Source organism: Prosopis cineraria, unplaced genomic scaffold (genome assembly GCF_029017545.1).
Source record: "Prosopis cineraria cultivar Desert tree isolate PC_DT_omini unplaced genomic scaffold, ASM2901754v1 PC12, whole genome shotgun sequence".
Lineage (NCBI taxonomy): Eukaryota > Viridiplantae > Streptophyta > Magnoliopsida > Fabales > Fabaceae > Prosopis > Prosopis cineraria.
Window position 1 is genome coordinate 3,875,931 of NW_026555343.1, and position 72,089 is coordinate 3,948,019.

Below are 72,089 nucleotides of genomic sequence, written 5' to 3' on the forward strand. Positions count from 1 at the left end.
TTCGTACAAAAAAAAGAAAACAACAAAAACTAACTAAAACACAAAGAATAGTGAAGAAATCTTGAGTTCCCTCTTAAGTAATGCTAGTTTGTAGTTTTTGGTTAGACTGTGTCAAAACTCATGGAAATTGAGACAAGTTGTGAACTATGGTTTGCTAGTCCACTTCACCACCATGATAATGTTTCAACATTTGTCCATTCACTTTAAATGTGTGCTTTGATTAAAAAAATCAGTAACTGAAGTTAGAATCAATTGAAATTAGCAAATTCATATTAAAAAAAAAGTATGTGACTTTAACGTGATTTATGTTTAGATATCTTTTATATAGAAGTTAGTCGAATAAATTAAAATTTATTTGGAAAATTTAATTCAAAAACTAGTTGAAATGTAGTATGACAAAAATAGACATGAATTTTGTTATATATAAATATATTTTGTAACTCATTTGATATTTTTGAGAAAAATAATAAACTTTAAAGTAAAATTTTTTTCAAAAAGAGAGAATTTAAAAATCTAAAATAAATTGGTAAATCAAAAATCATAATTTTTAAGTAAAAAGGTAGAATGAATTGCTAAAATAAATTTATAAGTTTATGAATTAATCATTATTATTAATATTCTTTTGATATAAAATATAAAATTAATAACTCGTTGAATATAACTAAATTAAAAATAATACAATTTTAATTTTTAGACTTTATGCGACATAAATAAACAATCTCACCCGATTTGTGTTAGACATAGTTCTTATTCTTTTATAAAAATAAATTTAAAAATTATAGTTGATTCCTCCTTCAATTTTTTTTTGAAAAAAAAAAAGAATAAAACATTTGATGTAGGCTTCCCTTTTCTAAACCAAAAAAATATTGCAAAAATAATGATATTTGTATCTACATATAAAACAAAATCACTCAAGCACATGCTTTTTATGGTTTTTCGATAGCTCTTCTAAAAAGTCACCGTTTAAAGGAATAGTTATGACTTCCTCTATAATCTCAGCTAAAAGATTGGACTCCGTGTTAATTAAATTTAATAGAAGCTGTGGGGACCTTTTGTTTTTTGTTTTTTTTTAATACTTTCTTCCTCAAAACCATTTTTCTTTCCCACATGCAAGGTCTAATATTTTTTAGTCTTGTACATGCAGCTGATACTTTCAATAATTCAAGCAAGTTGAACTTATTTAGGCAAAGCTTAATTCAAGTAGAATTTATTTGAATTAAATTTAAAATATCTTATCTTATATAAAAAGCTTATATAATTAAATTTAGCCCCAACACCTTCAGACTTATTCGGGCCAACCTAAATATTTGAAACTTTTTAAAAATATTTTTTTTATTTTTTAAATCAATTTTAATTTTTAAGTAATCTTGTTAAGCATAAAATATTATTTTGACTTTAAAAGAATAATAATAATAATAATAACAATAACAATAATAATAATAATAATAATAATAATTTATCAACTTTATACTTAAGTAACTTTATTATTATTTTATTATATTATGTGTAATTTATTTATGAATATTTTTTTACTTATAAATTATTCTTTTAGTTGTTCAAATATTTCTTTTATCGTTGTCATATATAAATATGTTATATATTTTAATTAAATTATACTATTTTAATTATGATTAAATTTCAATCATGGTTAGACACTATCTTAAAATTATTTTTTCAATTAATTTAAAATTTTTAATAAATTTTAGGTAAATTTTAATTTTTGTTTTTAAGAATATAAAAAATAGTTATCATTATAAAAAAATAAAATTATTTAATTATGAGTAAAATATTTTTTTAAAATTATTTTTTCTTTAACTTTTATATTATTCAACCTTACATATAAGGGGTATTTACTCTAATTTATTCTTAATTTTTAATTAAGTTTAGCATGAACGATGATTAAATAATTATCCAAAGATATTTTTATATTTATTATGTTTATCTAGTAGTAGAGCCAAAAATTCATTTATAGCTGAATTTTATTTTTAAAATTATTTTTAATTTAATATTTTACTTTAAAATTAATTATCCTATTTTATAAAAATTATAAAATATATTTTTTTTGGATATCAAATGATGTATAGGACTTAAAATTTTTTTTTAAAAAAATGAGTCTTAAAATATTAAAATATAGTTTAAGTATTATTTTAAGATATTTATTTATTAAAAATAATAAATATGAAAATATAAATATTTTTAATTTTTTAAAAAAATTAACTATAGTAATGCACTCAAATATATAATATTTGAGTATAAAATAATATAAAACCTAAATAATTAATTAATATTTATTATATTTTATATATTTTTAAAATATTTTTTTATTTGGGTATTTGGCTAAGCTCGAACTTTTTCAAGCATATTTGGGCCAGTCTAAATAGATTTAAACATTAAAAAGTTTTTTTTTTGAATTTAGCCCTAAATTTTTTGAGTAGATTTGATAAATTAATTGCTCCACTTATGCATCCTCGAGCCCTATATAGAGAGCCTTCCCTCTTTCATTTTTCCAATGGCACGTGCTTTTTCAATTTTCTCCCGAAGCTCTCTTTGTTTTTCTTCTTCTAAAGGTGCATCATGGCTACTACAAACTCCTTTGTGGCTTAGTTTGATCCATTGCTCAAAAAGACTTAAACCTTAGGGTTGGAAGATGCTTTGTGAAAATGCCTACAATCCAATTACTTGATGCGAGAAATGTAGTATTGAGAGTTTTAGCAACAACCCTCTCAAGAACACAATGGTAGTCCGATTCTATGTATTATGTTCTTGCATGCATCACAGGATTAGCAAATAAGTAGGTGGCCCTAATGTTATCGCAAAAGAGAGATGGAGAACTAAGGAGAAAAATACCAAGTTCCTTTAATAAATATTGAAGCCATATTAAACCCAAGTTGCTAAAGCCAAAGATAAATGCTTTGCTTCAATAGAAGATCTAGAAACAGTTGGGGGCAAACTATGAAATTAAATTTGTGCCAAAAAATACACAAAATCCTCTAGTGAAATGTCTATTATGAGGGCAACTAGCCCAATTAACATCAGAAAAAACATATAAAGTAGAAGGAGACTTTCAAATCAAAACTCCATAATTAGTAATAAATTTAAGACAACAAAATATCCTTTTAACAGCGACCGAATGTGTATCCCTTGGTGAGTGTAAAAATTGACAAGCTTGTTCTTAGCAAAAGAAATATCTAGCCTTGTAGAAGATAGATATTGAAGATTACCCACTATACTTCTTTTGTCTAGATGAGAATTTATTATGCAAAGCTGTTAATTCATTATGCGAAGGTGTTAATTTTGTTAGCTTAAAGTCACAATTCAGTGATAAAATAGTCAATTGTAAGATCTGTTTAATTGTCAATTTATCATGCAAACGTTGTTAGTTATACCTGCTTCAAGTAAGATAGTTTAACTATGAAGTACTTCCTTCAATTTAAAATATAAATGGCATTATAAAAACTATTCTTGATCCAAAATATAAGTCACTTGGCAATTGGTATAATTTATTTCTTGATTATATCCTTGATTTTTTTTAAATGTCTATTTAAATTTGAACTATCTTATAGGTAAAACATGAAAAACATAAATCTTTTAAGGTATAATCATTCCTTTTTTTTTTTCAAAAGTGCCCTTATTGATAATGACTTTATATTTATTGTAAGGTGTTTAATAGGGATAAATATGAAAAGACATAGTTAATTTAAAAGTATGTAATTACTTTATTGGGGGTAAGATTCAATTAAAAATGCATTATATTTTTGAACAGAGGGGGTATAATTTATTTCTTGATTATATCCTTGATTTTTTTTTAAATGTCCATTGAAATTTTAACTATCTTATAAGTAAAACATGAAAAACATAAATCTTTTTAGGAAATTAATGTTGTAGCCAACTCTTTTATAGAATCCATGGATTAGATGTAATGTAGTTAAACTGTAGACTTATTAATAAAGTATACATTAATAGTCAATTGATCATGCCACATTTTTAATGAGGCGCGCATTAGAGTAAAAGGCTTTTTATTGAATTTTTTATTTTTCAAAATTTTTAAGCTAGGTTTAAAACTTAAAAGGTTAAATTATCATAGGAAGGATATTTCTAATGCTATGTTTAGATACACATGAATTTAAATTTGGATTTAAATTTAAGCCAAATCTATTATTTGAATAATTAAAAATATATAGATTTGGCCAAGTTATCCCTTATTTTTTTTTATAATTTGAAATCATTTCTAAACCTTTATTATTTCAAATCCTAAGATCTTTTATAATTTGACCCAAATGCATAAATGCTTGATCGACTTGTCAACGGTAATTGGACCAAATCACCAAAGTTGACGGAAACAAGCTACCACTGTTGCTCGAGACAGGACGACTAACTTCCACAAGGACCAGACCAACAACGGCGACGAGGATGGGACAACCAACTTCTATTGGGACCAAACCGAAGGCAACGACGGGGACAGGACGGTTGACTTCCACAGGATAAGATTGACGACGACTGTGGGGACCTGATGGCCGACTTCCATCAGCACTGGACTGATGAAAAAGATGGGTACCGGATGACCAACTTCCATAGGAATTGGAATGACAGTGATAACTGAGATCGAACGACCAACTTCCATAGGAATTGGAATGACAGTGATAACTGAGATCGAACGACCAACTTCCACCAAGCTCGGATCGACGGCAACAATCAGGATGGGACGATCGCCTTTCATCAGGACAGGACATACTGTGACGACTAGGATGGAACGACAGCCTTCCACCGGGACAAGACATACGGCAATGATGGGGATGAGACGGCCGCCTTCCATCGAGATCAGACCGGTAGTGACCATTGAGACTGGACAGTCGACTTTCACTAGGACCAAATTGATGGCGATGACGAGAACCAGACGACCGACTTCCATCAGAACCAGACCATGACCATGACGGGTACCAAATGATCAACTTCTATAGGGATCGGACTAAGCTCGACGATAGGGATGACACGGCCAAATTTCACTAGGAAAGAACTGACATTGACAAGGATAGGATGGTCGACTTTTACCCAGACCAGACCGACAGTGGCGACGAGACTGCTCCACTGGAAAGGATCGATAAGGACAATGGGGACTAAACTGCCAAATTCCATAGAGATTAGACTGATGGGGATTGAACGGCCAAATTCCACCAAGATTGACAGCGATAACGGGCATCGAATGGCTTATTTCTATCGGGACCAGACCGACGACGATGATTGGGGCCAGATAGCCAACTTCCACGGGAGTAGATTGACAACCACGACAAGGACCCGACAGCTGACTTCCACTGAGACTAGATCGACGACGATGACAGGCACCAAAAGGCTGACTTTGACTAGGACCATACCAACAATAATAGCTGGGACCGAACGGCCAACTTTCATCGGGTCTAAACTAACAACCATGAGAGGGACTCAATGGTTGACTTCCACCAAGACCAGACTGACGACGATGATAGGGACCTGATAGATGACTTTCACCTCGACTGGATTGGCGGTTACAATTAGCACAGGATGACCTACTTCTATCAAGACTGAATCAACAACAACTATGGGTATCAGAAGGATAACTTTCACTGGGACCAAAATGATGATGACAGCTGATAATCGGGATTGGACAACCGACTTTCATTAAGATTAGACTGATACTGATGACTAGGACAACACAGCCGACTTCTATTGAGATCGAACCAATGCCGACGACATGACGACCAACTTCCAGCAGTTCCGAACTGGACCAACGGCTACCGGAGTGAAAGGATAGCAACGAAAGGTGACCATCTGATCCTAACCCAGAGGGAGTTGGACTTTTGATCCTCATCATCGCTATAGGTTTAATCCCAAGGGAAGTCAATCGTCTGTTTCCCAACATCATCGCCATCATCAGTTTGGTGTTGGTGGAATTCGGCAGTTTGATTCCATCCTCGTCATCGGTTCGGTCCCAATAGAAGTCTTGCATCCTAACCCCGTCGTAGTTATTGGTTCGGTCCTGGTAGAAGTCAACAATTCTGTCCCCGTCATCCCCTTTAGTTTAGTCACGGTGGAATTTGGCAATCCAGTCCTCATCATCGTTATCAGTCCTTTCCTGGTGGAGCTGTCCTATCATGTCGGTTTGGTCCAGGTGGAAGTCAGCCATCCTGTCCCCATTGTCGGTGTTAGTTCTTTCTTGGTGAAAGTTAGCCATCTCACCCCGTCGTTGGCGTCGGTCCAATCCATGTGGAAGTCGATCGTCGATCCCATCTCAATGGAAGTCAGCGGTCTCATCTTTGTCGTCACTGTTGGTCCTTTCCCGGTTGAGCCGTCCCGTCACCATCAGTCCATTCTGGTGAAAGTAGGCCGTGCCGTCTTGGTCGTCACTGGTCCCACAGTCCCAATTGACTTTGTCTGATCTCGTTGTAAGTTGACCATTCAAATCATCAAGTTTCACTAATCTTTCAAGTTTCTTTTAAATTTAAATAAGAACTAGTAAAGTATCCGTGTGATGCATGAGCCATATATAATAGCTTTGATTTTAAATAAGTGACATATCTATCACTTATGATGAATTTTTACAATAAAGTCTTCAAATTTTAACATTAGATATTAGATTACATTATCTTGAAATCTTTAAATCATAATATTAGATTAAATTATATTATTATTATTATATTATTTTGTGATATTGAAATATTTATAGCTCATTCTTATATTAGATTGTGATCTAGCATGATTATATTTGTGTCACTTTTTATTATCTTCATATCCAATACCTTTTAAATTTTTTATTTATTTATTTTCTTGTTATAAAATATCCTCTTGTTTTCATTCTTATTATTTTCTCTTTTTTGTATTATTTTTATATGGATGATCCTTTATTTATTTATTAGGACTCAGATAAAATATGGTGTTCATAATTAGCATAAGGATACATATAGTTCATTTTTTATTTTAAATATAATGATTGATATTATTAGTTTATAGCTTAAATTATAGTATTTTGAAAATTTCAAATACTTATGGAAGGTATGATTAATTTTGGAAATTATTTTTTAAAATGCAACTTTGATAATTTTTTACATATTTAATTAGCTTTTTTTTTTGCACATTTAACTTATTTAATCATCACCCAATACTTACTAATTAAATAAAATTATCAATTAAAAATAATTAAATTAATTTGTACTATTATTTTATCGGCAAATATGAATAATTAATAATTAAATTTGAATTAAAGTTGTCAATCATATATAATGACCAGGTATTAAAATTTTCAATAATATATTCATTTACATATTTGATTTTTATCCCATTTAGATTAATATGTTAAAAAGTACCAACTCAAAAATAAATTCTATTTAAATTCAAATGCATATTTTAACATAATTCAATGATGATTACTTGTTGATTCAATAACATACTAATTTTCATACAATAATTTTTGCAAATCCATATCAAGCGTGATGATCAATATATCTATAATAGTAGTTCCCCTTAGTTACAATAACTTCTTTGTCTTATTCTTAATTTGTCTTCTTCTCAAATACTTGCCAGCTGTACAGCATTATTGGCTTCCTTTTATAATTATTATTTATATTTTCAATTGGACCTTGTGTTTGAAATAAGATGTGTAATCATAGTCTATTGAGCCCATTTGGTTTTGTTTTTTTATTCTACTTTTCGGTCCGTCTCTATCGCACGAAAATGGTAAGGGTTTGCCGTTGCGTGGGAATTTTCCAGCTATTCTTTCACTAGACTGTAACCCCCTTTTCTATGATTCCCTTAAAGCATCCCCTGCAATCTTCCTTTTTGGTGATTTCTCCTGCTAAGAGCAGGCCTGAAGGATGGTAGTCGATAAAACGATTTCATTTCTATCTTCACTCTTCTCAAAACCATAAACCTATTTGGCTACACTTATCATTTTAGTCCCATCATCGATGCTCTGCATTTGGTTTCATGATCTAGAGTTCTTCTCCTCTTAGAACTCCGTATCACAAATGGTGTTCCTTGAGCGGCGGCGATTTTCACAGCTTCTTCTTCACTAGAGTCTGATGTGAATGGCCTTCCTCCGGTGCTTCTATCTGACAAATTACAAGGGCACGTGCATTCTTTTTCCATCGTCACCCATCTCTCTAATCTCGCTCTCTCGCTTCTATGAGTTCTTTTCCCTCTTTCTTCTTCATCAGTTTCTTTTTTTCATCACCGTCTTTCCCATCTCCAATGCCTTCACTCATGAACTTCATGCATCGATAGCGAGACTCAGAGGCTCCGACTAACAACGCCTTTTGGGAAAAAAACTGAAGGTTTTAACATTCCGAGCTCCTCCTTAGGTTAGGGTTCCTTTCTATTTATCTAATTTTTTGGTCTATTATGGTTTGCTCGTATTTAGAGTGGTTTAGAATGTAGCTTCATTTTCGTTTCTTTCTTTTGGTGTAAAGGAGATGCAGTGAAGGAATCCTGGGGAATTTTTTGCAGGCGATGTGAGTTTTAAGTGAAATAGATATTTTGAATTATTACTCGGATTTGTAGCTTTAATATGTAGCTTTTGTTTTCCTCACCCTTGTAAAATATATGAAAGTGTTGTTGCTTATTTATGAAGTCTTATATAAAAGTTTCCTTGATTTATGTATGTTTACAACTTTGGCTTATTCTTTTCTTTGGTTTCATCCATCTACTCTCATATGCTCCTTTTTTCTTAATGTAGAGTAAAGTAGGATAGGATTCATTTTAATAGCACTCGAAAACTGCAGTGTTGAAGAGAAGGCATCTATTTTTGAAGAAATCCTTCCATATTCATCAAAATTAGTGATGGGTGCGTTTGGCAATTATGTAATTTAGAAGGTATATTGTCACAATCTTTGTCCCCTAAATTATTGCAAATTTTTGGTCTTACATTTGTTTATGCACTTTGTGTACATTCTTTACATTATTTTGCTAATTTAGTTATGTTGAATGCAGTATTTTGAGCATTAAAGCCTAAAAACCTTGCAGATCAGCTTTCTGCACAGATTTTACCATTAAGTTTGCCCTGTTACCCTTTTATGTGCCTGATGAGTTATGAGTATAATTTGAATAATAGCTTTCTTTAACAATTTCCAGTTTTTGTCCAGGAATTGCCATGTTCATGTTGCATTACTTAATGAACTACTACACTCTTGATATAATTTCTTTTCCTAGATGCAAACATTTTGACAAAATCGTAAGATGCTCTAGATACAAAGAGATTTAATCTTACATTTCTTTTTCTCATGGTACATAGGATGTGAGAAAGAGAATCAGTAAGACATGTGCATGCATGATCATTTGGCAATTAAATTTTAGATAAAACTGCTCACATAATATAGTTCTTAAAGATGACATTATTTTATTATATGATGGGGGCTTGCATTATACGTGCCCATTTTGTCTTCAGGTATAAATCAATTCAGAAGAGAATAACATAGGAAGTTTGACTGGAGATATAAAGAATCTTAAATGATACATTTCCATTCAAAAATTGGCGTGAAAAGTACTTCATTTAAAAACAAAAAAAAAACTCACTTTTTTCTTTCTCTATAATTTCTGTTATTTTCCTCTTATGTGCAAGAGTTTTGGCAACCTCCAGTTTCTACTATCATGAAATTGAATGTGCGTTGCTTTATTACAAAATTTCTTGGCTTTTAAAATGATCTATCTGTGACATAAGACTATTAAATTTGTCTATACATTTAACACAAAAGGGATGCTGTGTTTGTGCTATAGCTATTCAGAATAGGGTGGGATTTTGGTTTTTATAGGAAGTAGCTTTGCAATGATTCTAGCTTTGATGAATGTTTATGGTCACATAACATCTCCCAAACCAAGTCCTCATACTCAAACTTAATTTTTTTTCAGAAATATAAAACACACTTGGATAAAGTTGCCTTAATCTTTGTGTACCAAGCTAGAAAAGGCAAGTATGCACCTTAGTATCTCCCCAATCAAAATAAATATTTTATTCAAAGTTACCATTAGCTTCTGTACACTACAATTTATTTTCCCTATGCATTAGCATGAGACTTGCCAACTTTTACTTAGAGTATTAATGCAACTAGCTTTCTCTTCCATCAACTGATACCAATGCCATTTTGGTGATATATCGTTTCATCTTTTTTGACAGTGGGTTTTTTAATCTCCTGTAAAGTATTACTGCTATTATCTTAATTTGCTTGCCATCTTTTGCTTCATGTAAGAAAGATGACTTCTTTTATGTTCATTTTATTGGTTTATGTGATAATACCAATTTGTAGTGTGTAGGTGAATAAGCATTGGTTGATGTAACATAAAAATAGAAATACCAATTTGTAGTGTGTAGGTGAATATTTTATTAGTTTTTTTTAATATTCGACGGTCATGGTGTTTGAATAGTCCTCTGTTCCCGTTGTTTCTATATAATGTTGGCATCAGCAAAGATTCGGTTGGTTTGTTTGCTATCCTTAGTGCAATAATCTCCTTCTAGAGCTCACTGATTACTCGGTTTATCAATGTGGTAGTTGTGGCGCCATTCGAGGTACCCTTTCTTCATTTTCTTCTTCTTCTTATGTATGTTCTGTGTTCTTTGGCTTCAAAAATTTTGTAGAGTAGTTTTAATTTAAAGAAAAATTTGCCTTTTTATTTCTAGCTTCACGACTAACAAAAATACTTCATCCCCAGAATGTGGATTTTTTGTATATTCAGTGAATAGAAATAAATCGGTTGCTTCTTTAGTTCTACTTCCACTGTATGTTTTATTGTTTTAGGCTTCACAAATTTTGCCCGGCCTTTTTTATTCTAGGTTCATGATTAGGACAATATGCCATTATTGACTTTTTTAATATCCGATTAATAGGAGATAAATCAACAAAATATTGAAACGTAAGGATGAAGTGAAGCTGGGATAGATTTGTAATGTAAGAACTAAAAAACACGATAAGCATTTTATTTTGTCTTTGCTTAGTTGTGTCATCTGCCTTTTTGATTGGGAAATAAAGTTATTTATTATGCATATTCATATAGCAGAAAGGCATGACTTGGTTTGTCCCTTCAAATCTTAATATCTCTTTGATTCTTATGTCTGATTTCTCATTTCTTAGGGACAACATCTGAGAAGAATGGGTTGTAATAATAGATGTCTTATCATGACTAATACTCATTGTAAATGTTAAAATCCTGTGTATTCCTTTCCTTTGAAAAAGATATTTTTCTGTCTAGCATGTAAAGGCGTATTTAATTTCTCTCCCTCAATGCTGTCAATCTCTTGACTTAGACTTGAGATGTTGCAGGTTTTGTTGCAGGAAAGTAAAAAGGGGTAAAGAGGAAGAGAAAATGTTGGAAGAAGAAAAGGATGGGTCGTGGCAGTGGCAGGGAGAGATCTTAGATCATGGCTTAGCATGGGCTTGCCTATCAGCATTGTTTTGATTAGGCAAGGAAAAAGCCCATGCTGAGTTATTTGGTTGCTCGGAACATATCACCATTGTCGTTTAGTTTTTTAGTTGGTATAGGGTCATTCAGAGTTACTATCATTGCTCTAAGTTTAGCAGGCCAGATACTGAATTGTGGATTGGCATTATCCAGGATCAAGATTTCATGAATTTGGCAATACAAAAAATAACCTCTACTAATAGAAGAAACACAATAAAGTGATGAAGACAGCAGTAAGCTTTTGTATAAAGTTTTTCTTTAACACTAATAAAGTTGTCTAATTCATTTTTTAGTTTATTTTTGATTTACATGTATCAAAGGTCTTTGCTCAGGTGCAAAGTTATCAATTACTTCTTCATATAATAAAATCGCCATTTTCTTTTGGTGCAACACCAATGATCTCTGCTTCTTATAATACAAGACTTGGGGTTCTGTTCTAATTTATATAGAGGTGCAACTATTTAGGAGGTCTATGCTTGGACTTGCAATGAGGCATTAACCTCCATAGAAGCTGTTGACAAGTTTTTGGTGTTTTTATGAGGGTTTAGATGGTTAATGGCCTTTTTGTTCTTTGTTTTTTTTTTCCCTTTGTGGATTGTAATGCTAAGCTTTCTTGATGGTAAATTTTGTTTGGTGTATACATATTGAGAAATATTGTAGTAAGTTTACAGTTATGCTAATAATTGTTCTTTTTGCGAGAAATGTAAACTTACTTTCCCTTTTGCGTCTTTGAATGCTTGATTTCCCTGGGAACACTTAATGCTGTTGCAAGACACAATTTGTTTTATAGTTTCTTATTCTAATGTACATTGAGATGCTAAAAATTGTAATGAGTTTACACATTTATATTAATATCTGTTCAAATAATTTTTTTTACAATGTTCAAGTAATCTCAATCTGATTTATATTGTTAGTAGATGTAAAAATTTATTTTTCATAATTATTGAGAATAACTCATTTTAAATTTGGCTTAATTTTAATATTGAATTCAATTCAATTCATTATTAACTCTTGAAAACAACTCTAGCATTACAAAATCTTAATTATCATATTGGGAAGAAGAAAACAAGCACTCATATTGGGAAGAAGAAAACAAGCACATGATCTTACTTTCAATATTCTAAAGGACTTTCAGAATATAAAGAGTTATAATTTTTGTTCAGTAACATTAAAGAATATTAGTATCAAGTATTAGTTAAGTATATTTTAACTCAATAGCCAAAAAAAAAAAAAAGGTGGGGGGAGTAGCCTGAGCATTATATATATATATATACACACACACACACTTCACAAGTGTTACCTGCATCCACCAATAATGTTATGCCATGTCTCCTACAAGTTTTTTTTTAGGCAATTAATTTTGGTTTTATTATCTTTTAAATTTTTATTTTATATAACTTAAAATAAATTTTTTCATAATTTAATATGTTGTTAATTATAATCTTCCTCTACATCGCAGGGGATGGTAAAAGCTAGTTATATTAATGTGATTTTTTATCTCAATTAGATTAATCATGTATTTACAAATAAAATATAAATTTTTATATATTTTTTAATTAAATTTAATTTTTTATTCAAATCCAAATTGAATTTTGAATTATGCTATGTGCTCCAAAAATCAAACAAAATTTTAATAAATTAGATGTTTTCTTTAAAATTAGAAAATTAAATATAAGAAGTCATGCGCTCTTTAAAAATACTCTTTAAATTTATATATTTAAAAATTAAGAATATTATCCTACAAGGAATCAACAACCATCTATGACGCCAAAATCATATAAATTTTAGTGAGGACACTTCGAGGCATAGAATCATAGAAAATTTTTTTAAGATGTGATTTTAAATGCCTAATATGTGATGTTATATATTTATAATTAATTAAACATGATTTAGGATCAATGGTTTTTAAATTTTTTATACTTTGAATTTGAATAGAAAATAAATAACGTGATAAAAGAACATTAATATCAGGATGAAGTTATTTAATTTCAAACTACTCACTCATGCTTGAGATTTGCTCAAAATTAAGTGATAATAAATATTTAAAGCATATAAATCAAATTTTTTTACAATATTAATTTATAAAATTTTTCATAAAAATGAAAGTACATAATTTATTTAATTTTTTCCATGTATTTCTTCCACATAACCATTAAATATTTATACAAATATGTTAATTTTCATATAGTTTTAATATCAATTTGTATAACTGCACATGATTATGCATAACCCTTCTTTGACAAAAAAATACAAACTGACATCCGCTAACTTCAAGTCCTAACTCCACCACTGATTTTAAATATTTATGTATGATTTGGATTTCATTAACCAACAATCTCGCAAAATTAAAAAATAAAAAATATCTAGAGTATTATACCTCCATAATAGAGGCTAACATATATACATCTAGGTCAGTTCACATCCAGTTAGGTTTTTAAGAACAATCTCACCAAATACAATAATAATAATAATTGGGTTCCCAATCAACTATGTTCCCATGCATCTTATATATTATGAAACAAAACATGATATGACAACTCAGTGTTTAATATTTTTTTTCCTCTTTTCAATAAAAGCACTCTTGCGTGTTACATATTTCAACATGAATTATGGAACGAAATTTAGATTCTAAAAAGTTGACAAAATTTTTCACAATCGCTACATAATTAAAAAATATAATATATCAATTAATCAATATTGTTTTAATACTAATATTAAATCTAAACTGAAATTCTAACTAAGTCACGTATTAAAAGAATATCAATTTTTAATATTTTCTAGGGAAGTTCAAATTTTGAAGTCATTTTTTTCAGGTATTAATTTGTATATATTAATTTGAATTCAACTGAATAATATATACAATTTATCATATAATCCAAATTTTTGAAATTATGAGTATATATCTTAATATCTAACTCAGTTCTAAATATTTAGATAGATACTTGCCTTGAATTCAAATAAATTTAAATATACTTGATCATATAATCCAAATTTTTGAAAGTCATGAGTATATATCTTAATATCGAAACTCAAGTTATTTTTTGAAATGTTGAGATAGATACTTGCCTTGAATTCAAATAGATTTATATATACTTGATCATATAATTCAAATTTTTGAAAGTCATGAGTATATATCTTAGTATCTAAACTCAGGTTATTTTTTTAAAATGTTGAGATAGATACTTGCCTTGAATTCAAATAGATTTATATATACTTATTATATCAAGCTAAAATTTAGGAAAACAATAGTTTAGATTGAAATGCACAAAAATAATTAAGGTATATCAGAAGTTTTAAATATAGATGAATTTTTCTAAAATTTTTAATTAGAAAGATAAATATTAATTTGAACTCAATTAATTAGATATACATCTAAACATTGATTTCAATATCATTCCTTTACTTACTCTATTGCCAGAAGGATTTCCCCTATACATTTGTAAAAGGCTCTTAAATAAATATAAAAGATAAAAAGTCCCTATGTATATAATAATAAAGAAGATGTATAGATCTCAAACATAAAAATGACATTGAATACATACCTTAAGAATAATTTAATAATATCAAATCATACTATTAGAGTTGTCTTTCCAATTGCACGTACTATTGGTAACCACCATATCAATATAATAGCAGCATGAGCAAAAATCAATATTCAACACATTTTTTCATTAAAAAAGGAATGAATTATTGATAAATAATGAATAACACCGAGAGACCTTCAATTTTAAAATCGTTATATATTTTAAAGGGATGCAACCTACAGTAACATTTTTCATAGATAGGATAAGTATTATATATTGAACATAATTGAGGAGATTTGAAAAATAAAAGACATAAACACTTACTCCAGCATTTTGAAAGACAATATTAGATTCTTCGAATGTATTTCTAACTAGCAATCTCCCGATATGAATCACCCCAAACACAATATGCCAATATTTTTGTGTTGTATTGATAGCACGAATAACATAGATCTCAAAAGTAAAAGCCATGGATAGTATGAATCATAATTGAAGGAGAATGAATTTAATACAATTAATTAGAGGAGTGAGTCAAACGTAAAGTGTGAATGTACTATTATCTAATATAGTAATTTATAATTGATGGAATAAGGTTGATTTGTAAGGAAAAATTAAGAGGTGATTTTTTTAAAAAATCAAGATGATAGATATTAAAAATTATTTTATTTAATGTAAATATTTAAGAATTTAATTTTTACCAAACTTAGTATATGAATTTATTATAATGAGATCCAAATTATTAATATATGCTTTTAACATATCGAACAACTGGTTGGCAGAATCCAAAATATATAAATAGGAGAAAAATTAATATATGAATTCAACATAATGAGACCTAAACAATTAAATAGATTAATATATATACCTTATCATATTTATAATTTTTGAAATTCATGAGGATATATTTAAATAGTTAAATATAGAAAAATATATATTAATTAAATTTTAATCCTAATATTATGTATACTCGGACTTATGAGCATTACTTTTCGCTATAATAATTGGGAATATATATCATATTTCATATATTAATTTTTATTATATTTATAATTTTTAAAATTCATAAAGATAGATTAAAATAGTAAGCACATATTCTTTTTAAAATATTTAAATAGATATATATATGTCCAATTTAAATTTGAATCCCAATATATATATAATATATATGCATATAAATACCTCCAAAAATATGAACCCAAAATTTTGCCATATATTTAGGTTAGATAGAGTGTTTAAATATATAGATATTAATTTAAATATACATATAATCAGATTTGAATTTCAAATAGGTAAAAGTATATTTTTAAACACATATTCTTTTTTCTAAACATTTATATATTAATCTAAATTTTAATCCTAATATATATATATATATATATATATATATGTAGTATATATATACCCAGCATTATGAGCATCAATCTTAGCTATAATAATTGAAAAATATATTATGTCAAATTTCATATATTAATAAAAATCATATTATAACTTTTGAAATTCATGAGGATAGATTAAATAGTAAAACAAATATATATATATATATATATATATATTTTAATTTAAATAGATGTATATTATTTAAATTTGAATCCCAATATATATATATCTATATATATGCAAATAAATATTTCTAAAAATTATGAACCTAAAATTTTGCCATATATTTAGGATGGATAGAGTGATTATATATATAGATATTAATTTAAATTTAAACCTAATCAGATTTAAATTTCCAAATAAGTAAAAATAGATTTTTATATACATTTAAAAATTAATAATTTATTTGTACCTAACTCTAAACCTCAATAATATATTTTATATTTTTCAAAAAAAATAAAACATTTCTAACATAATTTCAAACCTGATTCTATAGCATAGAATCACACGAAAGGTATCATGAAGTACATAATTATTGCAAACCTAAAATTAAAAATGTGGCATTTTCTTTAACTTTAAACCCTACTAATTTTATATATATAATGATTTAAGATTTAAAAATTTACTTTAAATTCAAATAAAAAATTTTAATATTATAATTTAAATTTTTTTATATTATTCAAATAAAAAATTTATAATTTATAAATTTTAAATGTAAAATTTTAAATATGAGATTTTAAATTTAAATTTACCAATCTAAGGTATTTTTTTTAAGGGATAGAATTATTTTATTATTGTTATTATTATTATTATATTTTGCCGAGCTAGAGGAATTGAATTAGGTTAAAGAAAAGCATCCCCGGGTTTATACGGATTTTTCTATCCATAATAAACGTGTTGTAAAGTTGATCTTTGAGGTACCCATTTTCCTTTTAATACTTTTGAATTACAATGATTGTGGTGATACATGATAAAGCTTTTGCATTTTGCAACTTTCAATTTTGAGGAGAGTCGAAATGCAACCTAATGGATTCTTTCGTCCTTCCACCAGTTATTCGATGAGATTTTCCCCTACGCTGCAGAGAATTTTCGTGCGCTATGTACGGTTTATAATTTGGTGGTTTTATTTCCCTAGTAAAGCCCTCCCGTACTACAATTAGAGTCCTGACTAATTGAACAAGCCGTTGGGCATGCTAATTCAGTTAGATTTTATGGTTCATGATACAAGTTCCTCATTTCTCATTTAGTTTTTTCATTTGTTCAGGAGAGAAGGGAATCAGTAGCAAATTAAAAGTGCCACTGCACTACAAGGGTACTTCCTTCTATCACATTGTGAAAGGTGGTTCCTTTGTTATTATTATTATTTTTTAACTCTTGTCACACCTAGGATCATCTTCTGTATTGTTGTTCTACCCTGATGTTGTGGTTGAAGTCGAACATGGCTTAGGAGTTGTCCTTCTTTAGTCAGTTATCCTTGTTTATGTCGTAGGATATCTGCTTTTCTTGTGGTGTAGTTTTAAGCTGGCACTTACTAACCTGTCCATCTTAGAATGCTAATAAGCTTCATAATTTTCAAACCCATTATGTATGCATTATGGTATCTTGAGTATATATTGATGGCTGGTTTTCCTTTTGCAGGGGGGCACTTTATGGGATTCATTCGGTATGTTTTCTATTGATGCATTGACATTAGGATGACACACTTCTTGCTATAGTTTTTCAAGCTTGTATCTTGATACAGTTCATGTAGTGACTTTCAATTTTTTGAAGTTGCCTGTCTCATGTTTTTGGTCATATGATCTTGACTCATCACATGAAGCAGTTAATATTACTTTGCTAATTACTATTACCCCTCAAATAAAAGTAGATTCTTGTTTTTTTTCCCCCCTGATGCATCACATGGGATTTGAATCAGTCGTCATGTTCACTGCTTATGTATAATGTGTCTTGTTATATATTTTTATCTTAGATATTGATATATCGATTATCAGTAAATTTGGTATCCTCTTGTCCTTGAATCCTTTGGGTTGCTAAACAATAGGATTGGATGAGACAACAATTGAGGATTTTTAACTGAATCATTTTTTTCAAATTAAAAATGTCACTTAGGATTTATTTCTAAATGAGTGGTTAAATAGTGCATCTGTTTGGAAATCCTAAGTTCAACCAATTGCTATCGTTGATATTTATGTGTATCAGTTTATATGTAAGTCTTCAAATGATATAAAATACTGTTTTCCTTGTTTAATACGTTATTTTTATTCAATTTGTCTTTCTCTTCTTTACTTTAGTTTTTTTCACTGTCAATAGCTTAATTCATTAGAGTAACCCCAGATTATGTTTGGAAGTTGAATATGAACTCTGGAGCTAGTTTGTCATCATTTTTAGATTGGGTTCTATCACAATGTTAATTGCAACTATTAGTTTTCATCCAGTCTAATGATCAGTTTTGTATAATTTCGCAAACTTTTTAATCATTTTTTTATCCTCCCTCGATGTAATGTCTACTCTCACACCTTTGCATTTCATTTTTTATGGTTTAGCAGAGCTTGGAGATAGCATATATGATTCACAGTTCCCAAGTGAGAATTCCAGATCCTGCAGTCATTCGTATGAGCTCTTACCGTATAGAATGCAATGATTCAAAATATATATATATATAGTCTTATAGACATAACCAAAAATGACTTCGACTGTTTATTTTGATGAGCTGAGTTTTTACATTGTTCTTGTGATTTAAATTAAAATTTTAGGTTAGATAAGGAGGCGAAGATGATCTTAATTGAAGCAACTGGGGAATTGGAATAACCTGGAATTAAGATCATCTTCCAATTTGGAAAAGTAGGGAAGGATTTATTCGCAATGGATTAACAGTACCCCATCTCAGCATTTCAGGCTTTTTTAATTTGCCTCAGCAGCTTTGAAACCAAAACCGCCCGTGAATGATGCATGTTTCAACAATTAGTGCTGTCATGCACAAAACATTCTTGAATCTTTGACATTTGATATGTATCTGATGTCTTGCATATCTTTATTTTGTTATAGAAATAGGAAACATGAAGAAATGTCATACTTGTAATTAGTCTTACTTTATTTGGTCACTATTAAATTGGAAACTTATGAACTATTAAAAGGTGTGAAAATGGTGTTTCATAATTGTATTTTCTGCGTAAATGCCAATGAAATCTTATTTTGTGTTTTTGTTTTGTTTTTTTGTTTCTCTCCTCTCATTATTTACTTAAATCATGGCTTGCACTATATCTTGGCATTTGTTCCTTAATAGTTGTGATAATTATTTTTATCTAGTTTAGATAAGCATTTTTGTACAAGCAGTTTTTTACCATTTTACCTTATATTAATAAGTGGTTGTTCTTCTGATTGTGAATCTTCTTATATTCTTCTCATTTGATTCTTTTTTTCCTCTAGGTTTTCAAATCTTATGGCTTTTGGAGGTGGAAGAGATATGATAGAAGTTCCAATTAATTTAATTGTTGATAAAAATGACTGGATTGTTAAGAGTTTAAATATTTGTCATGGTACATTAGGAGAAGAAAATATTAGCATAAAATTTTTGGAAAATGATGGGGATGAAGAACATATTGAAAATTTGAAAATGTGTCAAAATCACATTAACATCATCTCTTATTATACCCATGTGCTTCATAATGGTTCCAAGTATTTAATAATGGAACCATTTAAATACACGTTGGGCGATTTTCTTAAAGAATATGACGATCATGGGGAGAAAAGGGGAGAGTTTTAGGAAGATGGTAGTAATTACCCTACCCTTCGATTGTTATATTTAATGAGGTATATGAAATTTTTTTTAATTATTTTTAGTTTTCATTTTATGTATTTATTTATATTAAATTATTGATTTTCATTTTTTCCTTTTGATGGCCCAGAGATATTGTTCATGGGGATTTCTACATGGGTAAATTGAAAATAATTCATGAAACTTTGACGCCAAATCACATCATGATAATACCATCAAGTCAATCAATACGAATAGGAGTTTCATAGCAAAAATATGTGACATGAAGACATCAAGAAGGCTTGATGGCAAGAATGAGCTCAAAAAGGAGAAAATATTCGTAAGCACCTCAATAATATTTTATTTTTTTATTTAGCATTTAATTATAACAATAATTTAATAGTTTTATGAATGATTTAAATAATTGCAGCCCATGATGATGATTGGCCTTCACCTGAACAATTAAATCAGATAACCCAAACATTAATGATGGATGTGTTCAACCTCGGCTGTATTTTATTTTATTGCCTCACTCCAGAGCATCCATTTGAGAATCAGCGGATATATATCTGCCGAGTAATATAAGGCATATGCAGCTTCTGCCTGACTTTCCAGTGTTGAAGAATTTACTTCTTGCGATGCTAAAACCTGCTCTTAAGGATAGGTCCGTAATTTTTAATTTGTTAGTTAATTTATAAATTTAGCAAATGAATTTGTTAGTTTTGTTTAGAGGTTACATTGAAAAAGAAATTATTTTCATAATTTTCAGGATCAAACCTATGGACGTGGTCTTCCATCCTTTGTTTTGGAGTCCCCACAGAAAGCTTGCTTTTCTTATTCATGCGAGCGATTATATACAAGCTAAGAGACAAACGATGACAAAGTTCTTCATAAACATGAGAACAACAAAAATAATCAACGGAAATTGGCTCGCAAAGATACAAAATAATGAAATGCATAAGGCAGTCATAGGATTGGATGGCAAATATGATTACGATAGTGTCCTTGAGTTGGTCAGAGCGATTAGAAATCTAGCTATCCACGAGGCAAACTGGAAACCATCATTTAAGGTATAATTATAAATTCTTTAGAGTTAATTAATATATATAATGTATATCCATATTTAATATTCTTGACTTTATTGATTTTTCAGGCAGCTTTCCGTACCCAGTAGGATTTGAGGGATATTTCAAGACAGTCTTTCCAGATTTATTTCTTGATGTTTATAAATCGATTCAAAAAAACTGCTTATGCGAGACACGGTTTAACTCTTATTTCAGAGAGCATTTTGAAGCTGACAAATTTCTTTGAGAAGAAAATGGTTAAAATAGCCTGTTGAGCTTGTGGCTTTCTAGTTGGAGCATGTTGCTTTTGTATGGTAAGTCATTAGTTCGATTCTGCATGCACCAATTTGAAAATGGTTAAAACAGTATTTCCTTTGATTTTGACATGCTGTATATATGATGATTACCGCAATGATATGATGTCTGAAAGGTTTGAAGGAAGAAAGTTTAGGGAAATATTATACTTTCATGCCTTGTTTTCAATCATGGAAAATTATTATCGAATTTGTCTGTCTTCTAAGTTTAATCCTGGTTAAAGCTCTATTCTTGATGTCATTTTTTTCTTCTGTTTGTTTGTATCCCCCTTCTTTCCTCACTCTAATTATTATTTTAAATTTTAAATTATTTTGCTACTTTGAAGATGCTGTATTTATTTTCAATCTCTTGTGCCAACTAAGGATGTCTATTGAACATACATTACTGATTGGTATTTGAATCAATTAGATGAATAGAAAGTTGGCTAGTTCTAGTTTTTGTGGTTGCAATCATTATTTGCATTGGCAACTCGATCGTATAAATAGTTTGGTTGCTGTACTGATGTCAACTTCAAATTACTTTGATTTTAGGGTTATGCATTGATTGAATATCAGCTTGTTGAGGAAGCAGGAAATACAATAGAGTATTTGAATGGATCTGAACTTATTCAAATCATCTATGTTGACAGGGCTTTCAGCAATGGACCTATTAATGGTGCAATGAGAAGAAAGAATGCTAGGCATCCATGCTGGACTTTTAACTGTTGATTAATATTTGACAGATCATTTAGCCCTTTGATATTACAATGGTGTTAATAGTTTATACTGGTTACTCAAACCATTTATGTTGCCGTGGTGTGGGTGTGCAGTGCAGTGCTTGGATGATTTTTTACACCTTAATGAGCAAAGTTGGTTTATTTGGTCAAATCGTGACTGATTTTTTCCTGATGCTTGTTCTGCTTTGAAGTTCATATATATTGGTTGTTTGGGATTTGTGCTCCAACAGCTCATCTCAATCTATGATGTATAGATAGAGTGTAACATACTAGGATTAAATTCAGTGATGTGTTGTGGTTATTATTGTATGCAATGATGTTACCTTGAGGAATTTATTGGTGTTCCGCTTAGCTTCATGGAGGTGCAGTGTTTGCTGGGATTTCATTTAGTTGGCTCAAATTGTACAAGATTGTAAACATAGGAGCTAGTTGGGAGCTAGTTGGCTCAAATTGTAGATTACAAGTTTAAAAGGTAGTTGGGGGCATCAAGAGTACTTATCTCTAATAGGAGGATTCATATGCAGTGGCCAAAAAAAAAAAAGACAAAAAAGCTAGTTGGGTTAAAATATTTGAATATTCTTTTGAATTTAAAAAAAATTCAAAGAATATTCAAATATAAGTCACATTGTATTGAAAAATTTTTATTTCAGTTTTAGTTTACAAATTATAGTTGGCATAAATTTTAGTTTTGCAAATGTCAATCCAAGTTGAATGGTTACATACCATGTTCATTCAAGCAAGAGGTACAAGCATCTCATGATCAGCCTAGGAAGGCATGCCTATTTCAACTGCCGTCATCTAATGTTACCGCGAAAGCTGTCGTATTACTTCCCATCTGAGAGTTTCTTATATTCTTAATTGATCTTCATAACCACAAGAGGAATTCATGAACAAGCCCAAGTCAATGGGCCAATTCTACTATTGCCCGAAATGATAAGGCCCAATCGGTTGTTTCCCATTACAATGGCTGGGGATGCATAACTCGATAAAGGAAAAGAGGGGGTGATGAACGAAGTGGACCATGAACTAGAAAGCTATCACTTTATAGCAAATCTCAGCATGGTTTGGAGATAAAATAACAAATTAAACATGTTATTTTCTTATATTGATAACAGGCAAACATGTTTAGAAGTACATGAATTTAGATTTTCTCACATATATTCTATGTTGTTTGACAGAATAGATTTAACTTGTTTAAATTGATTAATTAGACGGGTAAAACTGGCTGAAAATTAATTATTGTTCAGCTAACAAATTGGAGAAAAAAAAAGAGTAAAATGGGAGGAACGTTTGAATTTTATTACCAAAAATAAGATACATTAAAGAATTAATTTTATTTAAGCCTGATAGTACTTTAAATTCGAATTAACCTGAGTAAGGAAATATGAAAATAATTTTATTAATAAAAAAAAACTTTGGTATGGAATAAATTATATCACCCAGCAAAGAGCTTGTTTGGTGCAAAAAAAAAAAAACACACACACACACGCACACACACTTTTGCCCAAAATCAGAATTTGGCTCAAGATCACGTTTTCGGAGAAGCGCTTGATGCTTACTCCTACATTTACGTTCAACTTAGAGATTTTAGTTGGAAGTATCACATGCCACGTTTACCCTCAGCTCAAAATTCTATCTATGTTCACTTTGTATCTTGGAAGGAAGGCTTATGTCACAAACTTCAAGACTTACCATTTTGAAATCAGTTCTCTCGGCAGCAAATGTGTATCAACTTCCTTATACAAAACTGCTGAAGAAGTATTCAATGGGAACAAAAAAAAGAATGCATCTAGTTAACAGGAATATCCTTTTTCACCACTGTTAATGAAGGTGGACTACGTCTTGGACCCATTCAACAGGTAAATGAATCTCTTTTAGCAAAACAAGTCTGGAGACTGATAAATGCTGAGGAAGGTTCACTCTTGGCAAGCACCCTCAAGATTAAATACATTGATATCTCAAAAACTGAAATTGTGAAGAAGCCTTATAATGCCTCTTGGTACTGGAAAGGAATTTAGGAGTGTTCTGACATCAGTACCTCCAATCTTAAATGATGTGTTGTGAATGGTAATAATATTCCTATCTCAAACCACCTTAGGTGGACTAAGTCATGGAACAGAGACCAAACTGCTTATATTTCTCGTCTCTGATCTCATCACAACAACAAACACTCCATGTCAACCAATTGAATGGAATGGAAATGATTAGCTCCCAATTTCTTAAAATTCCACCGTCCTTCAGAGGATCTGATGACAAAGTCATCTGGAATAGTGCAATATACGATGTGTACATTGCAAAAAAGGGGTATTATTTACTGCTTGGTCAGCTAGTTTCAAGAGGTAATCACAGACAAAATTTATGAAAATTTTGTCGGCAGACCAAAATTCCATTCAGATATATTTTATTGGGGTGGAAAATCATCAATGATTGCCTGCCCATCGGAGAGACTCTAAATCATCATCACCCGCATGTCAATGCCCTATGTCAATTTGGGTGTGATCAACCTGAATTCCTAACTCAGTTATTCTTCACTAGTTCGTTTACAAGAAGCATTTGGTTTGGAGAGCTAGGAATCAGTTCATCAGACTTTCCATCATCTTCTAGAAGACAAGAACGGATGATAGATTTCCTTTCTACTCTACTCAATGATGGGGAATCCAAATGGGCTAACAATATCATCACCGTGTTGAAATCTAATATGGTGGAAAGGAAATCAAGTGGTTCATCAAAAAGGAAAATTTACAACAGATCAGATCATCAAGGAATTTTTTTGGATGACTCGATACCTGGAAGTCATTTACTCACCTTCAATTTGCTCCTCGCGTAATCCGAGAATAGCAAACCGGGCTCAAGCTTGGAATCCTTCACTCCAAAATTTTCAGCTTGGTTGGAGCATCTGGATCAAAAAAAATGAGAGGTGGAGAAGAAAGGGGATGAATGAATGGATAGTAATTTGCAGCCTAAACAGGAACATCAATCGCATAATTCAGAACTTCCATACCAGAAAATCAAAACACACTCCTCAAGTCTTGATCTGCATCGGACATGCAATTTTCTGGATATCAAAATTTGCAGAATCCTGTGGCTATCCCAAGCTCCCTCTCGAAGTCGTGTTTTAAAAAACAACCCCAAGCCAGCTTCGTTTCTGCGACAGCGGGATTAGTTTCATGCAAGCTCAAAGGTACACCGTGCTTCAAGTATCATGTCTTCTAAAGAAGAATTCACTTTCCTAACTTTTTCTTGCAATGATTTATTTCCGTTTAGCATTGAAGGAATTTTGGAGGCAATTTGACCACGGTACTAAAAAAAATTATTCACCACAATATTATACTTTTAATAATATTTCTCTAAATACGATAAATTTAAAACTTGATTTGAATCATACCGAATTGTAAATTTCTTTTTTAACATTTAAGAATAGAACTCAGTTTTTACCAAATCGAGTTTTATATTTATAATTTCTTTAAAAAAAATTGATGTGAAAGGCATCTTGTTTGGTAGGTCTGCCACTAACTACCCCATTCCCGATGTACTATCGCACTTCATTATTCCCTTTCCTTTCATCGTCCGTCGCCCCTCTCCTTTTTTGTCGGTGCGTGATGCCTTGGGGTGTATTTTTTAACTAATCTACCTTTATACGTTTATATATAAAATAACTATTATATTAATTTTATAATTATAATTATTTTAAGTTGGTCTAAGCTATTTAATTTCTAATGCTAAAAGGATCTAAAATTAGATGCAAGATTTCTGCTCTAAAATTTAAATGAGAAAACACAATTAATGCAACTAAAATTACCTAGACGGATGCTGATACTTATGTCTAACACCTAAATTTTATTATGCATTGTGTGAGTTTTAAATTATGGTTGGAGGATTTTGCGTCAAAAAAATAAAATATAAACTAAAGAAATTAATTAAGTGATAAAAAGAATTAATTAATCAAAAATAAAAAAAGTTTAATTCAAATATAATAAATGGAACAATTTAATACTTCACATGGAGTTAATTTTTTTACTCTAATTCAATTATTTAGGCCAAAGGAAAATGATGTTCAGTGATGAGAAGATGATTGTGTGCATGGGGAGAAGTATATGGATTGGTGTTGTCAATGAGGACTAAAGAATTGTGACAATGATGAGGTTTTCAATGGTGAGAAGGTGAAGATGTTGGCGTTGCTCGACGAAGGGAGAGGAAACAGAGAGCCAACTCAAAATGGGAGGAGGGGAAGGGGACTAAGGTGAGTGAATGGAACGAGAAAAATTAATCTAATGATTATAAAAGAGAGTGGAGTGACACATCCTGAAATATAAGAGTGATCAACATGAGATACGCACTTAAACACACATTCTTTAAACTTAATTAAAGAAATGTTTCATTTTAAAAATATTTTTCATTTATGTAAAGTCTTAATATTTTTTAAAAATTCCAACAAAATCTCCCTTGAAAATAGATTTCCTTAAAATTTTATCGTATAATTTTTTTTAAAAAAATATTATAATATCTAGGAGCTAAACTCCTTCCAGCCAACAAACAAAATATTTACAAAAAAAAAAAAAGATCCTTATCATAACCTATGTGAAACACCTATAACATTATTTATAAAAGTATAATAGATAGATTAAAATTTTACATAAAAAAATAGAGATTAACTAAAATGGCATCACAACTTCAATTCAGTAGCACATCCCTTGAATGATCTAAGGGAGGTACAAGCTATCTGATATCAAAAATATTTTTTAGTGAATAACGTCAAACCATAACATTTTACAAATTCAAAATGAATAAACTACAACATATACATAAATTAAAAAGAAAACAGTTTAATGTAAACAAATTTATAAGTTTGAAATAAAAGTTCTATATAACTTTAATATCAAAAACTTTAAATCTATAATGACAAAGCAACATTTAACATTTGATCTTGATAAATTAAAATGATTAAATAATAGATAAGAATAATAGTATTTACTAATTGAAAAAAACATTAAATATGAAATCACCAATTAATTAAAAATTCATATTTTTAAGGATTTATCAAAATAATTCAAAAATGTGGACACATAATCCAGGAGAGTAAATGATCAAATGCAACTTATGCCATAAAGATAAATATAAACACATAATCCACGAGAGTAAATAACCAAACGCAATCGAAATCATGAAACAAACATGAACACATAGTTTATAAAGGTAATATTAATCAAATGTGGCTCAAGTCACAAAATAAATGCTAATATGAGGCCCGTAAAATAACGGATGTAAAAATAAAGCTTATAAAAATTAAATTAACTAATTAGTTACCATGGCGCACCGAAAAACTAGCGAGACTGCTGTTAGCAATGAACGGAGAAGGAAGAGATGAGAGAGGGTTTTCAATTCCTAACTTCCTGCGCGTCCAGCGAGTTCGATCAATTTAGAAAAAGAAATGAGAGAGAAAATATCTGATTAAAGGGGAGGGCAAAATAGTAATTTCAGAAACAAAATAAAATTCTACTTTCAAGTCATCAGGATTCGATCACACGACCTACTAGGAATAAGTGAACTTTAATTCGTATATATTTATACCATTAAAACACCTTACCATAAATCAATACAAATATAATTGAAACACATTATTAAATATTTTAATTTTACTTAAAATTTTTAGGTTATTATGTGGAAAAGTTTATGAATTTCAATCACTGAATTCAAAAGGAGCTAATGAAAAAATTATAAGAAGAAAAGTATAAAAGTTATATAATTTTCTTTGGCTAAAAATGTCCATTATATCCTTGAAAAACATTAAGAATTCTTTCCTTGTCTTAGTTCTTTATAGAGTCGGGAAAACGGATTGAGCTCATGGGTTAGCCCATTTAACTTGCATAATTTGACGAGTTGGGTTAAAAAAATTAGTCTATTTTTTAAAATGAATTGAGTTAGCTCAACCCGCAAAATTAGGGGGCTAAAACGGGCTGGCATATTTTAAAAAAATATTTTTATTTTTTAATTACATTATATCTTTTTTATAAATCTACAATAATGATAATATTTTCTTAAATATATAATTTATGACTCTCAAATATGTTCTTTACATTTAAAATATAGTGTAAATCTTTTCTACACTTTGTAAATAAAATTTTTATTATAGTTTATGAAAATATTTATTAGTTTTTATAGAATATTTTGAATATATATTATTTATTAATCTCATAAGATCTCTTGATTAGAATTATAAATATGAATTTATTGAGAAAAATAATATGAATTTATATTTAAATTTTCTTTCTCAATGACAAAGATAACACACCTAAATGAAAAAATAATTGATAGTAAAAATCTAGCAAAATAAATTTGCTTGGTTGAATTCTATGTTTATTTTATTTATTTACAAGTTTTTTAATGGCTAATTTGCTTTAAAATATAAAATAAATAAATATATATTTATATTATATAAATTTTAAATTATTAAAAAATTGATATTTTTTTGCTGGCCAACCCTGGCTAGCCCGCTAGAAAATGAGTTGAGTTAGATTTTCCAACTCGTTTTATCTGGTGAGCTGGCCTAACCCCACCAGCAAAAATATTAGCTCATGCAGGCTAGCTCGCGGGTTGACCCATAATCCATTTGCCTAGTACTACTTCTTCATAGCCCTTGGATGTTCTTTTGGGTGTGTTTGTTTCAAGGGGAGGAGAGGGATTTTAATAAAGGAGAGGAGAAGGGTTTAATATTACTTTGTTTGGTTCGGGAGAGGAGAAAAGAAAAAATAATTATATATGAATAATTTTACCTTCATTTTATTAGTGTTGAGATATTGGAGAAGTGCATCTACATTTTTTGAAGTTATCACGGAGGGTATTGGTCAAGGTATAAAAAATTTTACCCCTCCCTCCCAATCCCCCCAATTTGGAGGGGGGCCCTCCCCTCTAATTTTTCAAACCAAACAAAAGGAGGGGGCAAAATCCCTTCCCTCCCATCCTCGAACTAAACATTCATTTTGTCAAGATTTAAATTATACCATTGAGTTTCATTAATTTTGTCTTCATGGCCTAAAAAAAATTAAATACACCCATTGGTATATGCTATGTCTAAAATAAATCTCATGCCTCAAAAAAATATTTCAAAATTAATTTTTCCAACAATTAAAATTTCGTCACAAAAAATGGCCAAAAACCCAAGCAATGTATATTAATTCAAATTAAGCTTAATTAAAGATTTTCAAGGTTAAACCATATTAAAAATAAAAAATTTAAGTATAAACAATTCAAATACAAAATTCTCAATATTAATCCAAAAATATATTATTTTTTAAAATTGGCTAAAAATTTAAATAATATCTAACAAATCAAAATTAGCCCAAAATATATGAAAAGGGTGAGATAAAATATATAAAAATTATGATTTGACAGGGGCCAAGTGTGTGATTTGGCTCAAATGCGCGCTATTCTTATGCTGAATGATTTTTTTTTTTTTATTAAGCTAAGCCTATATGACTTATACTTTAGGATATTAGACTTGTGATGAATGGGAAGAATTAGAGGCCGAATGCATGTGTTGGGCCAATTTCCGTTCTTATCTGACACTAATATGTTGTTGTCTAGACTGTGTTTTGTTGGCGTAGCTCCTCAATCAGGTGTAACTAGATGGCACTTGATTCAGGCCCCAGAGATGACTAATTAAAGGCATTTGATTTGGGCTTCTAGATGCCAGAAGTTGGATTAAATTTTTAAAGAAGACTATACTTTCCTAACTTTTTCTTGCTCTGATTTGTTTCCGTTGAGTATTGAAGGAATTTTTGAACTTCAGTCTTAATAAAGTTCCTTTATTCCGTCTTTGTCCTTTTTTTTATTTGTAATTTTTAAATTTTTTACCTTGATATTATATCCTTTTTTCCAAATAAATAAATAAATTAAATTAAAAGCCAAATGAGTACTAAATGTAGTATTGGTGACTTGGTCAGGGTAATTAGAAAATTTAGCTGCCCACGAGGCAAACTGGAAACTTCATTTAAGGTACAATTTATAAATTTTTTGAAGTTAATTAATAATAAATATAATCTCCATACGCAGAGGGATAATGAGCATCCTGGACCTTGAAGTCTTACGCTAAAAGCACTATGGATCTTAAACTCTTAAAATAAGCAAAATGAACCTTAAAGTTTTAAATTAATAGCAAATTACTCCCCACCGTTAACTCTTTCTTAATGCTATTACTATTTATCATTATTGTTTATTGAGGGGCCCAGTCACATGTTGATGCAGCAATCCCTTAATGCAACTAACGATAAATAAATAAATGGGATCCCAAGTTACTGATATTTTTTTTTCAAATGGGATTCTAATTTTTCATCATTAAATAAATAAATATTATTAAAATAATATTAAATCAGAATTATAGAGTATGTAGAAGCATGATATACTAATCATTTGAAAAATTTTGCAAAAAAGGGCCAAAAAAAAGGTCATTTCATAAAATTATGGATCGTTCACCGCAGACCATGCTAAGGCTAATTTGGCATTCATAATAGTAAATATTTTATACATAAACAGTAGGGGTAATTTGTTTGAAATTTTGAAGTTCAGGGTCTAAGATGATACTCATGCAATAGTTTGGGGTCTGTGGTACTTATTAATAAATGACACATTAGCAAGGGACTACCACGTCAGCATATTGGGCCTCATGGTAAATAGTAACGGTATTAAGAAAAAGTTAATAATGGGGGTAATTTGTTATAAATTTAAAAGTTTAGGATCCATTTTATACATTTTAAAAGTTCAGAGTCCAAGGCGCTTTTCATATAATACTTTAGGGTTTAAAATGCTCATTAACCCTATATATATAAATACTCAATGTCTTCTATCTCTCTAACTTGATACTAAGGGTCCAGCTTGTAACATCCTGGGAAATTAACCTGGATTAGTTTAAATTAAATGAGGTTAAGTTGTGAATTAGTGTGGTGTGTGGCTAAAAAGATCTAATGAACATTTTTTATTGTGATTTTTAACCTTAGATTCAGGTCCGAAGTGAAATTGGGTCACTCGAACATTAAAAAGTAAGAAAATTAAAGAAGGTTCTGTGCCACATGTCGTGGCGTATACCACCTCCAACATGGCGCATAAGTAGTATATCAAAAAGGGTTGGCCTCTTTATGTCATGTGATACGGTGCATGAGCCGTGGCGGATGGTCAAAGTTTAGCTTAAGTGGACCTATGTTAGTTCGCAAAATTAGAAGGAAGAAAAGGAAAAAACAAAGAGCACGCACCAAGCTCTATTAAGGCTTGAGATTATAGACCATTTAGGACATTTTGGAGCTTCCAAACATTAAGAGTAAGTTTCTTGTGTTAATTTTTTTCTCCCTTCTCTATTTTCTCAAAGGTTCGAGTTAGGGTTTGTGAATGTGAGTAAATTTTCGATCCATAATGGCTATGGGTCCAAACTTATTGACCTAAATAAAGTTAATAAGAGTTATTTAGATTATATAAACTTAGTATTAATGGTTTCATAAGAATTTGGTTGGTGGGAGCATTAATTATCCAAAAATGTGCATTAAATAAGGTTGGTAGAGGTGTGTGAATCCATTAATAGTGGTTTAATGGTTCATTAATGATAATGTAAGAGTTAAAAGTACGTTAATGAACCCAATGGGTATGCTTGGAAGTGTGAGGTTGTAATTTTGGGGGTTTGAAAGTGTTGAGACCAGGTATTGTGAAATTCAATTATGGAAGTAGTAATGATTTTAGGTGTATCGGCACCATTCAAACTTAAGAAGCTTTGGAATTATTTATTTTGAGGGATAAATTTTTAACCTTTTAAAGATTTGAGGTAACCAGAAAAAATTTAATTTATGTATTTTTTTGTTAAGTAATTATATGTTGAAGTAAATGATGTGAAAACTAGATGATATTTGTAAACTTACATTTGATGCAAAAATCTGGCAATGTGATTGAGAGTATGATGTGTTAAAATAATGAAAATGATTTATGGATATATGCATCCTTACATGATTGTTATTATTGAGTAAAAGCACGTACATATAAAAATGAGTAACATTGGAGTTAAATGCAAATTGAAATATGTGTGGGTTGTGAAGGAAGTGAAATGTGATGAGCATGATATGATTAGGTTGATGATGATGAAATTGTATGCTACATGTTGATATTATGTGCATGGCATGACCATTTATGATGGGAGTTTGCCTATATGAAGAGAAGCAGATGTTGTATATCCACGTGGTATTGACAAGTTTACTGTTAGAATTGAAAGCTAACCAAGCTGCCAACCATTGAAATTAAAAGGTAGTCATTATCTCATTGTTATAGAAGGACAATCTCACTTATTCTTCGAGAGATTCAAATCTAATTAATCTCCACCAATGTATGAGGAGGCAACCTTAAAGATATGGTGTAAGATTTGCTCTTACTAATGCATAATTAATCATCATTTTCCAACGTAGTTAAGGGGATAACCCTAATAAAGCTTACCAAGTTTTCACAACATTATAAGTAGAAGAAACAATTTTAAGCAATTGCAATAGGATCCCAAGAATTTCAACATTCAAAATACTCTCGTTCACTCTTGAAAATCTCAAGTCAGAGTTTTTATAGATACAGAAGCCTGAGATTCATTTAAGAATCAAAATCATTGATTGAACACTCAAAGCTATGAATTATGTGAAAATTAACATGAACACCACGGTTAATTGCTAGTGCACCACGACTCGTGAGATTTTATGTCATGTGCCATGATGCATTGCACGATTTATGACAACAAAATGCAATTGTCAATGATAGCACAAGAAGCAAACTTCCGACGTGTCCCTCCATTTTAACTTAAATTAATCTCCACCATTCATTTAAATTAATTTTACATAATTTAATATTATCAAATTTATTAATATAAAATATAAAATTTTAATAAATCTATTCAATACCAATTTAACCAATGTAGATTTAATCAAACAATCAAATTTAATATTAAAAAATTTCATAATTTTACATTTTAATTATTCAAATAGACTCCAAACAATTCAAATATAATCAAAATGACCTAATTTAATATTAAAAAATTCATAAATTTTACAAATTAACCATTTAGATGCATTCTAAATAGTACAAATTTATATTAACTTTTGTATATTTTTATATTAATAAATATGATATTAAAAATATTTAAAAATTAATTTAAATGAATGACAGAAATCAATTTGAACTGAAATAGAAGGCCGAAATAGCTCCTAGCCTTATGAGCACGCTCATCACAAATTATCCTTGCTAATGATAACATTTGAACAAACAGAACGCTAGAAAGAAAGTGATGTCATCAGATAGAGGGAGAAGTGGATGCAGGTCAGGGTACACAATGCCGGGGATTCAACACTTCCACTTATAACAGAGGGAAACAATTACATTAGTGATCCATCACGTCAATAAACCCTACTCCAAACAATCAAAAGGTTGCAATCTTGCAATGGTATTCTGAGCAGCTGTGATTTCTACTTCTATGTATTGATGTGCTCCTTCAAGCATCACCTTCCAACTGTAAATTAACAATCAATTATTAGTAATATTATGCTTTTCTTGCCCACCTCAAATTAAAAAATTGTAAGCAAATAGAGAATATTGCCGTGTTGGTCTCAGCGTATTTTTGGATTCTTCATCAAATATCTTAAATTTTAGATTTGTTTTTGTGATATTTTGAGGTTTTTGAACATTAACAAGATTGAAACTCAAAATTAAATTTTTAGTTAAGCAAGACATAATCCCTATATATAATTTGCACTTCCATTTGATGCATACATGAACACGGTGTATTGTCTTGATTTCTCGTGAAGCTCCAAATTTTTTCCATTTAAAATTATACTACTAACTCATGACCTTTTCAGTAATTTACATATGCAAACATACTTTTACTAGTACATATCCATCATAATTAATTTTTTTCAAAAATTATTTCCCAATTAAACAATCCAAACAAAAAGGGGTCACAACAAAATCAAGTCTTCTGTCCATAAATTAATTCTCAAATCAATTTTACTCATGCTAACATCATAAACCAAACACCCTCTCCCATGTTGAACCTAATGAAAGACCCCCAATACCCACCTGGGAACAAAAAAACCAACCAATCTCATCCAAAATCACCTCGTTCGCACCTTAAACTAAAACTTTGATATTGACCCTCCCAAAAGCCAAACCAAACTGGTTCTACAATCAATAAGATAAATTTGGTAGGCCAGACGAATCAAGCCACCAACCCCTAGTCACAATTTCGACTATCTAAATTCCACAAATTCAAAGAATCAGCAATATAGATCCATGATGACGCCCAAGGGCAACTCCCAATAACGAGTTTCCAAGGCCATCACAATGTCCGATCCTCAACCCATCACAATGGTCAAACCATAAACAACCAACACAGAAATTGCCATAAACCATACACACAGACCAACAATTCCAATATCACAGTTCCACAGTATTCTAGAAGATAGATCACCAAATCAGTAAACGATTATCCATAGGTTCCACACAATGCAATAGAAAACATGATCCTCTGAACAGAGGCAAAGAAGTTAGCTATTTTGATTGTGTGCTCTCAAGCATTATACACTAAATATAAATAATACCATTCTTTTGAGAATGATCAAACATCATGCTTTAGCATCTGGTGTTAGGGAATGCAAATTTATTTTAGATCATCTCAGGCATAATTATTATCATTTTCAAATAGACCTAAGATGGACAAAATGAACCTCACCTTCAGTATAGGCACCACATTGGATGATTTGAACAGGTAGCTCAAAACCATATTCTCCAATCATATCCAGTGTTCGTTGTCCACCAATAAGCTCCCCGAAGACCACATATGAACTGCACAAGATCCCAAACAGGATCAGTGAATGCACTTCTTCAAATGCAATGTTTGCACACCAGGCAATGCATATTCCCACCCCAGCTGGTCATGAGAAGGAAAAGATAAGCATAAACAGTGATAAATATCTCCAATAATTAACTACATAAAAAAACCTGTCAAGGGATGGATCAGCTTTCAATGTGATCACAAATAGAGAACCAAATTTTTTGCAATCATCTTTTGACATTGACAAAAGACCTGCTTTAGAATGCTCAAGAGTAGGTGACTCATCTGAAAGAAACCACGAGAACAATAGAGAACCTCCATTCATCAAAATAAATAGACATATATTTATGCTTTTCAAAAGCATGGTCCAGGATCCAGCATTCTCACCTGGGAAATTTGAACCATATATGCTTTCTCCAAATCCCTCTGCAAAAGATAAAAATGAGATGCAATGGTGCAACAGTAGATATTATATCCAGGGATGAAACTTATACTTGCAATTAACAATGTAATTATGAAGCACCCCTTGGTTCACAATACTAACTCAATATGATACAGTGTTGAGAGGATCCTTCAAAAAAGAATAGCAAGGGCAATGCAGAACCTCTATTCATCAAAATAAATAAACAAGGACATTTTGAAAGCTTTTTCCAAGTGTGGTTCCAGGATCCAACACTCTCACCTGGGCATCTTGAAGTATAAGTGAATTCTTGGTAGTCCCCTGCAAAAAGATAAAAATGAGATGCAAAGGTGTAAGTAAGAGTAGACATTATATCCAAGGATGAAGCTTATACATGCAATTAACATTGTAAGTATGAATAACCGCTTTGTAATACTAGCTCAATATGAAACAGTATTGAAAGGATCCTTCAAAAACCAATTTATAGACAAGTAAAACCGTATTTCGATATAAACTGAAGATTGAAGATTTAAATGTACACTAATGCACGAATATCAACAGCAGCATCCTGTTAAACTTAGGATTTCCAACAAGATACACTATTCAACCACTCATGTAGAAAGACTCTTCAGTGACATCATTTATAATTGGAAGAAAAATGACCCAGTTAAAATCCTCAATTGCTACTCTTAATCCAATCCTACTGTTTAGCGAGCCATACAATTCGAAGACAAGGGGATACAATTTTACCTATGATCAATATGATAATAACTAAGATAAAATATATAAAACACATAATTCACAAGTAGTGAACATTATGACTCATGCTTCAAATTACGTGCAATGCTAAAACAAAACAACAACAACAACAACAACAAGCCTTTGTCCCACTAAGTGGGGTCGGCTACATGGATTGCAAGACGTCATTGTGCTCTATCATTTATCAAGCTTTTAGGAATATTGTTAATTAAGAGATCGCGTTCAACAACTTCTAAGAGTGTTCTCTTAGGCCTTCCTCTACCTCTCTTAATCGGACTCAAAGTTATATATTCCACTCTTCTCACTGGTGCCTCCCTTGATCTTCTTTGTACATGCCCAAACCATCTCAACCGATTTTCTACCATTTTTTCCTCAATAGGTGCCACCCTCACTTTTTCGCGTACGTGCTCATTTCGAATTTTATCTTTACGTGTATGTCCGCACATCCATCGTAACATTCTCATCTCTGCTACTCCAACTTTATGCTCTTGCTGTCCCGTTAGAGCCCAGCATTCACTACTATATAACATTGCCGGTCTGATAGCAGTGCGATAAAACTTTTCTTTAAGTTTATTAGGCACCTTACGGTCGCAAATAACTCCTTTAGCTTTTCTCCAATTAAACCACCCAGCTTGAATTCTATGTGAAATATCTCCACTGATTTCGCCATCATTTTGAATAATGACTCCCAAATATCTAAACTTTTCCACTTGAGGTATAATTTGATCTCCCAATTTCACTTCCAAATTATTGTCGAATATTCCTTTACCAAATTTACAATATAAATATTCCATCTTACTTCTACTCAGACGAAAACCTTTCGACTTCAATGTCCTCCTCCATAGCTCAAGTTTGTAATTAACCTCTTCTCTTGTCTCTGCTATAAGAACTATATCATCCACGAAGAGCATACATTTCGGGATTTCCTCTTGAATATGTTCCGTCAAAACATTTAAAATCAAGTTGAACAAATAAGGACTCAGAGATGATCCTTGATGTAATCCAATCTTTATAGGAAAATCCTTTGTTTGACCACTAGGCGTTCTTATACTAGTTTTTACCCCCTCATACATATCTTGTATGGCTTTAATATAAGTAATCCGTACTCCCTTTTTTTCCAACGCTTTCCAAAGCACTTCTCTTGGTATACGGTCATAAGCTTTTTCTAAATCAATAAAAACCATGTGTAGATCTTTATCTTTACAACGATACTTTTCCATTAATCCCCTTAGTAGATAAATCGCCTCTGTAATTGATCTATCTGGCATAAAACCAAATTGATTCTCAGAAATACTTGTCTCCAATCTCAACCTGTGCTCAATGCTAAAACAAAACAAAAAAAAAACCCCCGCTTTTATTATAATTAGTAACTAGTAATAACAAGGAAAAATAATGACAATTGCCTCATGTGATGAGCCAAGATGATATGATGAAAAACATGAGAAGGGCAACCTCAAAATCATCAAAGTGACTAAGTTTACAGTATAGAACTACAAGCTTCAAAACTAGTCAAGTATGCAATCCTAAGGTCAATGCATCCATATAAAACATACCTCCAGCATAAATATCACCCCCCTGCAAAAGGAAAACCAGCTATCAGTACATAGTCACAATAACACATAGCATACAAACTGCATTTGGACATTACAAAGCCTACTTAGCATTAAAAGGTGGAGGTGGACAACTTCGTGAGTGCAAGCTGAAAACTATATCAGTACATACCTTGACATAGGAGCAACCCTGCTCAATGGGATAAAAGAAAGAGCCTATATAAAACAGTATCTGACCACTAGGACTAAGTCCCTTTTCTCCTGAACAAATAAGAATTAAATGAGAAATGGAGAACCCATATCAGAAACCGTAAAATCAAAATGAGTTAGCACGTCCTCAGGCTTGTTCAATTAGCCAGAGTGTAATTGTATAACAGGAGGGTTTTGCTAGGGGTTTATAATGAAATCAAATTATTACCTGTACATAGTGCACGGAAATTTTCTGCAGTGAAGGGGGCGACATCATAGAATAGCTGGGAGGATGAAAGACTTTGTTAGGTTGCATTTACACTCTCCTCAAAGTCTAAGTTGCAAAATCAAAAAGGCATAAAATTCTTCATGTATTGTTGAAAAAGAAAAAAAGTACCTTAAAAATCATTCTTTCACAACGACGATCATCTATAGAGACATCCATAAAAACCATGGGATTCTTCTCCTTAGGCAACGGTGATACCGTTAGCCTAGCTAAGGGAGCGCAAATTTCAGCTGCAATAATGATACGTAAGAAAATTAAAGAAACTGATATATAATTATAATAATGACTTATACTATAGGAAAGTTTATTATAAATTACTCAGGGAGTTTTACTTTGAATTTGATTTTAAATTAGATAAAATTTAGATTAGATTAGACTAAATCATTCATATAAAAACCAGCCTACTTTTCATGATTTTGCTTCATTTGTGAGCAAATAGAGGTCAACAATGAATTGATCTATTTTGATTGTGTGATCTTAAGCAGTATACACTGAATATAAATAATACCATTCTTTTGAGAACGATCTACACGCTTTCGCTTTCCCCCTGCAACATCTTCAAGGCTTTCATCATCAGGGTTGTCGTCAGCTTTGCTATCACTACCTAAATAGGTTCATCTAATGTCAAGCCGAGCCAGAACCATACACATAAAGGAGAGACAGATCATGTATTATACACTAAATATAAATGAGAATGATCTCAACACTTATGCTTCTTCTGTTGAACATCACAACCATCAATTTAATCAAAGGCATATTGTTGATTGAAATAAGATGGCCAAAATAAGTCACACCTTCAATATAAACCCCACAATCATCAACTTTAACAGCTACCAATGAAGCATAATCATCAGCTTCAATAGGCAATGAAGGTAACTCTTCAATCTTTCTCAATGTATCAAATCCATCAACAAGCTGCCCAAAAACCACATAGAACCTGAAGAAGATTCCGCACAACTGTACTGGTAAATTATATGCTTCTTCAAATGCAATGACTGCAAACCAGACAACTGAAATTGACACCCCAGCAGCTCATGCGAAGGAAAAAAAGGAGCAGAACACAGCGCTAAATACCTCAAAGAGTTACATATAAAACATCTAAACAAACCTGTCAAGATAGTCATCCGGTTTCAACGTTATTGCAAAATGAGAACCAATAGCATAACGATCAGCAATTGATATGGACAAAAGACCTTTTCTATCATGCTTAAACATAGCTGGCTCATCTGAAATAAATCACAAGAACAATGTAAAAACTCAGCTCATCAAAATAAACAGTCAAAGTCATTTTGGGTTATGTCTATAAGACAATATATATATATATATATTGAATCATTGCATTCTATATGGTAAGAGCTCAAACGAATGACTGCAGGATCTAGAATTCTCACTTGGGAACTGAGAACCATATATGCTATCTCCAAGCTCTGCTAAACCATAAAAAACGAGATGCAAAGGTGTGAGAGTAGACACTACATTGAGGGAGGATAAAAAATGATTAAAAAGTTTGCGAAATTATACAAAACTGATCATTAGACTGGATGAAACTCATACTCTCAATTAACATTGTGATAGAACCCAATCTAAAAATGAGGACAAACTAGCTCAAGAGTTCATATTCAACTTCCAAACATAATCTGGGGTTACTCTAATGAAGTAAGCTACAGACAGTGAAGAAAACTAAAGTAAATAAGAGAAAGACAAATTGAATAAAAATGACGTATTAATCAAGTAAAACAGCATTTTATATTATTTGAAGATTTACATATAAACTGATACACATAAATATCAATGATAGCAAATGGTTGAACTTAGGATTTCCAAACAGATGCACTATTTAACCACTCATTTAGAAATAAATCTTAAGTGACATTTTTAATTTGAAAAAAATGACCCAGTTAAAATCCTCAATTGTTGTCTCAATCCAATCCTACTGTTTAGCAACCCAAGGGATTCAAGGACAAGAGGATACCAAATTTACTTATAATCGATATATCAATATCTAAGATAAAATATATAACAAGACACATTATACATAAGCAGTGAACATGACAGTTCATTCAAATTCCATGTGATGCATCGGGGGAAAAAACAAGAATCTACTTTTAGTTGAGGGTTAATAGTAATTAGTAAAGTAATATTAACGGCTTCATGTGATGAGTCAAGATCATATGACCAAAATCATGAGACAGACAACTTCAAAAAAAAATGAAAGTGACTACATGCACTGTATCAAATTACAAGCTAGAAAAAGTAGAGCAAGAAGTGTGTCATCCTAATGTCAATGCATCAATAGAAAACATACCGAATGAATCCCATAAAGTACCCCCCTGCAAAAGGAAAACCAGCCATCAATATATACTCAAGATACCATAATGCATACATAATGGGTTTGAAAATTATGAAGCTTATTAGCATTCTAAGATGGACAGGTTAGTAAGTACCAGCTTAAAACTACACCACAAGAAAAGCAGATATCCTACAACATAAACAAGGATAACTGACTAAAGAAGGGACAACTCCTAAGCCATGTTCGACTTCAACCACAACATCAAGGGTAGAACAACAATACAGAAGATGATCCTAGGTGCAACAAGAGCAAAAAAATAAATAAATAAATAACATACCTTCACAAAGGAGCCACCTTTCACAATGTGATAGAAGGAAGTACCCTTGTAGTGCAGTGGCACTTTTAATTTGCTGCTGATTCCCTTCTCTCCTGAACAAATGGAAAAACTAAATGAGAAATGAGGAACTTGGATCATGAACCATAAAATCCAACTGAATTAGCATGCCCAAGGGCTTGTTCAATTAGTCAGGACTCTAATTGTAGCACGGGAGGGCTTTACTAGGGAAATAAAACCACCAAATTGTAACCTGTACATAGCGCACGAAAATTCTCTGCAGCGTAGGGGAAAATCTCATCGAATAACTGGTGGGAGGACGAAAGAATCCATTAGGTTGCATTTCGACTCTCCTCAAAGTTGAAAGTTGCAAAATGCAAAAGCTTTATCATGTATCACCACAATCATTGTAATTCAAAAGTATTAAAAGGAAAATGGATACCTCAAAAATCAACTTTCCAACACGTTTATTATGTATAGAAATATCCATAAAAACCCGGGGATGCTTCTTCTCTTCCATTGTTTTCCTTTTATATATCAGAACTCAGGCCAACATAAACACTGAAGTCACAAAAGTCAGTAAAGAGGCACCAATTAATTATTGATATTAAGTAATATTGCATCAGAATCATATACTGATACAAGCAAAGATCATATCAAAGCCACGACACTTGCAAGCTTGAAAAGCAATAATTTCCTGATCCATTGTGACTTCATAAGTGGTTCCTGCGGAGCAATGGTAAGTCGATGGCCCCATCAACCAAGGTGGAAAAAAAGAGAACGTGTCCAGGGAATTTATCGAAGGAAGAAGAGGGAGATGTCAAACATAATTAAATTTTTCTTTGACTAAATATCACAAATTAAGGATTGAGAAGAATAAAACAATATTTCCATCAAAATCAAACAAAATCCCAACTAACAAATTACTCAATCACAGAAAAAAGATACCAACAAATCCGCCGGAAATTCACCGGAAAAAATGGCCCAAAATCGCATGAAAATTCCCTCAGCAAATAACAGAAAAGTTGATCGGTGACTGGCGAATAGCAAGAACGAAGAAGGAGCAGCGTTTGCAGCAAAGGGAGACGATTGAGAGGAAGGAAGAGACTCGCGAGCGTGAAAACATGAATGGATGTGGGTCCGTTTGGTTTTTCCAACGTTCAAAGAATAAAATTTTACTTTTAAAAAATTAAAATTACTTAAATAAAATATTTTATAAAAAAATACATCTTGAAAGTACATTTAATTAAACAGCAGTTAAAAGTGAATTTTTAAAACGTAATTATTTAAAATTTTTAAAAAGTAAATTTAAAAAATAAAATATTATTTAACCATACTACCTTAAGTTTAATCTCTTATTCTTTTATTTAAAAAATAGTTAATTCATTAAAAATATAATTATTATTTTAATAATAATAATTAAGTATTAATTTTTTTAGTATTATAAATTAAATAATTAATCATATTAATTTTTAGCATTAATGTATATTAAAAATTACAAATCTTTATTACATCTTTTAAAATTATAAATTAAAAAATACAAATAACTAGAGATTAAATTTTTAACATTATAGATCAAATTTGTGTTATTTAAAATCTTTATTATATTTTTTAAATATTTTAAATATATTACATTTGTATAATAAAAATTATAAATCATTATAAATTAATGTCCTTTTTGATAATTGCACATTCAAAAGCACATTTCACTATCACAAACCAAACAACTTTAATGTATCAAACTGATTTTTGAAAAAATATATTCAAACACAAATTTCATTACAACAACTGACTTTCACTAAACTGACTTTCATCACCAAATGAACTTTTACTAAATGAACTTTTGACAAACTGAAAATCAAATACACACTAAATCACTAAGGTAATTTAACCTAATTCAATTTCCCTAGGTCAGCAAAAATAATAATAATAATAACAAAATAATTCAATTCCTTCAGAAATATCCTTTGATAATTTAACCTTTTAAGTTTTAAACCTAGCTTTAAAAATTTTGAGAAATAAAAAATTCAACAAAAAGCCTTTTCTTTTTTTTTTTTTAAGTTGCCAAACAATAAAAAGCCTTTCACTCTAATGGGCGCCTTATTAAAAATGTGGTATGATGAATTGACTATTAATGTATACTTTATTAATAACAAGTCTACAGTTTAACTACATCACATCTAATTCATGGATTCTATAAAAGATTTGGCTACAACATTAATTTCCCAACAAGATTTATGTTTTTCATGTTTTACCTATAAGATAGTTCAAATTTTAATGGACATTTAAAAAAAATCAAGGATATAATTAAGAAATAAATTATACTCCTTCCGTCCCAAATTATAAAACACTTTTAAATAAAATTTTACATATCAATAAATCTCATTAAATATACTTAAGAACCTTATCTTTTCAAAACAAAAATATAAACTTTAAAAATACCCATAATTTAATACATTGAAAAGAAAAGAGACAAAAATTAATTATAGAGAGAGCAAGGGTAATATTAAAATTAGTATATTTAATGAAATCTTAATCTACTCAAAGTATCTTATATTTTGAAATAAAAAAACTTCTTTAAAGATGTCCTATAATTTAGGATGGAGAAAATACCAATTACCAAGTGACTTATATTCTGAATGAAGAATAGTTTTTATAATGCCATTTATATTTTAAATTGAAGAAAGTACTTCATAGTTAAACTGTCTTACTTGAAGCAGGTATAACTAACAACGTTTGCATGATAAATTGGTAATTAAACAGATCTTACAATTGACTATTTTATCATTGAATTGTGACTTTAAGCTAACAAAATTAACACCTTCGCATAATGAATTAACAGCTTTGCATGGTAAATTCTCATCTATACATACCTTATATGTCATTTTCCCAATATATAATACCCACGTAATTATTAGAAAGCAATTTTTTTTAGATGCCCGTAATATTTTCTAAAAACAAAGACATAATTGTAGGTTTGTATTCAAAAAATATTAAATTTACTTCCTTCTTTTTCATTCCATTTCATTGTGAGCACTTGCTTTCAGGTACGTTTAAGAGTATATGATCGAATAGAAAGAAATGATCATTATTAGAATGAAATGTGGTGGAATGGGACGGAGTGGAATGAAACAAAATATTCCATTGTTTGGGAGTTTCATTAAAAAAAATAAATGATTTTATTTAATTATTTTTTAAGAATAATTTTGAATAAGATATAGTTAATTTTTTTTAAAATTTTAAGATAAGGGGGAGTGAAAGAGTGAGTGAGAGTGAGTAAAATAAGGATAATTTTATAAAAATATTATTTATATCATATCATTCTATCCTTGACTGTTAAGAAAAATAGGTTTAGGATGGCACGGGATAACTTGAGATGTCACTTCAAATTATTCCATCCTCTTTTAAAATTTTCTTCCAAATAATAGCATAAAGTAGGGCTGTGCAAAAGTCTCGTAGTATGGTCCAACCCGTGAAAACCCGGTCCTGTCCGGTCTTATAAAATGTTGGTCCTACAAGACTAAAAAGACCAAAAAGACAGGACTAATTTTTCGGATAAGACCAGACTCGAGACCAAGTATCTGGACTAAGTGGTCCAATCTAGTCCTATAGAATTATTTTAATATAATTAAAAATAATTTATAAATTATTAATTAATAAGTTAGTGAATTAATCTTACATTATTACATTTTGTATTAACACATTGAATAAAGAAAAAGTCACCCAGCACTCCAGGCTCCAGCAACCGGCAGCGTCAATTATGATCTCACACGTGTTAATCACTTTAGTCACACAGCAAGTCAATAAAGAGCAAATGCCGTCAGAAATCCAGCTCACTTCAAGTTCAGCATAAAACTCATTCTTAGTTTCTTTCCACACTCTCTAGTCTCTAGTGCACCGAAGCCCTACCTCCTCCAGTACGCCACTACCGAACACCGTCAATCACGTCGCCCGCCGTTGCTCTTCCCTCTTCATTCTTGTTCGAGCCCTAATCTCTGATTCATTGCTCTTCCTTCTTCATTCTTGCTCGAGCTGTTCTCCTGCCACCGCTGCTCCGCTAGTGTGCCACCACTGTCGGCATCGCCTCTCGCATCTGATTCACCACTGGTACTCTCCATTAACCTTAACCTCTGATTCACCGCCATTCTCGCACGTTCAAGCAAGCAATCGCCAGGTAAGTCCTGTTACCCATTGCCCCACCCCCACCCCTGCTCGAGCCATTCCTTGTTCTTCTTCCTTTCATTTTTTTCACTTGAAAAGTAGCTATAGAGATTTCTTGTGCTGACCCAAGTCTGGCATATTCTTGTTCGTTTTCCCTTGTTTTTTTTACCTAACTCTGCCTCATCATTGAATCTGTGAAAAACCATTGAAGTGGATGTGTTTTTTTCCCTGACTCTAGCTCATCACTCTACACAATCCAAAATTTGTTGAAATTTGCTACACAATTTTAGATTGACTTGTCTTAGAAGTTGCTTAATATGGATTGAAATTTGTTACACAGATTTGGAAGATTGAAATTTGTTAGACAGATTTGGATTGACTTGTTTTAGAAGTTGTTTAAAGTTTTTCCCCATGTCTGTGTTGATCTGTTCGAAGAACATTCCTGTGGGATGATTTTTATTAGTAATCACCTTATCAATTATGTGCTCTCATTTTTTAGCTTTTGTATTACCTGCCATGATTTTGTGCTGTTATAACTTGTCCATTTTGCTTCCTTTTCATCATTGTGAAGTGATGGATATTGAGCAAACATCCAACATTGACCAACCTCAATCGTCTCCTTTCACTGGTGCAAAATGTGAGTTTAACTTCTTCTGGATCATCTTTGACACCTACTCCTCCTCCTCAACCCCCAACTACTATGGAATGTCCTCCTCCTCTTACAACTGTAACTGAAAGTGAAGCTACAGAAGGTAGTAGAAAGAGAAAAAATTCTTCAAGAAAGGTGTCAAAAGTATGGGAACACTTTACTAAGTTACCATTGGAAGAGACAAATGGAGAAGTTAGAGCTGCATGCAAGTACTGTAATTTAGATTATGCTTGTAACCCAGGCAAGCATGGTTTAACATCCTTGAAGAGGCATATACCAAAGTGTCCCAAGAATCCACATAAAGCTACACAAATGACAAAACAATCTATGTTGAATTATGTGACACCAAGTGGGCAAGAGGGAAGCTTAGTACCTCACATGTTCAATCAGAAACGATGTCGCAGGGCTCTAGTTGAGTTCATCATATGTGATGAGATGTCATTTAGGCTTGTTGAGAAAGAAGGCTTTAAAAAGTTTGTAAAGGAGTTAGAACCACGATTTCAAATCCCTTCAAGAACAACAGTGGCTAGAGATGCCTGGCAATTGTATCTTGGTGAAATTAGAATCTTGAAAAATTTGTTGAAGAAGTGTACTAATCGTCTTTGCCTCACTACAGATTACTGGACATCAATTTAAAACTTCAATTACTTATGTTTGACAGCCCATTTCATTGATAATGATTGGAACTTGCATAAGAGGATTCTAAGTTTTTACATGGTTGAGAATCACAAGGGTGATACGATAGGCAAGACAATTGAAAGGTGCTTATCAGATTGGGGCATACAAAATGTGTTTACCATAACTATGGATAATGCAACTTTCAATGACACAGCCTTATCTTACTTAAAAAGGCATCTAAAGAATTGGAGGGGTCTTGTTTATGGTGGTGATTATCTTCAACTACAGTGTTCTGCACATATTCTTAATCTAATTGTTAATGACCGGTTGAAGGAGTTGAAAGATACTTTTGAGTCCATTGAAATGTTATTAGATATGTTCGTTCCTCTCCTGCTCGCTTGCAAAGATTTAAATATGTTTGTGAATTGGAAATGTTGGACACAAAAAGCATTGTTTGCCTTGATGTCAATACTAGATGAAATTCTACATATTTAATGTTAGATGTGGCTTTGAAGTTTCAAAAGGCATTTGAAAGATTAGAGGATGAGGATGAAGATTTTGTTAGCTACTTCAACAAAGGTTTAAAGTGTCATGCTCAGAGTGGCTTTTCTTGTTTAGAGGGTAGCATAGATGCTTATGTTTATAGGCAAGGTGCTAGACCCGATGATAACATAGATGCTTTTGCTCACTCTAGGCAAGCTCCTCCTAAGCGTAATGGCCCTCCAAACAAACAAGCTTGGAGTAAAGCACGATTCTTTCTTAAGTTCTTGAAGGTATTTTATAATGTCACTTTACAATTTTCTAGCACACTAAAAGTTACTGCACATACATGTTTCCATCAAATTTCTTTAATTCAAGAGTTGTTAGATGAGAATATTGAAAGTGATGACCCTCTTCTTAGGGAGATGTCTTTGAGCATGAAGAGTAAGTATGATAAGTATTGGGGGGCAGCAGATAATTTAAACCCTTTGTTGATTATTGCTGTGATTCTTGATCCTCGATACAAGCTTGCCTATATTAATCATGTATTTGATCAACTTTTTCTTGCCCCTGACCTTTGCATGTCCATAAAGAACAAGGCAAGAGACACTTTGTATCGCCTATTTGAGGAATACTCTGCAACAGTTAGTCCTGATATAAGCAGTTCTGGTAGTGTCAACTCTTCAAGTTCTCTTGACACCAACACTTCAAATGCAAGTAAAGGTAAAAAAAGACCCTGGTCATAGATGGTTAGCATCCCAGAAGCAAAAAAGCTCGTCAGTTGATACCCAATCAGAGTTGGATAGATACCTTTCTGCTAGTACATCTGAGGACACCCCTATTGATGATGATGATGATGATTTTGATATCTTGACATGGTAGAAGATTAATTCTACAAGTACAGAGTGCTTTCCTTGATAGCACGAGATGTATTGGCTATACCAGTATCTACAGTTGCTTCTGAATCAGCTTTTAGCACTGAAGGACGTGTTGTTGATGATTATAGGAGTTCTTTATCTCCTAAGATGACTGAAGCACTCATTTGTGCCCAGAATTGGCTAGTTGCAGGGCAATCTCTCTCAAAGTTTGTCTCTATGTTTCATGAGGTTGATAATTTTCAAGAGACTGACGATGTGGTTAATGTTACAGGTAATATATTCAATTTTATGTCTCTTAATTTAATTTATATATTGCATTTTTACACTTACTAATCACTTTATATATGTGTATATGATTTTTTTTTACAGATGCTTCAAGTGTTATTAACACTAAGGAGATAATTATTTGAAGATTTATTGAGTTTGTTTCTGTTGAAGCTAAGGAGATAATTACATGACAGATGTAATGTAGTGTTAAACTTTGTTGAGTGTTTTTGTTGAAGTTATATATTTAAATCATTTGGAGTTTGAACTGTAACTGAAATATTATTTTCTTGATGTTAGAAATTATTATGAATTATGAATTTATTATGATTATAACTTATAAGTGTTTTTATTATCTTAATTGAGTTTATTAGGTTGAAATGAATTATTGTTTATCATAGAGAAAAAAAAAGTCCTAGTGAGTATTGGACTAACAGGACCAGTCTTCCAGTTTTATGGACTAAATCCGGTCCTGTTAATCTCTGGGTTTTCACAGGACCAGACCAGACTACGGGTTGCCTAACCCAGTCCTTTTTATAAAAAGGACCAGACTCCGGTTAGTCTGAAGTCCAATCCCGTCCAGTTCTTTGTGCAGCCCTAGCATAAAGCTTCTACTATCCCATTTCATTCCAGTTCGTCTTGAGAAAAAGCTCCCAAACATTACCGAAAGAAATGAAAACAGAAAGGTTTGCTATTTGGCAAGAAGAGGTTCCAATAGAATCCCAAATAAATGCTTTCACTAGATGAAATTGAATCTCCACGAAGGATTGACAGGATAAAATGCGACACTCACCAGTAAAAGGCAATTTAACATTGACAGGAAAAAGGTTTTTACTTTGGTACAACAACAGTTGTTAAATTTCTAGATGTAGAAGATATTCACATTTATGTTCACCACATATGGTGGGGTGAGATAAGTAATGCACCAGAAAAAAAAAAAAGAAAAATATCTACTATTCTGGTGCCTCATGTTTTTAATTCTCCTTCTTAACCCAATCAACCCAATCCTACTCCTAATTACACTAATTTGCCTCATCTATTTAAGCCTAATTTCCTTCCTCCCCTGTTACCTTCTTCTTCTAGGCCCACATCTATGTTCATCCAAATACTTCTCTTTGTAAATCCACTGCCTCCTCTATTTTATATATAAGGTCTGTGTTGATAATATTATATTTTCAAGGTCTAATGCTTCCGTGGTTGATAATCTAATTGATACATTGGGTAAATCATTTTCCTGTGAAGAATTTGGGCAATCTCGATTTTTTCCTTGACATTAAAGCTGTTTCTATGTTTGTTGGTCTCTTTCTGTCACAAAGGAAGTATATTATAGATTTGCTGACTAAGACCAATATGCTCTATGTAAACCCTTGAGAACTGCTATGGTTTCTAGTTCCAAGTTAACTTTAATGGATGGTAAACCTTTTGTTGATATTACTTTATATAGAAGTATTGTGGGTAGTCTTCAATATCTATCTTCTACAAGGCCAGATATTTCTTTTACTAAGAACAAGCTTGTCAATTTTTACACTCACCAAGGGATACACATTGGGTTGCTGTTAAAAGGATACTTTATTATCTTAAATTTATTACTAATTATGGAGTTTTGATTTGAAAGTCTCCTTCTACTTTATATGCTTTTTTGATGTTAATTGGGCTAGTTGCTTTAACATCTTAGGTTTTCAAGTTAGAAATTAGCAATATTTACAAGGATATTTTGGTCAATTTAAATAAATTATTGATTAATGACATCTATAGGAGACTAATATAGTTTTTGAATCCTTAGACAACCTTAAAAGAAGGTTAGGTTGATGTTTGAGTGGGCCATGACATGAAGGAAGCTTAAATTGTGTTGGGACTCTCTGTGCCATTTGTCGCGGCGCACGTGCAAAATCTGCACTTATCAGTTCGCAAAAACAAACCCAAAATCAAAAGTAGGATAAAGAAAATCGTGAGGAGGCGACGGGAAGCGACTGATATCTGTTAGGACACAATCTTTAGACCACTTTGAAAGCATTTGGAGCTTGAATCATCATTGGGTAAGCTTCTCTTTCCTTTCCCTCTCCATTTTATATGAAATTTATGACTTAAGAGGTATTGTGGAGCTTGTTTTCGGTTCCCTTAGATTTAGACTGAACCCATTGGCTTATTTAAGGTCTTGGGGAGTTAAATCAAATCTCTAACTTTAGGTTTATGAGTTTTATGGTGATTTGAAATTCTTGTTAAGGGTTTGGACAAACCTTAGGCATAATTTGAGAATTTTTAAACAATATGAATAGTTGGATGGTGATTTTGATATGTTGGGATGTTTAATAGGATGGTTAGAGTGTTTTGAAATGATTGATGTTGTTAGATAAGGAATTTGAGTATTATGAGTACTTAGAACCTAGTAAATTCTGGGTTTATTCGAAGTAATAATTGACAATTGTCATTTGATTGCGTAGACTTAGTATTTCTCAAGCTATATCATGCATATAGAGCATGTAGAGCTAGCATTGAGCCATGGTAACCCTTTTGTGTGATAAAGAGTTGAGATAACGGAATAATTTATACTATTTAATTATATTGCCTAACTATTTATGAGTAGATATGTTAAATTTGTTGCTTGAGATTTGATTACCTTGCATATTGTGAAATGTGAATTTGTGTATGAAATTTTTTTTGCAAATGATGAGAATAGTAAAAGTTTATATAGACTGATTAAGATATTTGAAATGTATTGTGTTATCTATGATGAGTGTGAGCATGATCATATTAGGGGGTGGGAGTTCACCCATATGAAGAAGTAGTAAAAATTCATGTGGCATGTATTTCCTTAATGTCTAGTGAGGCACAGTGTTGGAGATTTTCTCCTTAGTATCCATGCGGGATACAGCGTTGGAGAGTAACGCTCCTTAGCATAGTGATGCGAAGTTAGAGTAATAATAACCCATGTCATGTTGGAAGTAAGATAGAAAACCTTTAGCAAGGTGATCCTACCATAGAAGGTGAGCTTAAACCTTGTGAGTGTGCACTTGGTTCAAGAGCCTATGGTTTAAGTTAGGGTGATATGGAGGCTTGGACGATAGAATGATCATGTTAGTGATAAATGACTTGTGTTCATGGAAAAGAGTATATTATAATATGCTAAAAGTATATTTTGGTGCTTAATAGCTCTACTCCCTTATGATTATGCATGTTAATTAATAATAGTGAATTATTCTGTTATTGAGATGTTTATCTCATCTCGTAGTTATATTTTATATGTGAGGGCTCCGGTAGGGGCAAGGGAAAGGAAGGGATGACTGAAGAGTGAAGAGTATCGTTGTATAACTCTTCACTTTCCTCTCTTAGGTTTGTAACGAATATTGCTATAATATAATGCCAACTTAGAAAGATGACATTGTTCTATTATCACTTATATAAGAATATGTGAAGTGTGTATATCTTGGCCCAAGATTGATGTTGTTGTGATTAAATAAGTATGCTTGGCCAAGATACAATTACAAGTGATATATTTGAAATGATTTATATGTTAAAATGACCAAATCGATATGTGTGTTAAGTTTAATCCACCTATTTGTGTTATTGTGAATTGGAAGTTTGGTAGTCATTTCGAGTATGAATGCTCAATTGTGTGATATGGTTGACCTGTCATGTTATGTGTGGTTCATTTGAGGTGATCAAAGTGATTCTATAGTTAATGGCATTTGGTGGTGTGCTTTAGACACCTTTGAAAGTGCTTTGAATTGAAAACAAACCATTTTGGATTCGGGTGTTCGTCTTTTTAATGGATGATTATTTGAGTGTGAGACCAGTGCCATTAACTAAAGGACTTAAAAAGTTTCGTGTGAACACTTGAACAGCTTAAATCAAAAGTTAGATGGCAAAACGGCACACTCTGAAAGTTTGAAGTGCTGTCATGACAGTAAGTGCGCGCCGTGGTGCATGGTAGTTGCGTCACGGTGTAAATGCCTTTTAAAGGACTTGTCCCTTTGTGCCATCCATCGTGATGGGTGTGGGTTGCGCTGTGGCAAACGGGCTAGTTTTCAATGGGAACAAAAATAAAATTCAAGTATGTATGAATTATTGGCTCTATTACTAGATAAACATAATAAATATAAAAATATCTTTGAATAATTATTTAGTTATTGTTCACACTAAACTTAATTAAAAATCAAGAATATATTAAAGTAAGTACCTCTTGTATGTAAGGTTAAATAATATAAAAGTTAAAGAAAAAATAATTTCAAAAAAAAGTATTTTACTCATAATTAAATAATTTTGTTTTCTATAATAATGACTATTTTTTTCATACTCTTAAAAGTAAAAAGTACAATTTATCTAAAATTTATTAAAAATTTTGAATTAATTGGGCAATAATTTTAAGTTAGTGTCTAACTGTGATTGAATTGAAGTCAATTTGATCATAATTAAAATAATATAATTTAATTAAGATATTTAAAATATTTATATATGATCACAATAAAAGCAATATTTAAACAATTAAAATATTAATTTACAAGTAAAATAAACATTCATGAATAAATTACACACAATATAATAAAACAATAATAAAGTTACTTAAGTATAAAGTTAATAAGTTATTTTTTTTATTCTTTTAAATTCAAAATAATATTTATGCTTAACAAGGTTACTTAAAAATTAAAATTGATTAAAAAAATAGAAAAAATATTTTAAAATGTTTCAGATATTCGGGTTGACCCGAATAAACCTGAAAGTGTTGGGGCCAAATTTGATTATATAGGCTTTTTATATAAGATAGGATGCTTTAAATTTGATTCGAATAAGTTTTGCCCAAATTAAGTTTTACCTAAATAATTCAATTTGCTCGAATTATTGAAATTATCAGCTGCACGTACAAGGCTAAAAAATATTAGACCTTGCATGTAGGAAAGAGAAAAGGTTTAGAGGAAGAAAGTATAAAAAAACAAAACAAAACAAAACAAAAGTCCCCACAGCTGCTATTAAATTTAACTAGATTTTACTTCCTGTGAACACACGGGGAGCATCAACTAATTAAATTTTAATAGTATTCGGTGCATGTTGTTCATCTAAATGTGTAATAAAACTTTAAAATAAAATCGACTAATCATACAATATTTTTGAAATTAGTAAAGGAATCTATTTCAATATTAGTAAGAGCACCAAATATATAAACAATTGAAATATTTAGAGTCAATATAATACCCCATGTTTTGTGAAATAAAAAATTCATGAGATGGTTTTAAGTGATAACTTTTAGTACATTTTGCAGCAGGAATTATTTAGGAACACATAAAATATGTTGTCTATTATAAAATAGGCAATAATTTGTTTGTTGTTGAAATGTAGTGTGTATTTTTTAAATAGAAAATAAAATACAATCATTGCTTATGTAATTTGTAATCAGCCAACTTCACAAAACCATGCCCTGATTTTGTTACACCACTTTGTTCTATCAATTTTTTCTTATGTTTGATCCTCATAATTTTATTTTTTAATTATTTATCCTCTTTTTATAAATTTCAATAATTATCTTAAACATAAAAATACATGAGAATTAGAATTGCCTAAAAATAATGATCTTAATCCATGGGCCATCAAAGGATTAAGCAAGTTTAATTAAGTAAGGATAGTGAAAGGAGTGGTTATAGAGGATTAAGGAACTTTTTAAGCTTGATAACGAGCTTAGAATGTGTGTTTAGGGTCGAGAATGGGCCATGTAGGCCAAAAAGAGAGAAAATGAAGGTGTGTGATTTTGTACCATATGCCTCGGCATATGTATAATCTATCACGGCACAGTAGAATGGACAGAGAGGAAGAACCTCTCTATGTCATATGCCACAGCGCAAGTAGTGTGTGTTGCGGCGCATGGCACAATTTTTACAAAAATAAGTGCGTAATAGACTCAAAAAAATAGAGGAAAAAATCATAAGATTGAAAGGAGAGAATGAAAAGAGCTCTATTAGAGCACGATTTACGGGAGGATTTGTGAGGGTTTAAAGCTCTCAATCACTAAGGTAAGTCTTCTCATCCTCTCTACACTAATTGAGAGTAAGGGTTTAAATGAGAAAAGTGATTTTAAGAGCATTTGAGTGTTAGAGTCTGAATGCTTTGACTAAAATGGAATTAATGAGAGTTATTTTGAGTATTTAAACCTAAAAATTATGAGTTTAGACATTAATGATAGTTGGGAGCCATTAATTTTTGAAAATAGGCATTAAATATGAAATTATGAAAATTGTTGAGCCATTAATGACAATGTGAGAATTTAATGAAGCTATTAGGAATTAAAGAGAGTTAATAAACTCAATGGATAAGCCTATATGTGAGAAACAAGGGTATTAGATATTTTAGAAGTGTAAAATAAGAGTTTGGAAGTGTGTATTTGACCATGTTGATGAGTTGGATTTGATTAATTGTAGATTAACCATTCAAGCACTGTATTTGGCTTAGGAAGCAAGCTTGGAAGCATATTTTGAATGGATAAATTTTTGACCTCTTAAAGGTTTGAAGTAACTAAGGGAACTCTATCTTGAGTAGTTGTTTGTTAATTGAGTTTGAATATGAAAATATGTTTAATTGCATGCATGATTGAATTTGTGAATGAGCAAGTTGTTAGATTGGGGGGCACAGTGAAAAAAATCAAAATCAAAATTTAGAAACCCCAATTGCGATCACGTACTGATCGAATTCATTTATGTCAAGGTGGATAAAGAAGTACTTTTTAAACATCAACTTCTCAAGTTTATCTCAACGTTTAAACCTCAAGAGCTAACAACACAGATTGGCTCTCTCTACCGATATCCACATGAACATCTTTCTAATATAAACAGTATGCTAGCACTCCCGATAACTAACATCTATCTATTTGTGCAGAAGCCTTGGAAGATATGATATTGTGGCCTCAATTAGAAATTCCTTTTCTTTTCTCTAGGGTATGTTCATGGCTCTCAAAATATTTTACCATCAAGAGTCTATCTCTCTTAAAAAGCTCATTCTTTTCTATAATATATAGATTAAGGTTTTTGTCTTCCCTTATGAATTTTCAAAAATAATCACAATTATTTCCAAAATCATATCTTATCAATTAATTCTTGATTAATTCATTTTGAATTAAAATGAATTTAGTTTAATATTAAATATGTCCAATAATTCAATTCAAACTATTTATTTTAATATAAAAGAAGAGCCAACGAAATAAAATTTAATTTATCTCATAAATTAAATATATGATATCATATTTTTTTTGAATTTATCTCATAAATTCAAATTATAGAAGTGATATAATATCCTCTCATATCATGTTAGTTATTAAATTTAATATATTATATAAAACTAAATTTAAAACTAATACAATATTATAATATAATGTAATACATACATACATATATATATATATATCAGATACACATAAATATATATTTCAAAAAATATATATAATATTATATTTCATATTTCATATTTCATATACATATACATACATATATACATATATATATATATATATATATTATCAGATAAATATTCAAATACACACACACAAAATTCATTCAATCTAGATAAAGCATTACATTTATTGAATCTAAAAATATTTCAGATTTAATGAACTTAAACATTATAGCTCGAATTAGGCTATTCTTGTGTGCGATCTTGTAGGCCCATATGAAGTTAGTGGTAGGCTAATAACGCTACAAGCCCGTAAGTAACAAGTGGCTTTTAACAAGAAATTGTGACTACCTAAATCATATAAGGATCAATGATTCAATGATCTATCATATAACCGTATCACATTTCTTTTGTCACGCAATATTTCGGTCAAGTGTAAGACATGAAATTATCATTCTCCTTTACTTGACCATTACTTTCTCGATCTTTAAATAGACTGATTATAGTAATGGAAAAACCATTTTCATTATAGTATGGCCATATATTTTTTCAATTTTACTCATCTAGCGGCCTAATAATATCTCTCAATTAATGTAAATTCTATATTGACCATTCATATTCCTCTACATGTATATCACTAAACTCAATCAAGTTTTATGATTACCCAGTTAAAGGTGACTTTTGATTAGGTCAAAGTTCAGTGGTCACCGTGTAGGAATCCATGATGATCTTAGGTCAGAGGGCTTAGTGACATGGTTACATATGAGATAAGCTTATAACTCATGCCGTGTAGCTTTTTCATAACAGATTGATCCAGCACCTTATACCCTTTAGGTGCCTACGACTTTAATTTATATTTCTATAATTAATTAAAGTTATACTAGTCTGATTTCATCAGATCCCTAATAGATCACCGACTATGGACATTTAAGACAATCACCATAGTTTATCCAATGATACAATTATCATAATGAACATGCAATTAATATGATAACAAAAGAGAAATTCATTAAATAACAATATTTATAGTACAATGATTAGTCCTCAGGTATAATTTTCAACACAAACATGCTAAAAAAATCTATGATATTGTATGAATTCTATTCAAATTGAAAAATGGAATTAAATCCTAAATGATTTTCAAAGTTATAACTATGTGTTAAAATGCGAAGTATGCAATATGTGATTATGATGATAATATGATTACATTGATAAGTGATTACGATATGCATGGCTAAATGAGTAAGTAAACTGTGATGTAAGATTGAGGACTGAAGTGAAGAGAGTTGTGAATATAACATTGATGCTCACTTGAGTAGCATACAATTGTCAGCCTTATGTGTTGATATTGAATTAGTAAAATTATGAAATAAGTGATCATTGTATGTTGCATTATTAGTTGCTGAGCGTTTGCCTAAGGAGAAAAGTAGATAAAATTCATATGGTATATACAGCTACCTTTCAGTGCAAGAAGGCATAGCCTTATCCTACTGTTTGTTAAGAGACTATCCTATAATTTGTCGATAGATTATAACTTAACTATCTCTACCTATTTATCAAGGAGATTAGCTTAGGGCATATGACACCCTATAGATTCGAGAATGAGGAAAACTGTGGTCCAAGAGTGAGTTTTATGATCGTTGGCCGTGTCACACCTCACAATTGGTGAGTTTAAGTAGTCCATTCACATGGATGGAGCCATATTTGATGTTATAGCCCACAATTTCAATCAGAGGAAATAATGAGGATATAAGGATGATTTAATCATGCATATGTGTCTATCCAACATGTCGTATGGTTGTTAAATTTGTGGCAAGTCATAGTAGCGAGTGTGCCATTGTCAAAGAGTTATTTGTGTTGTGACAAGGTGCATGGGATAATGATTTGGGTCATTGTCACATATCTATGTGTCTTGTGGCAATATACCTGTGATTTGGGATAAGATATGTGAAAATGAAATGAATTGTGGAATTGTAACTTGTATCACACATAATTGATGCCTTTGAATAATCAACTCATATTTACAATGTTATTTTAATTGATATACAATTGCACAGTGTAGGTGTACTTTGATTACTAAGTGGCTAGACTCACCTCTCTCTTTCAATATTTTATAGGCTATAGCTCTGGTGTAGAAAAGGGAAAGACTCGGAGGCTTAAGAATTCATGAAATTCCTACTATAAAGCCTCCTCATTCCATGTATTTTATGTAATGCACTGGATATTGCTAGTTAGGATATATTTTTGCATACACTTGCACTATATTATTGTTAACGATTTTTAGAATGTATTTTAGGCCTTGGGTTATTGGTTGTAAATTTTTCAAGTGTTTAATAGGACTAAATACTAGTACAAGTGCAGAATTGTTGATTTGGTTTTAACTGTGAATGTTAAATGGTTTATACAATGCTAAAAGGGAACTCCCCCTTATGATTTTGGTATTAAGGGATTGAGGAATGAAATTTTGATGTGATTAGAGTTATGTGTATGTGGTGTGTTGTACAGGGATTCCTAAGTCCTATAAGTGTGTTCTGGGTGATAGAAATAACTTTTGGCACAAATATGGGGTTTTGGACACCCCTTTAGTTGTGAAAGTTGTGAAAAATTGTAAAAATATATTTGAATGTCCAACTTTCTTGTATGACTTACTTTGAAAGTAAAATTTATGCCATTAGCTAATTTGTAAAAAAAGTTTTTCATAGACATCTAGATCATCTCATTTGAATGTCAGATGGAGAAATAAGGCACATTGAAAGTTGCTCAAGTTTACTATCAAATGACAGTTAATTTGCTGTCAAAAGTGTGTAACATGCCACAGTGCATGGTGCTTGTGCCACGGCACTTGGTATAAAGAGTGAGGAGCCGCGATACATTGCTCTATTTTTTAGACTATGATATTTTTCAACTATTTTTGAATCATTTCACTCCTTTAAGGTATCTTACACTTCCGTAACATTATTTTACTCTGGTTAACAGTAAATAAATGATTTTGACTTATTTTAAACTACAAAAACTTGAAATCTCATTTTTACAAATTTCAACTTGGTAATCCCTTATGAGTTAATCCCTTGATTATCTTGAATTTTTCAATTTAATTGTGTTTAGATAAAGGAGATACTACATATTGCACGAGTCCTATATAGTCCATTGAATGTGATCTATGGGTTAGTAAGAGTTTTTGGCACTTAGATCAAATGTGGGACACCCTAGATGTGTGTAATTATAAAAAAAAAAGTGAATTTAAAAATGGGTGTCCAACTTCTGATTGGAAAATGATTTGATTGTGAAACTGGTACTATTAGTTAGAGCTTGGAGAAATCTTTCTTTAGAGGCTTAGAATACCTTAATTAGATGTAGGACGAAAAAATGGGACACATCGAAAGTTCATCTTAGAAGTTGTCATTTGAGAGAAAGTTTGTTGTCATATTCGTGTAATCACTGCGGCACATGGCATAGGGGCAAATGTGCCATGACTCATCTACAATGAGCCACAATGCACCTCTGTCTTTGTGTTGGAATGATGTTTTCCTATCATAATGCATCACAAATCGGATTCATATGCTTCCGTAAACATTCTAACTCTAATTTTTATTGAAGAAAAGATTGTTCATAGTGTTGAGTTTAGAAAACTTAGGATCCTTTTTCTTGTTGATTTTTTGACCTTGGTGTTTCAGTTGGTTTAGCCAAGACTACCTATGATCTGGGAGTTAAGTGCGATTTAATAAGGATAACTTTATACAACCTCTCACCTTTTGCAATTAGTCCCTTGGCTCTCCAGCCTCTAATGCTGGATTAACAATGAAAAGTTGCATTTTCTCATATAGACAATCACCAAACCAATTACGAATTCTGATTAAAATAATATAAATTGATTTATTTTGTATAATTTCTATCTACTACTTCCCCCTCCTACTCTTTGAATTATTGCAATTTAATTTTCACTTTTTGCTCGTTATTCTTTATTGTACAATAACAATCATGCCTCGGGAAAGGGTTAGGGGTCATGGTCTCTTAACATACTAATCTTAATCTAAAAATTGAGTTTTTGTGCTAATGATAACATGTTGAATAGAAAGGACCTTAGAGAAAGTGATGCTTTCATATAGAGGGAGAAGTGGCTGTAGGTTAGAGTACAAATTGCCGTGGATTTAACACTTCCATTTATAAAAGAGGGAAACAATTACATTAGTGATGCATCACATGACAATAAAGTATAAACCCTATTCCAAGTAATCAAAAGGTTGGGCAACCTTGCAATGGTGCGCTGAGCAGCTATAATTTCTATCTCTTTGTATGTATTTGTTAGATAATGTGCTCCTTCAAGTATCTCCTTCTAGCTATACATTAACAATCAATTAATTATTAATTAGTTATATTGTACTTTTTTTCCCACCTCAAATTTAAAAAAATTGTAAGAAGAAAATAGAGGTATTGCCCTATTGGTTTCCAAGTGTTTGAGATTTAGAAAATTTAAAAAATTTTTGGACCGTTATCAAATATCTCTTAAACTTCAGATTTGTTTTTGTGATATTTTGAGGTTTTTGAATAAATCAAGATTGAAACTCGTAAAATAAAATTTTTAATGAAGTAAAACATAGTTCTAATATATAATTTGCACTTTCACTTGATGCATGCATGAACACGATGTATCAATCAATCAACTATCTCGACAAATCTTGTGGATTCTTCATCTGATTGGTCAAATTTGCTCCTCTCTAATGGGTGGGTGAACTTTGGTTTAATTTTAAATCTCTCTCATTGGTGGATGACTTGTATATTCTCGTTGGTTGGTTCTCTCTTGTTTATATGGCATTATGTGTTGGCTTCATTTTTCAAATTTGAAATTGATGCTCATGATTTTCATGGAGCAACAATAACTTCCTTATAATATGGTCCCCATCTGTTTCCCATGCCGTTGGCCTGTCATAAAGGTGTCCATAGGTTTAGTTTTGGGGGGAAAAAACTGAACTAAACCAATCAATTCACTAAAGCTTAAGATGTAACAACCTCCATCATTAACTTTTAACTACTCCACTGGCCAACACCTTTAACAAAAAGATCAATAACTTTTCATTTAAAACATTTACTACAAGACAAGTTGGAATTGAGATCCCAAAATAATTAAAAATTAAACAAAATATGTTTTGAAGGTCAGAGTATTTAAATTGTATGGAAACATGGAATATCTAAACATTGCATTGAACCAAAGTATAAAAAGGACACAACAGTCATTTTGAAATATTGTACAAGCTTGCCACGCCCAAGACCCATTCATCGCGGTCAACACACGTGGTAACCCTCATTGTGACCAACCCCACTATAATATCCTCGCCGCTGCTATTGTCACCTTTGACGTGGTCTATGGAATAGAGGCCTTCTTGCCACAGCCAACGCCAACATACATACTCACCATGGCCACAAGTGACGCTTACCATGACAAGCTCTGCATAAACAGTCTCGCCATGACAGCAAATAGGTTAAACATCCAACCCCTCACAACTAATAACTATGTCCTCCAATTAAGGTGACCCAAGCTTTCATACGCAACTAAAAGAGCACATCACACCTAATACCATGGACCCAAACGCTTTCATGCTAATAGAGGATCCTGGAATACTATGTGGCAACTTAAGTCTTTAGACTCTTTATACATGCACAAGTACCCCCTATTAACTATCAACCAAATTTCCAAGTTTAGTCAGGCATAAATACTCTATTCAACACTACGATTGCATCAAAGCAAGTACCACCCGTTAATCATAATATCCTCACATTTACATAGTTGACCTCTCATTCAAAATATAAGGCCAACTACCAACAAAATTGCCCAAATTACCATTTGAACTCACATGCAAATGAATTATAAATCTCACGTATACAAATGTATACATTCAATTGGCTCGTTAATTCTGTACGTTCGATAAGGAAATATAAGAAAAATATTATTTTTCATTAACTTTTAAAATTTAAATTGTTGAGACATCAACTATCTACTCATTTATATCAGATCAACTCCTACAACGCACAGGGTTTGAGTCTAGTTGTCTTGATCTCCCCTGAAGCTTCAAAAATTTTCATTTAAAATTATATTACTTACTCATGACCTTTTCAGTAATTTACAGAGGTAAATAAACTTCTACTAGTAAATATCCAATCATAAATTAAAATGGGGTCATGAGTTAAAATGGGGTCATATAAAAATTACTTCCCAATTACACAATCCAAAAAAATGGGGTCACAATAAAATCAAGTCTTCCATTCATAAATTAAAATAGGTTCCACAGTATTCTAGAAGATAGATCACAAAAGCAGTGATTATCCATAGGTTCCACACAATGCAATAGAAAACATGATTCCCTGAACTTGGCATCACAGTATCATGCCTACATTAGAGTCCACAATCCACAATAAACTGAATAGTACAACGACGACCAAAATTCGATAGACCAGCCCCAGTGCTTTATTCAGAACCGAACCAGAATCTTCAACCTAAAATGTTTAAATAGAAAGGAATGAGAGATTGATACCGTAAAATAACTAAAATGTACTCAAACCACCATGACTTTATATAAAGGATTCCCATAACAAATTTCAATAAAGAAATGATGTGGATGCCACACAATAGGATTTCTTTCAAAACAGTAATCCAAGTCCCCTGTTGGGACTTCGACTATATCCACACGAACAGATTGCACCACGCCTAATGTACATATCTAGCTTTGAATTGTTTTGGAATTTTGACAACTGAACATATTCAATGATTTTGGTGTGAGTTGCCCTTTCCCTTTATTTTCGAAACAAAGTCTAAGGGAAATTGTTCAAAATAAATGTCGCAGTAGATTTAGACTACTACAAAGCACTGCTCCCAAATTTCCAGATCCCAAAAACAGTAGAGATCCGTGAACGTGAATCAAATGTCTTCTAGCTACTTAAACCAAGAGAAAATCACTAATACATAAATCAATCAAGAGCTTTAAGGAATTCATGATTTTGCTTCATCAGTAAGCAAACAGAGGCCAAAGAAGAAGTGAACTATTTTGATTGGGTACTCTTAAGCATCATACACTAAATATAAATAATACCATTCTTTTGAGAATGATCATACATGATATGCTTTAGCATCTGGTGTTGGGGAATGCAAATCTCTTTTAGATGATCTCAGGCATAATTACTCTCATTTTTAATAGAACTAGAATGGACAAAACGAAACTCACCTTCAATATAGCCACCACATTTGATGATTTGAACAGGTAGCTTAAAACCAGATTCGCCAATCATATTCAGTGTGCGTTTTCCACCAATAAGCTCCCCAAAGACCACGTATGAACTGCACAACATTCCAAACAGGTTCAATGAATTCACTTCTTCAAATGCAATGTTTGCACACCGGGCAACGTATATTCCCACCCCAGCTGATCATGAGAAGGAAAAGATAAGCAAAAACAGTGATAAATACCTCCAATAATTAACTATATAAACAAACCTGTCAAGGGATGGATCAGCTTTCAATGTGATCACAAATAAAGAACCAAATTTTTTGCAATCATCTTTTGACATTGACAAAAGACCTTCTTTAGAATGCTCAAGAGTAGGTGACTCATCTGAAATAAATCACAAGAACAATAAAGAACCTCCATTCATCAAAATAAATAGACAAAGACATCTATGCTTTTTAAAAGCATGATCCAGGATCAAGCATTCTCACCTGGGAAGTTTGAACCATATATGCTTTCTCCACATCCCTCTGCAAAAAGATAAAAATGAAACTTATACTTCCAATCAACATTGTAATTATGAAGAACCGCTTGGTTCACAATACTAACTCAATATGATACAGTATTGAGAGGATCCTTCAAAGCAGAATCACAAGAACAATGCAGAACCTATATTCATCAAAATAAATAAACAAAGACATTTTGGAAGCTTTTTCTAAGTGTGACTCCAGGAACCAGGATCCAACACTCTCACCTGGGCATCTTGAAGTATAAGTGAATTCTTGAAAGTCCCCTGCAAAAAGATAAAATTGAGATGCAGAGGTGTCAGTAAGAGTAGACATTATATCCAGGGATGAAACTTATAATTGCAACTAACATTGTAATTATGAAGAACCGCTTGGTAATACTAGCCCAATATGAAACGGTATTGAAAGGATCCTTCAAAAACGAATTTATAGACAAGCAAAACAGTATTTTTAAGTAAATTGAAGACTAAAGATTTAAATGTACACTAATACACATGAATATCAACAGTAGCATCCGGTTAAACTTTGGATTTCCAAACAGATACACTATTTAACCACTCATTTAGAAATAAATCTTCAGTGAAAACATCTTTAATTGCAAAAAAAAAAAAAATGACCCAGTTAAAATCCTCAATTGCTAATTGTAATCCAATCCTACTATTTAGTGACCCATAAGATTCAAAGACAAGAGGATACAAATTTCCTTATGATCAATATCAAAATATCTAAGATAAAATATATAAGACACATGATTCACAAGTAGTGAACATTATGATTCATACTTCAAATTCTGTCCAATGCTAAAACCTAAAAAAAATCAGCTTTTATTTAATTAGTAATTGATTAGTAATAATAAGGAAAAATAATAAACAATTGCTTCATGGGATAAGTCAAGATGATATGATGAAAAACCATGAGATGGGCAACCTCAAAATAAAAAAATTGATTTATTGTACAGAACTAGTCAAGTAGGCCATCTTAAGGTCAATGCATCAATACAAAACGTACCTCCAGCATAAATATCACCCCCCTGCAAAAGGAAAACCAGCTATCAATACATAGTCAGAATACCACATTGCATACAAAACATGTTTGGACATTACAAAGCCTACTTAGCATTATAAGGTGGACAACTTTGTGGGTGCAAGTTGAAAACTATATTAGTACATGCCTTGATATAGGAGCAACCTTGCTCGATGGGATAAAAGAAAGAGCCTACATACCACAGTACCTGACCATTTGGACTGAGTCCCTTTTCTCCTGAACAAAGAGAAAATTAAATGAGAAATGGGGAACCCATATCATAAACCATAAAATCAAAATGAATTAGCATGTCCTAGCGCTTGTTCAAATACCCAGAGTGTAATTGCATAACAGTAGGGTTTTACCAAAGGGTTATGATGATATCAAATTATCACCTGTACATAGCGCACGGAAATTTTCTGCAGTAAAGGGGGCTATATCATAGAATAGCTGGGAGGACAGAAGAATTTATTAGGTTTCATTTATACTCTCCTCAAAGTCTAAGTTGCAAAATCCAAAAGGCATAAAATTCTTCATGTATTGTTGAAAAAGAATAAAGGTACCTTAAAAATCATCCTTTCACAACAATGATCATCTATACAGACGTCCATAAAAACCAAGGGATTCTTCTGCTTAAGCATCGGCAATACCGTTAGCCTAGTTAAGGGGCGCCTAACTTCAGCTGCAATAATGACATGTATGAAAATTAAAGCAACTGATATACAATTATAATAACGACTTATATTTTAGGGAAGTTTATTATAAATTAATAATTCAGGGAGTTTTATTTTAAATTTGATGTTAAATTATAATAATGACTTACTCCCTCCATTTAAAAATGTAAAACATTTTTTGAAGAATTAGATGTTAAAAAATATAAAGCACTTTTAACCTTTCAAAATATAATTATTGTCCTTTTTCCAAAAGTGTTCCTATTGAATAAATCACTTATATTTATTTTAGAGTGAAACACCCTATTAAATAAGGGTAAATATGAAAATATAAAATTAGTTTGAAAACAAGTAACTACTTTATTAGCGGATGAGATTAGGTTAAAAATACCTTGCATTTTTGAAAGGGGAAGTATTAATTCAGTGAGTTTTATTTTGAATTTAATTTTAAATTGGATAAGATTTAGATCATATTTATATTAGATTAGATTAGATTAAACTATATCATCCACATAAAAACCAGCCTATTTTTCATGATTTTGCTTTTGGTGAGCAAATAGAGGTCAAAGATGAATTGATCTATTTTGATTGTGTGATCTTAAGCATTATACACTGAATATAAATAATACCATTCTTTTGAGAATGATCTATTCGCTTTCGCTTTCCCCATGGAACATCTTCAAGACTTTCATCATCACTGTTGTTGTCAGTTTCGCTTTCACTACCTGAATAGGTCCATCTAATGTCAAGCCAAGAAAGAACCATACACAAAAAGGCGAGACAGATCATGCATTACACAGTAAATATAAATGAGAATGATCTCAACACTTATGATTCTTCTGTTGAACATGACGACCATCAATATAATCAAAGGCATAATTTTGATTGAACTAAGATAGACAAATGAGTCACACCTTCAATATAAACCCCACAATCGTCAACTTTAACAGCGACCAATGAAGCATAATCATCAGCTTCAACAGGCAATGAAGGCAACTCTTCAATCTTTCTCAACGTATCAAATCCATCAACAAGCTGCCCAAAAACCACATTGAACCTGAAAAAGATTCCACACAACAGAATAAGTAAATTATATCAAATTCAATGTTTGCAAACCAGACAATTGAATTGACACCCCAGCAGCTCATGAGAAGAGGAAAAAAAAAAAGGAGCAGAACACAGCACGAAATACCTCAAAAGAGTTAAAATATAAAACATATAAACAAACCTGTCAAGATAGTCATCGGGTTTCAATGTTATTGCAAAATGAGAACCAATACCATAACGATCAGCAATTGATATGGACAAAAGACCTTTTCTATCATGCTTAAACATAGCTGGCTCATCTGAAATAAATCACAAGAACAATGTAAAAACTCAGTTCAAAAAAATAAATAGTCAAAGCCATTTAGGCTTATGTATATAAGACAAAAAATTACTTTGAATTATTGCATTCTATATGGTAAGAGCTTAAAAGAATGACTCCAGATCTAGAATTCTCACTTGGGAATGTGAACCATATATGCTTTCTCCAATCTCTGCTAAACAAAAAAATGAGATGCAAAGGTTAAGAGCAGACATTCCATCGAGGAAGGATAAAAATGATTAAAAAGTTTGGAAAATTATAGAAAACTGAGCATTAGATAGATTGAAATATTGATTATTTGATTGGTGATCTAGTTCCAATATATTCATACCATTCTTTTGAGAATGATCTCTTTCGCTTTCGCTTTCCCCATGGAACATCTTCAAGCTTTCATCATCACTTGTTGTTGTCAGTTTCGCTTTCACTACCTGAATAGGTCCATCTAATGTCAAGCCAAGAAAGAACCATACACAAAAAAGCGAGACAGATCATGCATTACACAGTAAATATAAATGAGAATGATCTCAACACTTATGATTCTTCTGTTGAACATGACGACCATCATATAATCAAAGGCATAATTTGATTGAACTAAGATAGACAAATGAGTCACACCTTCAATATAAACCCCACAATCGTCAACTTTAACAGCGACCAATGAAGCATAATCATCAGCTTCAACAGGCAATGCAATGAATCAACTCTTCAATCTTTCTCAGTATCAAATCCATCAACAAGCTGCCCAAAAACCACATTGAACCTGAAAAAGATTCCACACAACAGAATAAGTAAATTATATCAAATTCAATGTTTGCAAACCAGACAATTGAATTGACACCCCAGCAGCTCATGAGAAGAGGAAAAAAAAAAAAGGAGCAGAACACAGCACGAACAGCACGAAATACCTCAAAAGAGTTAAACATATAAAACATATAAACAAACCTGTCAAGATAGTCATCGGGTTTCAATGTTATTGCAAAATGAGAACCAATACCATAACGATCAGCAATTGATATGGACAAAAGACCTTTTCTATCATGCTTAAACATAGCTGGCTCATCTGAAATAAATCACAAGAACAATGTAAAAACTCAGTTCAAAAAAATAAATAGTCAAAGCCATTTAGGCTTATGTATATAAGACAAAAAATTACTTTGAATTATTGCATTCTATATGGTAAGAGCTTAAAAGAATGACTCCAGGATCTAGAATTCTCACTTGGGAAATGTGAACCATATATGCTTTCTCCAATCTCTGCTAAAACATAAAAAAATGAGATGCAAAGGTGTAAGAGCAGACATTCCCATCGAGGAAGGATAAAAAATGATTAAAAAGTTTGGAAAATTATAGAAAACTGAGCATTAGACTAGATGAAACTTATACTTGTAATTAAAATTGTGATAAAAAATGGTGAAAATCTAGTTCCAGAGTTCATATTCAACTTTCAAACATAATCTGGGGTGACTCTAATGAATAAGCTAAGCACAAAGTGAAGAAAAAGAAAGTAAATAAGGGAAAGACAAATTGAATAAAAATGACGTATTAAACAAGTAAAACAGTATTTTTATATGAATTGAAGATTTACATATAAACTGATACACATAAATATAGCAATTGGTTGAACTTTGGATTTTCCAAACAGATAAACTATTTAATCACTCATTTAGAAATAAATCTTAGGTGACAACATTTTTAATTTGAAAAAAATGATCCAATTAAAATCCTCAATTGTTAGTCTTAATCCAATCCTACTATTCAAAGACCCAAATGATTCAAAGACAAGAGGATACCAAATTTACTTATAATCAATATATCAATATCTAAGATAAAATGTATAACAAGACACATTACACATAGGCAGTGAACAGTTGACTCATTCAAGTTCTATGTAATGCATAAAAAAAAATTATACTTTTATTTAAGTGGTAATAGTAAATAGTAAAGTAATATTAACAACATCATGTGATGAGTCAAGATGATATGACCAAAACCAGGAGACGGACACCTTCAAAAAAATTGACAGTAACTACATGTACTGTATCAAATTACAAGCTTGAAAAACTAGAGCAAGAAGTTTGTCATCCTACTGTCAATGGATCAAGACAACGTACCGGATGAATCCATAAACCACCCCCCTGTAAAAGGGAAACCAGCCATCAATATATAGTCAAGATACCATAATGCATACAAAATGGGTTTCAACATTATGAAGATTATTAGCATTATAAGATGGACAGGTTAGTAAGTACTAGCTTAAAATTACACAACAAGAAAAGCAGTTGCGACAATCAGCCCTGTAACCTACAACATAAACTAGGATAACTGGCTAAAGAAGGGACGACCATTAGGCCATGTTCAACCTCAACCACAACATCAAGGATAGAACAACAATAGAAAACAACGATCTTAGATGTAACAATAGTACAAAAAATAACATACCTTCACAAAGGAGCCATCTTTCACGATGTGATAAAAGGAAGTACCCTTGTAGTGCAGTGGCACATATAATTTGTCATGATTCCCTTCTCCCTCTCTCAACAAATGGAAAAACAAAATGAGAAATGAGGAACTTGTATCATGAACCATAAAATCTAACTGAATTAGCATGGCCAAGGCCTTGTTCAATTAGTCAGGACTATAATTGTAGTATGGGAGGGTTTTACTAGGGAAATAAAAACAACCAACCAATTACAACCTGTACATAGTGCATGAAAATTCTCTGCAGCGTAGGGGAAAATCTCATCGAATAGCTGGTGGGAAGATGAAAGAATTCATTAGGTTACCTTTTGACTCTCCTCAAAGTTGAAAGTTGCAAAATGCAAAATATAAAAACTTTATCAGCTATCACCACAATCATTGTAATCCAAAAGTATTAAAAAGAAAATGGTACCTCAAATCAAAATCAACTTTCCAACACGTTTATTATGTATAGAAATATCCATAAAAACCCGGGGATGCTTCCTCTCTTCCATTGTCTTCCTTTAATGTATCAGAACTCAGGCCAATATAAACACTGAAGTCACAAAAGTCAGTAAAGAGGCACCAATTAATTATTGATATTAAGTAATATTTCACCCGAAGCGTAAACTGATACAAGCACAGTTCACATCAAAGCACGGCATTTATAAGCTTGACAAGCAATAATTTCCTGATGCATTGTGACTTCATAAGTGGTTCCTGCTTAGCAATCGTAAGTGGCTGGCCCGATAACGAAGGTTGAAAAAAAGAGAATGTATGCAGGGAATGTATAGAAGGAAGAAGAGGGAGATGTCAAACATAATTTTTTTCTTTGACTACATATCACAAATTAAGGATTGAGAAGAAAAAAACAATATTCCCATCAAAATCAAACAAAATCCCAACCTTTACCAACAAATTCGCCAGAAATTTACCGGAAAAAATCGTCTAAAAATAGCTAGAAAATTCCCATCATAGCAAATAAAAGAAAAGTTGACTGGCAACGGGCATGAACCTGAAGAAGCGGCCGTTGGAGCAAGGAGAGACGGTTGCGGTGACGAGGAGCAACTGTGGCGGCGGGATGTGGAGGATTCGGCGGACAAGGTCTTCTTTCAAAGTTGAGGAAGAAAGAGATTCGAGTGCGTGAGTCGTGAATGGGTGGGGGGCCGGAGGTTAACGTGTAATGGCATGACCCGCAGGTCGAAAGCACCAACGTCCAAAGCCAACAAATAAATTGCAAGAATGGTCCCTTACTAAGTAACGCCTTTAGAAGTATCTTTTCATTGCCAATTTAACCTTTTCGAGGTGTTTGGCTGAAAAAGAGAGGAGGGAAGGAATGTTGTCCCCCTCCTAAACCTAGAAATTCAAGCTAGCATGAATAATTTCAAAAAAAAAAAATTTGACAGGGCTTAGTATTTTAAAAAAAAAATTGATACTTTGAGCTTATTCGGGTAATTTAAATAAGCTCCAAAAAAATTGAGCTATTGGCTTGAATACTCATTTATCTTAAAAAAAAAATACCTACTAATATGCCGTGGGTGTTTGTGTGTGCGGTGTGCCTGAGGCTGCATCTTGTCTTACGTGGCTAAGCTAAGTCATTCATTAACATTAAAAAAACCCTAAAGCTTAAAATTCCCTTCGCATTCATTCAACCATCTCTAGAATTTCAGATCCAGTCCAGTGTCACTGTTTAGTCTTGAATCTTCACTTCTTCTTACTATAAACTAATCCACTCATCGAACTTCATTATCATTGGTCTTCACTCTTTACTTTCTCAATTTCTCTCGTAGCCTCTGTCACTAACCAACAACTAAGTCTTACTCGCATCCTAAATCTCTCTCACACTTCATGTCGACGTTTGCAATCTCTCACACTCATCGTACTCAAAACTAGAACCCACTACTAGATGAGCTCCATCCAGAACCCATTACGAGAAGGAGGTTCGTCTGAAAGACTAGAGCCCACAGCCACGACGCCAGCTTGAACAAGCTTAAGACTAAAGATGTTTTCTTATTCTTATTATTCTTTCTTTATCTCTCATGTGCACTATCTGAAGGTTTAAGAGGTTGAATCTAATTTGCGGAATCTGAATCTAATTTTTGAAATGTCTACTCTATTTCGATCTTTGTCTTTGTCTTTGATTGATTGATTGCTTCAATCTTTTCTCTGTTTCAATCTTTGAATCTAATTGATTGTTTGATCTTTGAATCAAATTTAATCACATAAATACGTTTACCCATGGGATATTCACATGGTATCACCATATCAACATTGAACTGATTTTGTTTTACTAGTGTTGGTGAACACATTTTAACCTTTGAATTCTCTTGTAAATATATTGGAGCCTCTTTGAGTCTGCCTCTGCTTGTATTTCAATGTAATTGTGCTATTATGTGGAATTAAAGTTCTTAAGCCTTTTGTAACTTGTAATTAAGGTATAATATACTTAAATTGATCTTTAATTTCTAATTCTATGCAGTAAAATATGTCTTCTAGTCAAAAGAAGTAACCAATGAAAATGTGGGTGGTAGTGCTAGTAGTAAGATAAATGATAATGTGCATGGCAACGGTAGGGTAATTTATATGCCTCCCTTTCAAAAGAATAATGAAATAAATTACTTGCCTCTGTAATTAAATCAGTTGCTTCTACAGGTAAGAAACCTATTGCCTCTACAAGTAAGAAATCTGTTAGTTCTGGTAATTCTAGTAAAAGAACCAGTTCTGAGAAAGAAAGGAAGCCATATATTTCTAAAAAATCAAAAACTTGTACGTCTAATGTTTGGAAGTCTTTTTCTAAAATTGTTGTTGATGGAAAAATAAAAGTAAGATGTAATAGTTGTAACAAAGACCTAGCAAGATCTATGGCTGATGGCACAGCTCACTTAGCACGGCATGTCAACATGTTAAAAATTGTCCACAACTTGTTAAGTATCACGATATTAGTTTGATGATGATGGACAAAGAAGGAAAACTGATGAGAGGATTTATCCATGATGATAATTGAATATGATTTGCCTTATTTCATTATTAAATATAAATGACTGAAGTACTATTCTTTAATGTTGAATCCCAGTATAAAGTGCATTACTTGAAAAATAGTTGTGTCTGATGTTACAAAAATCTATCAAGGGCATAAAGAAGCATGAAGCAAAAATTGTTAAACGTGTTGGAAGAATTTGTTTAACGTCTAATTGTTGGACTGCTATAACCTCTGAAGGTTATTTATGCTTGACTACTCATTTTGTTGATGAAAATTGAAAATTAAATAGTAAAATACTTTCTTTTTGTAAGATGGAGCCTCCACATTCTGGAAAATAACTAGCTAAAAAAGTGTATGATTGTTTGAGTGATCGGGGAATCATTAAGAAAGTATTTTCTATCATTTTAGATAATGCATCTATAAATGGTAAATATGCAAGAAATTTTGAAACAAAGGTATAATGGCTTGATTTGTAATGGAGAATTTTTTTCATCAAAGGTGTTATGCCTATACGTTAAATTTAATAGTTCAAGAGGGCTTACAAGTGACAAGTACTACTCGAAACAAGATTAGAGATAGCACTAAGTATGTCAAAGGTTAAGGCAAGGGCAATTGCTTTCAAAAAA

General features: G+C 31.5%; 5 protein-coding genes and 2 long non-coding RNA genes across 16 annotated transcripts; 3 read left to right on the forward strand and 4 right to left on the reverse strand.

Moving 5' to 3' along the window:
* The first annotated feature begins 7,657 nt into the window (after positions 1–7,657).
* LOC129288279 (uncharacterized) lies at positions 7,658–11,855 on the forward strand. Of its 2 annotated transcripts, none has more exons than XR_008587976.1 (4): positions 7,658–8,327; positions 8,436–8,477; positions 8,702–8,838; positions 8,956–11,855. It is a non-coding gene; the product is annotated as an uncharacterized LOC129288279 (long non-coding RNA). The 2 variants fall into 2 exon arrangements; XR_008587975.1 differs by having other exon boundaries at positions 7,659–8,327; positions 8,748–8,838.
* An 8,658-nt stretch (positions 11,856–20,513) lies between these two features.
* Positions 20,514–21,244, forward strand: LOC129288303 (serine/threonine-protein kinase/endoribonuclease IRE1a-like). Its single transcript, XM_054924816.1, has 3 exons — positions 20,514–20,734; positions 20,840–21,140; positions 21,224–21,244. Exons 1-3 carry the CDS (start codon positions 20,661–20,663, stop codon positions 21,242–21,244), a joined length of 396 nt encoding a protein of 131 aa, XP_054780791.1. The 5' UTR covers positions 20,514–20,660.
* Positions 21,245–23,831: 2,587 nt separating this feature from the next.
* LOC129288280 (uncharacterized) lies at positions 23,832–25,388 on the reverse strand. The gene is made up of 2 exons (XR_008587977.1): positions 25,166–25,388; positions 23,832–25,060 (listed from the first exon to the last, which is right to left on the reverse strand). It is a non-coding gene; the product is annotated as an uncharacterized LOC129288280 (long non-coding RNA).
* Positions 25,389–33,323: 7,935 nt separating this feature from the next.
* On the reverse strand, positions 33,324–41,942 carry LOC129288308 (peptidyl-prolyl cis-trans isomerase CYP95-like). Of its 6 annotated transcripts, none has more exons than XM_054924821.1 (18): positions 41,779–41,942; positions 41,250–41,368; positions 41,061–41,115; positions 40,811–40,902; positions 40,489–40,513; positions 39,575–39,655; positions 39,292–39,409; positions 38,978–39,120; positions 38,692–38,787; positions 38,295–38,413; positions 38,127–38,181; positions 37,881–37,969; positions 37,712–37,733; positions 35,682–35,720; positions 35,387–35,425; positions 35,167–35,284; positions 34,898–35,010; positions 33,324–33,679 (listed from the first exon to the last, which is right to left on the reverse strand). In XM_054924821.1, the coding sequence occupies exons 2-18, from the start codon at positions 41,325–41,327 to the stop codon at positions 33,669–33,671; spliced, it is 1,293 nt and encodes a 430-aa protein (XP_054780796.1). In that variant the 5' UTR covers positions 41,328–41,368; positions 41,779–41,942; the 3' UTR covers positions 33,324–33,668. The 6 variants fall into 6 exon arrangements, with proteins under 6 accessions (XP_054780796.1, XP_054780797.1, XP_054780794.1 ...); XM_054924822.1 differs by having other exon boundaries at positions 41,756–41,942; XM_054924819.1 differs by having other exon boundaries at positions 41,250–41,533; positions 41,756–41,942.
* A 3,726-nt stretch (positions 41,943–45,668) lies between these two features.
* Positions 45,669–48,003, forward strand: LOC129288304 (zinc finger BED domain-containing protein DAYSLEEPER-like). Its single transcript, XM_054924817.1, has 5 exons — positions 45,669–46,170; positions 46,279–46,655; positions 46,751–47,438; positions 47,637–47,864; positions 47,963–48,003. The coding sequence occupies exons 1-5, from the start codon at positions 45,669–45,671 to the stop codon at positions 48,001–48,003; spliced, it is 1,836 nt and encodes a 611-aa protein (XP_054780792.1).
* Positions 48,004–61,455: 13,452 nt separating this feature from the next.
* LOC129288793 (peptidyl-prolyl cis-trans isomerase CYP95-like) lies at positions 61,456–66,044 on the reverse strand. Of its 2 annotated transcripts, none has more exons than XM_054925537.1 (12): positions 65,889–66,044; positions 65,575–65,717; positions 65,290–65,385; positions 64,553–64,671; positions 64,385–64,439; positions 64,198–64,226; positions 63,975–63,996; positions 63,194–63,232; positions 62,931–62,969; positions 62,709–62,826; positions 62,440–62,552; positions 61,456–61,714 (listed from the first exon to the last, which is right to left on the reverse strand). In XM_054925537.1, the coding sequence occupies exons 1-12, from the start codon at positions 65,993–65,995 to the stop codon at positions 61,710–61,712; spliced, it is 885 nt and encodes a 294-aa protein (XP_054781512.1). In that variant the 5' UTR covers positions 65,996–66,044; the 3' UTR covers positions 61,456–61,709. The 2 variants fall into 2 exon arrangements, with proteins under 2 accessions (XP_054781512.1, XP_054781511.1); XM_054925536.1 differs by having other exon boundaries at positions 64,138–64,226.
* A 680-nt stretch (positions 66,045–66,724) lies between these two features.
* Positions 66,725–68,555, reverse strand: LOC129288794 (peptidyl-prolyl cis-trans isomerase CYP95-like). 3 transcript variants are annotated; one of them, XR_008588067.1, is made up of 5 exons: positions 68,466–68,526; positions 68,114–68,161; positions 67,245–67,280; positions 66,969–67,086; positions 66,725–66,786 (listed from the first exon to the last, which is right to left on the reverse strand). XR_008588067.1 is itself a non-coding variant. In XM_054925538.1 (4 exons), the coding sequence occupies exons 1-4, from the start codon at positions 68,247–68,249 to the stop codon at positions 66,732–66,734; spliced, it is 321 nt and encodes a 106-aa protein (XP_054781513.1). In that variant the 5' UTR covers positions 68,250–68,447; the 3' UTR covers positions 66,725–66,731. The 3 variants fall into 3 exon arrangements, 1 of the variants encoding a protein (XP_054781513.1); XR_008588066.1 differs by lacking the exon at positions 68,114–68,161 and having other exon boundaries at positions 68,466–68,555; XM_054925538.1 differs by lacking the exon at positions 68,466–68,526 and having other exon boundaries at positions 68,138–68,447.
* Between the last annotated feature and the right edge of the window lie 3,534 nt (positions 68,556–72,089).

Bases quoted from the DNA above. Each gene is read 5' to 3' on its own strand.
- LOC129288793 (XM_054925536.1), bottom strand. From the start codon at position 65,995: ATGTTTAAGCATGATAGAAAAGGTCTTTTGTCCATATCAATTGCTGAT. The intron at 64,672-65,289 runs GTATTATTTATA...TCATTATTGCAG, and splicing joins AGATCATTCTCAAAAGAATG to CTGAAGTTAGGCGCCCCTTA. The intron at 64,227-64,384 runs GTGATAATTTGA...CTCTTTGTTCAG, and splicing joins TTTCCGTGCGCTATGTACAG to GAGAAAAGGGACTCAGTCCA.
- LOC129288304 (XM_054924817.1), top strand. From the start codon at position 45,669: ATGGAATGTCCTCCTCCTCTTACAACTGTAACTGAAAGTGAAGCTACA. The intron at 46,171-46,278 runs GTGAAATTAGAA...TATGTTTGACAG, and splicing joins TGCCTGGCAATTGTATCTTG to CCCATTTCATTGATAATGAT. The intron at 46,656-46,750 runs GTGAATTGGAAA...GTGGCTTTGAAG, and splicing joins GCAAAGATTTAAATATGTTT to TTTCAAAAGGCATTTGAAAG.
- LOC129288794 (XM_054925538.1), bottom strand. From the start codon at position 68,249: ATGCTAATAATCTTCATAATGTTGAAACCCATTTTGTATGCATTATGG. The intron at 67,087-67,244 runs GTGAGAATTCTA...GATTTATTTCAG, and splicing joins ATATGGTTCACATTTCCCAA to ATGAGCCAGCTATGTTTAAG. The intron at 66,787-66,968 runs GTTTGTTTATAT...AATCTTTTTCAG, and splicing joins CCCGATGACTATCTTGACAG to GTTCAATGTGGTTTTTGGGC.
- LOC129288308 (XM_054924821.1), bottom strand. From the start codon at position 41,327: ATGGAAGAGAAGAAGCATCCCCGGGTTTTTATGGATATTTCTATACAT. The intron at 41,116-41,249 runs GTATCCATTTTC...TCCTCCCACCAG, and splicing joins TTGGAAAGTTGATTTTTGAG to TTATTCGATGAGATTTTCCC. The intron at 35,011-35,166 runs GTTTTTTTATGT...GATCTTGTGCAG, and splicing joins GCTGATCCATCCCTTGACAG to TTCATATGTGGTCTTCGGGG.
- LOC129288303 (XM_054924816.1), top strand. From the start codon at position 20,661: ATGCAGCTTCTGCCTGACTTTCCAGTGTTGAAGAATTTACTTCTTGCG. The intron at 20,735-20,839 runs GTCCGTAATTTT...CATAATTTTCAG, and splicing joins AAACCTGCTCTTAAGGATAG to GATCAAACCTATGGACGTGG. The intron at 21,141-21,223 runs GTATAATTATAA...TTGATTTTTCAG, and splicing joins ACTGGAAACCATCATTTAAG to GCAGCTTTCCGTACCCAGTA.